Below are 72,089 nucleotides of genomic sequence, written 5' to 3' on the forward strand. Positions count from 1 at the left end.
CTTGGGGTACTCAAATACCTCCAAAGCATACTGTCTTTATGATGAAGTGAATAAGAAGTTTATAATATCTAGATATGTCATCTTTCTTGAATCTTCCAAGACTGACAATGTTGTTGAGTGGTAGCTTGATCGTCTGGATAGATTCAGACATGCAAAGTATTTTCAAGAGTTTAATAATGATATTCCATATCTTGAAGGGGGGATTCCTATATTGGATAAATCTGTGGAATATTCTTCTGAAGCACTCTCTCCCCCATATAAAGCTCCAACCACTGATGACACTTTGAGTGACGTAATTGAAAGAATTGGGGAGACTAAATCTTGATTCAGCCCCATCTCAGTCAATTGAGTAGCCTAGGCCATCTCAGAAAGTTCCTCCAAAATGGCTAACAATTACACTTGAAAGTGTTCATCCTGATGAGGTTGGAAAGACAGGAACAAGAAGGTCACCTAGACATAATGGAGACAATGCATACAATCCTATTCATTAGTTGATATGGATGTTTCTTATGATTGTGAATTGAATATGTCTACAGATATCGAGCCAACTTCCTTCAAAGAAGTCACTTCTCATGATGAATGGAAAGAAGCGTTGCAGAAAGAATATGATAGTTTGATAAAGAATGGAACCTGGAAGCTCGTTGATACTCCATTGGAAACCAAACCAATAGGTTGCAAGTGGGTCTCCAAGAACAAGTATAAAGCAAATGGCTCACTTGATAAGCACAAAGCTAGGCTTGTGGAAAAATATTTTTCATAGAAGGAAGGGGTTGACTATGAGGAGAATTTTGCCCCCACAGAAAAATGGGCTACCATCTAGACACTCTTTTCCTTGGCAGCTCATAACAGTTAGAAAGTCCATCAAATGGATGTAAAAAATGCTTTCTTGAATGGAGATTTAAAAGGGAATGATTTTATTTCTGAACCATAAGGAGTTTTTGTGAAGGGTCAGGGACACAAAGTATGCAAGCTTGTAAAATCCTTGTATGGACTCAAGCAAGCACTGCGAGCATGGTAAGAGAAGTTAACTAAGCATCTTTTGAATCAAAATTTCAAACATTATGATCTTGATGATGCAATTTTGTTTGTCGAGAAATTTAGAAAAACAGTTGTATACCTTGTGGTGTATGTAAATGATCTCTTGATGACAGCGAACAAGGAGAGCTATATTGCATCCATAAAAAAAGAACTGAGGAAAGGTTTTGAAATGACATATTTGGGCTATGTTCACTACTATCTAGTATTAAAGTAACTCAACATCTGAAGTTTATATTCCTCTCTCAGAAGAAGTACATTAGAGATCTATTGAACAGGTTTTGCACGGTTGAGTGCAATCCTTTAACTACTTTAATGGAACATAACGTAAAGCTCACATCCACTAAAGGAAATTAATTTGAGGATGCAACAAAGTATAGACAGCTCATAGGAAGTCTCAAGTACTTGACTACTACCAGACCAAACATTTCATTTGTTGTTGGAATCCTCTCCACGTTTATGCAAAAGCCTTGTTAGGATCACTGAACTTCATTATGACACTTTCCGGGAATTTTACAAGAAGAACTGTCATGGTGATCTAGGTGGATGTTGGTGGCCACCTTCCTATTCCACTTGGACCCCCACCACTGTCTCTTTCAAAAAAAAAATCCTTAATTGTAGCACAGTTTACTATTTTTGGTAGTTTTTCGGGTCCTGAACTTTCATATTCATTTTGAGGCCCTAAACGATGTGTTTTGGGAAAACCAAAGCCCTTGAAAAGTTGTAGTCCTTAGATAGATATTTCTAATGAGGTAGTGTATGCATCAAATGGAGATCGTATGCCAAAGTTACAACCACGGGAAGTTGATGTTCCAATTTATCCAAATAGGGCCCATAGTTTTGGTGCTTCATCTCCTAGGTTTAGGATTTTGGGTGTTTAGGGTTTTCTATTGTTTCTCAATAGTAAATGGGCCTCTGAGCCTCATTGTAACACAGTTCACAGGCATGTATCTGCCACATCTCTTCTCAGAGATGAACTACCATCGCCCAAGCTAGTCTTATTTCCATTTTGTTTGTAGGCATATTTTAGCGTTTGATATTAATGAAATGAAAGAAATTTTATTTCTATTACATCTCTATATTTATGGTTATATATGTAATTTGTTGCATTCCTATTTAATTTTGGATCAGTGGTATTAGAGTGGTCTTCTCTTTCTTTATTTTTCTTTGTGTGTCCCCAACGAGGTAGGGATATAAGGAGTTAGGGCTCGAACTAGTCGAACCTTTGCAAGACCAACCTCACAAATCCTCATAGCCTCCCATGTCAGAAGAGAAGAAATATGAGGGGACAAGAGATCCTTTCAAAATATTTCTCGAAGAAGCCCTCGAGTGACAGAGGAATGCGATGATGGAAAACTTTGCCCAGATCCTTCAGCGGCTACCCAAGGGCAATGCATCTCCTTCTAGCAGCTACTCTGGAAGTGCCACACCCTTTAAGGTACAATTTAACTTTGATATCCCCATATTTGAGGGTTATATAGATGCAAACGTCATAGATAAATGGTTAAATTTTCTAGAAGGATATTTTTCTATTCATGATATTTCTAGCCGGGGAAAGATTACTTTTTCACTTCTCAAAGCCACCCCCCATGTCAAGGAATGGTGGGAAACATACTGTGAGAAGAAGGATGAAATTACACCCTCACTATTTACAACCACAACCACTTGGAATTCATTTTGAGACGCCATCAAGGAGAAATACTACCCTGTTGGGAGCTATGAGAATAAATACATAAAGTGGACCACACTGTGGCAGGGAAGGGACCAAGACATGTTAGAGTTTACCAATGTTTTTCATACCCTTCGCACAAAGTTGGGTATCAAGGATTCTAAGAAATATTTGGTACTCAAGTACCACGACTTCCTACACAGGTACATCCAAGATGAGATGGAGTTCCTGGACATCTCCTCACTCGACATGGTGTACTGATACACTGTTAATATTGAGCAGAAGTTAAAAAAAGTGAGATTTTGGATTTGTGAATCCAAAGCAAGGGAAAGGCACCCCCAAACCATTGAGTAAAGGGAAAAGCCAAGGCTGGGTGACCCAAGATAAACCATCAATGTCGTAGGAAAATACAAACACCACGAAGACAAAGAAGGACACAGGAAAGTGGTGTGGGTTCCATAAGAGCTCCACTCACAACACAAGTGAGTGTCAGGCCAAGCAGTCACTGGTGGCCAAGATGAAGGCTTATGCGTCAGACACATGTTCTGACTCTAAGTCAGAACCCGACAAGGGGAATGAAAAAGGGAAGCAAATCATTAATGAAGAGCCCAGTGCCACTATGGAAACCACCAATATCCATAAGATTGAGCCTGAAGATCCAAAGGAGGGGGAACACCTATTCCACTCATAGATGTGGGTGAAGGGATCTTCGCTGCAGTTCATTATCGACAGTAGGAGCCAAAAGAACTTCATTTTAGCAGAGGTCATGAAGTAGATAGGCCTACTAACTACAACACATCTGTAGTCATACACCATCGGGTGGCTTCACCAAGGATGAGATATTCATGTCAGCCAGTAGTGTCACCTTCCCTACAGTATCAAGCCCTTCACGGATGAGGTAATTTGTGATGTTTATCCTCTTGAATTTTGTGATGTATTATTAGGACAACCATACTTGTGGAAGCGACATGCTTTATATGATTCTAGACCCTGGTCTGTTATTATTTCTTTGGGTAGTAAGTTATACAAAATACCAGAGGTAGCCCTGCCTACTGCCATCTCTTTGATCTATGCTAAGCAATGCAGCAATATCATCTCCTAGACTGGGAAATTTGTTTTCTTTCTGATTCGCTCTCAAAGTAAGGAGAAGATCATAGCCACATCCATGGCCCCTAGGAAGGGTTCCTTCCCACAGCAGAAGCAGGTGGATATGATCGTGGAAGAATACAAGGATATCTTCTCCTCACCCATAGGGGTACCCTTGCATTGTCAGGTCAAGCATTTGATTGATCTAACACTTGGATCACCTCTACCCAACGGGATGATATAATGTCGCTCCATTCTGGAAAATGAAGAGATCAAGTGGAAAATCCAGAAGTTGTTGCGAAAAGGGCACATCCGACCAAGTTCCTCACCTTGTGGAAGCCTAATTCTACTTGTACAGAATAAGGATGGGACTTGGAGGCTCTACATTGATTATCAGTCACTAAAAAAAATAACTATTAGGAACAGGTATCCAATTCCACGATTGATGACCTTCTAGACCAACTCAAGGGGGCCAAGTATTTCAGCAAGATTAATCTGAAGTTTGGCTATCACCAGGTTCTAATAGAGCCCATAGATGTATGGAAGACCACCTTCAAATCCAAGGAAGGTCTTTTTGAGTGGTTGGTTATGCCCTTCGGGTTGACAAAAGCCCCTGCTACTTTTATGAGGCTAATGGATGACATCTTGTGGCCCTTCACCAACTCATTCGTGGTTTTTATCTGGATGACATCCTCATATTTAGCAAGAGTTGGGAAGACCACTTACAACACATTCTGCAGGTCTTGCAAACTGTTCGGCAACACAAATTGTGTGCCAACTTGGAAAAATGCACCTTTGGCATGAACCAGGTCCAAAATTTGAGGTGCATCATAGATGAGCGTGGTGTGCATGTTGATCCAACTAACATCTAAGTCATTTAGGATTGGCCAACCCTGACCACTCTAATGGAGCTTCGCATCCTTTTGGGCCTTGAAATTTTTTATCGGAGGTTCATGTTGGGATTCTCCCATATCACTTGGCCTTTGAGCTAAATTACTAAGGGAGGGGCGAAAGAAAAATTTTCCTGGTTTAATTCCCAAAACAAGGTGTTCATTGAGTTGAAGCACTGACTCTACTCTACACTAGTACTCACACTGCCAGACCTGCAACAGCCATTTGAAATCAAGATAGACACCTTAGACTATGTTATTGGTGCAGTCCTCACCCAACACGGGAATCTAGTGGCCTATCATAGTGAGACACTTTCTGATACAATTGGGAAGTACCCCACCTATGATAAATAGATGTATTCCATCATGCAAGCTTTCCGATAATGGAAGCATTACATAATGGGGAAGGAGATGGTCATCCACACTGATCACCAACCTCTTAAGTCTATACAGACACAAGGGAATTTGTAAAATGATAGAAGTGGTCTACATATCTTCAACAATTCCACTTGAACACTAAATAAAAAAGGGTAGCACCAAAAATGTTGTAGACTGCCTCAACCGACCCACAGTTGCAGCACTAACTACTATTCTCAACTCTTGTGGCCAAGAGACCTCTGGATGGCCGCAACTATACAAAAATGATCCAAATTTTACCTCCACATCGTAGATGCTAGTAGATGGAAAGAAAGTTTTTTATTTCCACCTCCACAACTCATTATTATGCTACTTAGACCACCTTTGTGTTCCTTCAAGCGAGCGTGCTAAGCTGATTTGGGAAGCGCACTACAGTTGGCTCGCAGGACACTTTGGTGTGGAGAAAATTGTGGTTGTACTACAAAAGTACTTTTATTGGCCCAAACTCTAACTAGATGTTGGGAAATATATAGAATCATGCAATGCATGTGCCATCACCAAGCCAACCATCAAGAAGAGAGGCCTATACACTCCTCTACCTACTCCTAGCCAATCGTGGGAATCTACCAAGCAGGGTAATGGTCATCTATTTGTGGTCGTGGATAGATTTTCTAAGATGGCTATATTGGCGGCCTACAAGAAGAATATCACAATAGAGAAAACTGCCAAACTCTTCTTTGAATGAGTATGGGTACATTTTGGGATCTCATAGACCATTATATCATATTGGGATAGCAGGTTCCTGAGCACATTCTGGTCAAGCCTTTGGAAACTATTGGACACCAAGGTCACCAAGTCAATTGCCTTCCATCCCTAGAGTGATGGCCAGATGGAGGTCATCAATAGGATGATAGTGCACATACTCTGCATGTACAACTCCAAGCATCCACGAACCTGGGATGAGAGTCTTCCCTATGTGAAACATAGTTATAATAGAGTTCTCCATAGCTCGACTAGTCATAATCCCTTTCAAGTGGGTCTCATATTTCAACCATTGTGTCTGGTTGATGTTGCCATGCCTCATCCAACTACATAGAAATAATCCATACATGTATTTTCCGAGGCTTATAAAGAGACCAAATTTATTGAACACATCCACCAATAGGTTCATGACATCTTGGAGAAGTGAAATGCCAAGTACAAGTAGTGACATGAGAAACATAGAAATAATCCATACATGTATTTTTTGAGGCTTATAAAGAGACCACATTTATTGAACACATCCAACACATCCACCAATAGGTTCACAACATCTTGGAGAAGTCAAATGCCAAGTACAAGTAGTGACATGAGAAACATCGGGTTCCACACAAGTTTAAGGTGGGCGAAAGCTTTTGGTGGTATTTTCAGAAAGAACGCCTTACAAGAGCCCATCAGAAGCTCATACCGCTCTAATTATATGGTCCTTACACCATTACCAAGGTTGTGGAAGACAATACTTTTGATCTCAGCATTCCCCCATTCGTTGGCATGCACCCAGTGTTCAATGTGGACTGCCTTAGACCATACTTCCCACCATTACTGGACACATCAAACATTGCAGAACAACTCACAACAACAAATTTAAACCCAAAATGCATGGAACAGGCCACAACTGATTGGATTATGGACACACAAGTCAAGAACACTTGCTAACAGAAGATCCAACTATATCGGGTTGTCAAAGTTGGCCAACTCCTACACCAAGGAAAGTGGCTCACTAGGGACCAAGTTCAACAGAAGTTTCCCTATCTCATGGAGGCACTCAACGCGATGGGGACACTAGTACAAAATGGCTAATTAGTTACTAAAAAAATGACTAAAATTTGCATATAAACGACCATTTTTAGTTGGTGACCAATAGTAGCTAATTTATAGTATCTTATAATGCGACCAACTTTTAGTTGTTTTTAGCTTAGTCATTAATTGGTTGTCTCAATTTTATCGTCTAGTATTAGATTTAGTCATAAATTTGGTCATTAATTTAATCATTGATTTAGTGATTAATTGCCATAATTAATAACCAAATATACAACTAATTATATTACTATATGATCACCCGAAAAAACCAACTAATAACCAAAGAAATATGACCAAAATGTTGGTCGTGTTATAAGGCACTATAAATTAGCTACTAATAGTCATATATATGCAAATTTAATCATTGTTTGAAACCAATTAATGTCCAAAGAAATATGACTAAATTTCAGTCGTGTTATAAGGCACTGTAAATTACCTAGTAATAGTCGTATATAAATTTAGTCGTTATTTGTAATCACAAATTTATCATTTGCAATAGTCATTTATTTATTTTTGCTAGTTTCATTTTCATTATATAAATGACTGATTTAGTATTTTATATTCATTTCATTTACTTCATTAATAATCATTATAAATGGCTAATTTAGTCGTATATTCATTTTATTTGTGTTCATCATTAATCAATATAAACTACTAATTTAGTAGCTTTAGGTTTATTTTGCGTGTTCATTATTTATGAACATAAATTAATTAGTAAGATTTTGCAACTAAATTTAAAAAAAATGTCATACAATGTGTATGTTCATCTAATATGAAAATACAAAGTTACATATGTTAATTACAACACTAAATAATATAAAGTGCAACTATAAATAATTTCAACCATATAAATTATATTATATAAAATGTCAAGTATTACAATATGAGTTTCCAACTTAATATTGGTTGGACTACAATTTACACATGAAATATTATTGTTTCATCACTTCAAAACGTTTCAAGGCATTGTAGGTGAATTCACAAACTCTAAATATTTGACCATCAGTTTGTATGTGTGTGTCTCATACAAGTTATTGGCTTTAATGGTATCATTAGACCGGTTCTCTTCTCTCTCTCTTTCTACATTTTTTGCCCCAGTATTATTGTTCTCATCTTTCTTCAATTTTTGCTTCTTACCAACAATACTGATATCCTCTTCTGAAAATGAAGGAAAACACAATGCAGAGTTTAAGGCATGAAAGACAATAAACACTAGAATATAAACTAAATTAAACTATAAAATATTTATACAACATATACCTCAACATCATCAATGTCTACCATTTTTCTCCAAGGAATCGAGAAACTCGAACAATTTTTCTTGAGTGGGGTGATAGTGGCCACCATGTGCCTAGATGACCTATTTAAACAAAGAAAAAAAAATGTCACCATAGAAAATAACACCTTTAAAACTTAGCATTCAACCTTCAAGAAAAACTTAAGAACTATCATGCTAACTAGGTTACATGCTAAAAATCTTAGGTTGTAGATAACTTGTGAAAACAAATGGAAAGAAAAATATGACGTATAATAAATAATGTATGACAGTTGGTTGTCGAATTGCATCATAAAAGAAACAAGAGCCACATGGTGGTAATGTCACTGCTCTTATTTTTTTTCACATTTTCATGAGGTGGTTTTTTTTATTGTGCAAGAATAACATAAGCTCATGTGTGAACTTTTAGGTTTTTTTCATGTAGCACAATGTTAGGAACAAATTGAATAAATGAATTTATCAAAAGAAAAAATAAAAAAAAACATTTAAATTAAGTGCAAGAGTGATACACGTTGCATCTCAAGTCCTGATCTTGTTCCCTATAAATTAGTTGTCTCTAGTGCCATAGGATTCATTGTTGGATCTAAAGAAAATATGAGTTAAATTCAAAACATGCTTATGATTTGGTTGAAAGTAAGTTCCAAGTGCTACCTTGTCCAGGTTCGAATGGTAGTCTTCAACATCTTAAAAATATAATTTGAATAATCGAGGAATCCAAGAAGAAAAAGGTATTTCGACTTTATTGTTGATACGTACACATATCCTTTATTACTTCTAGCTCCACTGCAATCGAGGTTCTCTCCAAAAAAAACAGAGAGAAGAATTCTCGAAAATGGAAAAACATCTTATTGATTTCCCCACATCATAAACATTAAAAACATTCTTGAACATGCCAAAACATTTTTATTTAGTATGGCTCTACAAGCTTGCCGAAAATTGCATCTACATACACTGTTGCTAACCCTAGTTCCTCCTCAATTCGTAAGAGTTGTAAAGGTGACAATAAATACTGCAAATAAAAGGTAGAACAAATAACTGATTCCACAAAAATCAAAAGACCAAATTATGAAAGGACCTAATTCGCTCAGACCTACAAGGGGCACCTATCTTGATTTGGCCCTGATCATGCATACACACAACCCTTATAGATCAGAAGTGAATTTATACCTTAATTGCTTCATGATAATTGGAGACATGCAATCCTCAAGCATATAACAGAACAAGGATTAAACACTTAACTCCACACACACTAAGGTTTCACATTCGACACATCTTGAACTCACTAATATCTCTACACACTTTAAAGAAACCAAATACTGAAAAATGAACATTACCGTGGCCAAGCCCACTGTCAGATCTCTCTCCCTTTCTGCATTTGTCACTCCAGTGTTATTATTCTCCTCTTTTTTCAATTCATGCTTCTTTCCATCAATACCGAGTTACTCTTCTGAAAATGAAACAAGATACAATGAAAAGTATAAGACATTAAAGAAAATGAACACTGGAATATAAAATAAAGTATATTATAAAGGATTTATATAGCATATACCTCAACATCAACAACGTCAATGCCATTTCCCCCCAGAAAAACAAGAAACTCGAACAAGTTTTCTTCAGTTGGGCGCTAGTGTCCACTATGTGGCCAAATGACTTGTATAAACAAAGTAAATAAAATGTCACCATAAAAAATAAAAACTTGGGAACTTATTATTCAACCTTCAAGAAAAACATATCCATAATCATGTCAACTAAGTTACATGCTAAAAATATCAGGTTGTAGATAACTTGTGAAAACAAATGGAAAACAAAAGATACAACATATAATAAATAATGTATGACAGTTGGTTGCCAATTTGCATCATTGAAGAAGAAATTCCTCCTATGGTTACCCATACATGTGTGTGGGTAACATGCCCAAATATTCCATGATCCTTAGGGTCTAGAGGAAGTAAACCTCCTACTAACATAATGATTGATTGGTTACATCTTCGCCTTTCCTCTTCTTTGTGAGTCCAAAAAAAGAAAGCAAACCTCCTCAAAGAAATGTCTAAAAGCATGGGGTGTAATCTTCTCTTTTCCAAAAATTCAATCCAAAATATGTTGACTAGGTCACCTCTTAAATAAGGTGCTCATGCCTTTAAATGTAGGCTAGAAATGTCAACCAATTAGCTAAAAACAAAACACAGGAAATGGAAAGCCTCTATCAAATTAATTTTGGATCTGAAAGTACGAAAAGGTGGAGGGTTGATCTGCTTCACAAGGTCTAGGAATAATATTGTTGTTGAGTGCCTTTCTTATGTTAATCTCACCCTACTATCATAGAGCACATTTCATTATTTTGACAGAGTTTGATCTCATTATTGTTTCTTCTTTTTCATTCATCAATTTTCATCATTGATGGAATAAGTGACAATGCAATGTTTTTTTGTTGTTGCTATAGCTGTACTTTCAAACTTGTGCTAGAATAAATAGGCATAAAACCAATAATAATTTTATAGTTTCTCCATTCTAGTCATGTTCTTCAAAGAACTCTGCAAACTGTGAGTTCCAACTACACTTCAGGAATTGATTAATGCCACGAATCATCAATGTGGTGCATTGTTGAACTGAGGAGGTATCAAATGTGCCCAAACAAGCATATAAATGATTTCTATTTGGAAGATGAAGAGGGTTCAACCTAACATGGGTCTAGGAATAAATCCACCCTAGAAATTCTTGGAATAAATTGGCCCTTGATCAAATTCCTCCTTCGAAATAACACATTTAAGAGTGTAAAAACCTCCATTCTAGGTTGAATATAAGTGATGCACATGGTTTTTAGAAACTCCCATACAACCCTCAATGGATTGAGCCATTCTACTCGTACGCACTCTAACATTGAAGTAGGATGGCTCTCCTTCACCTACAGAAGCCTTAATGATTTCAGAAACAAATGCATGCTCAGAATATAAGGATATGGAAATAACTCTTTCCATCTGTGTCATACTGCTTCAAATTCTGAATTTGCATGCAAGTCCATCTTGTAATCATTTGGTATTGTTTTCATTTGTTTGTTTGCCACTTGAAAGGCTCCATTTGGGATATAATATACCTTTCCCAACTCAAAATCATTCTAAGACTTCTCTGCAGCTTCCTTAAACACATTTCCCTGAATATGCTCAATTATTAGTCTAGAATTCTTGGAAAACAACAGCCACAGGGACTGCATAAATCACCCTTTCCATACACCCCTTAACAAGTCTGATAATGTTGCAAATAATCTGCAGTATGTTGATTAATAATTAAGCAAAAAAATGCAAAGAAAAACGTTGTCTTGATGTTGTCAATACAGATCTAAAAAATTCAATCAATAAATGCACAAGGTATGCACCAATAATGAGGATGTTCTAATCCAAATCTGTTTATAATAGAGACAAAGAAATATGTCGATGATTTAATGCTATAGTTGAACTTTCCCTATTTTCCTGAACAAAGCAGCAACCTCCTGGTATATATAGCGTGTCCCAGTGGTGGTCAGGCCATAGAATATGGATGGAGGGACCATAGTAAATCTTACAACCTTTATATCATTTGTCTTTACTACCAGCACACTCCAATATCTTCTTGAATACAAATTCCTTTTGCATCTCCAGAATGTCATCAATTTGAATCTAGAACTTTCATATCATCTTACTCACAAAAACACTGAAATGTTGCTTTCACTTTTTGTCTTAACTTCTTGAAGTTGCTCAGTTTTTCAATCTTAGTGTTGTAGATGATGGTATTCCTATGGGTTTATGGGATGCAATGTTCATTCATGATGTCTAAAGGTGTCTTCTTTAACTACTAGTATAAATTATACCACCAAAATGATCCTAAGAAATACATCTTTTACAAAGTTTCTACTACATATTTTGTACCTTATCATTTGCTTTATCATAACTATGAGTACCCCACATTAAATCTGGGAGTGCCACATGAATTTCATTGCTTGCACAAGTGTAAAAATATAAATGTAGATGTGGGATTATGGATATATGGGAGAGACAACCATATAAGGTCACACCTTACCACTAAATGCCTAGAAAAAATTACGAGCCTGAATTACAGAATGAAGATTGACATCAGTTAACATTAACACCAGTCATCATTATGAAAACCTAATATATCAAGGAACTAAGAATCAAACAACTAAAGACAAACTTAGGTGCTTGTCTTTAGGTGGAAGCAGAAGAAGGAAAAAGACCAAAACACTTCCAGCTAGAGTATGTTTAGATTCTAGAATATTAAACTGGCAGCTGAGCATTCCAATTTATTTTGTATTTAAAATTTGTGAAAGCAAAATAAGAAGGCATGAATGAAAATGAACAACTTGCAAAAATAAAAATATTATATAATAGAATATGTTTGCAAGACTAGAGGTTGGACTACTACATTATTTACAAATAAAAATGTTGAATTTTGATTAAGAAATATTAAATAGAGAGACAATAATTTCAAAAAACAACTCCCAAAAAAAAACCACTTTGAAAAGAGAAATCAATTGTTCATTTTGAATACAATATTTAAAATAAATTAAATAAATTCACAATATGCAGAAAGAATGTTCCAAAGACTGACCACATTGTGGTGCCTTAAGAAGTCAAGAACGGAATAAAATAGGATCAAGAGACAATACAAAAATACACAATCCACTAACAATATTATATCAGCTAAAATGGACGAGAAGGGATGGTTATTGCCAATAAGTAATTTATTGAAAGTTATACCATGCAAAACATGTTGGAGCATTGGTCATCTTGCATCGGATCCACCTTAAATCAATTCCTTCTTATGGAGGTTCCTTAGACCACCTATAACAAATAATTGGTTACATAATGTAGGTGTTAAATAGGGCATTATCTATTGAGCGTCAATTTTGCCTGGAGAGCAAAAAATCTTCGAAATATGATTAATTTTTTTTCAAAAAATATGACAATGTTGCTTGAATCTTTTTTTTAATGATGGAAATGGATTCAACACCATCAAAAACCCCTAGGGAACCCAAAATATTGAAAATTGTAACTTGGATTTCCAAAATTCCACCGAATTTTATCAAAATCGTGTGGGAGTTTCCATTATTTTTTGAGAAACAATGATGCCTCGTTAGACTACGATGTTAAATATTAATGGATCATGTAATTTTATCTTCAATGTATCCCTAACCTTGGTAATCATTAAAGTTGTTCAAGTGAGTTTCATAATAATTATTTTTCAATAATATTAATAATTACATTTATACACTCTTTTTAGAGGTGTATATTTTGGAATGGGTATTTCATAATTTTAATTTAATTATCAATAATTAACAGGTGGATGGTAAGTATTTAATCTTTACAAAATATTTTCAGTATTAGTTATAAATAAAGGATTGAGATCCATGGTATCGGCCCAAGGTATTATAACAAATCCTTTTATAAGTTAAGAATCTCCAGGTTAAAGGGGTATGCCTTTGATAATTCCTTGAGAACTCTTGCTCTAAAGAAGGTTATCTAGCACTTTTGTTAGCATCACAAAAAGGGAAAACAAAAGGTGAAAACCTTGCCAAATTTCCCTGAACAAGCTAATTTCCTCTAACCTAACCAAGGTAGTGGACAAGGAAATAACATCAATAAAAAAGGTTATTGTCACTTTAAATTGAGAAGGGGAAAAACCACAGGGCCTTCAACATAGAAAGAACGAATGGCCATCACATGATATCATGTGCCTTTTCAAAGTTAGTATTAATGAACATAGATTCTAACCCATTGTACTGGCCTTTTAATTCCATGTTAAATTACAATGACATTGAGTATAATATAATACCCATTAGTGAAACTTGTTTGACCATGTCTAATGGTCTTAGGAAAATATGTCTCAAACTTTGTGCCAATGCTTTGTCTATGATTTTAAATGTGACATCGAATAACATTATCAAGTGCCCATTCGTGATTAACTCAAAATATTCAAGTGTTGGAATGAACATGATAAAACCTTTGTTGAAGGAACTCCTAAATGATTGTCACTAAAGTGCTTCGTTATACCCCTGTCACGATTCAGGTTTGAAAAAATCTCATGTATCCTTCTAAAAGTCACACGAGTAATCATTAATCCCTCGAGACTTATCATTGGCCATTTTTCCAATGCAGTGATTAACTCATTTAAAATTAAACCATGATCACATAGCCTTTGTTGTTCATTAGAAAACCATCAAGGAACTACACCAATAGACATTTGCATGGCCACTTTTTTTATATCAACTTGTGTTTGAAAAGTAATATTATAATGATTTCAAACACTTTTTTGATATATACTTCATTAACCCTCCCTTCAATGTTGTTAATAGATTTGATCTATTTCATTGCTTCCTTTGATACAAGGTATCTAAAGAAAGCTTTGGTAGGCCCATCTTTAGCTAGTGCAAGAAAGCTTGAATTTAAGCCTCTTAACCTATAGACTTTTTTCAATTTTAAGAGAGTATTTCAGCTTTGTTTCCCTAACTTGAGTCTATTAAAAGAGTTTCCTTGCAATTGTGTAAACCCTTGTTACAACTGCTTCATTATAGCCTTGTGCTTTTTTATTTTAAAAGTTAATATCAAACCTCACATAGCCTTGCACTCAAACAATGACTCATGTCTTAACATCTATCCTAAGTGTATACAACTTTCGTTTTCTCTAGGTCAAGGCATCAAATTCCAAATACACTTAGTAATGTCAAGAAGGTTGCCTTTTTTGAGATATATTCAACATAAGTCCTAAATTTTGAATCATTTCCTTGATTAGAATCTAAGAAATGGGGAAAAAAATGTTGGTGATTCGAAAGGGTGAGCTCACGTAAACGTTGCATCAATTTTATATGCCCATGGTTGAAGAAGGAAAAAAATTCTTTGATAGTGTGGCTCTATCTATCCTTTTCAAAGTCTATTAGACCAAGTGAACCATGTTGTAGGTGAGTCCTTATAACATTACAATCATACACATTGAGTATAACCTTAAGGACATTATATGTCATATGTTTCCTTGGTGGTATGAAATTAGATAGTATATCATTTTTATGGTGTCTATTTTTCCATTAATGTCTAAACATTATGGGGATCCTGAAGACAGTGCCATTTGACCTCTTGAAACTATTGCATTTAAGGTGTTGTCTTGAGACTATCAGTACAATTTCACACTTCTCTCAAACAACCACAAAATTCATATCTACGATGTTGCTTTCATCTCTTGAAATTTGGCATCAGATACATTGTATGTGTTTCTTGTGAGTTGTCCAAGTAATCGACCTATAAATCATGATTCTAGAACTTCATTTAAAAAAAATACATTCATTGAGACAACATCGCTCTTGTTTTGCAACAATTCAGATTAGGTGAGGTCAATTTTGAAGTCCTATATAAGTCACCAATTAATGATGAGGCACGATACTCTTTTGATAGAATCAGGGATCAGAATTATCATTATCATTGGATAGTAACAACCGTAACTTCCCACAGAAATTAGGGTAGATTATGGATAAAGGTGTAATAGGGTTCTTCATAAGATGAATACCCTTGTTCTACATAATATGAATCACATTTTTTACCTTTATCAATCAATAATAATCTCAAAATTTGGATCCACCCCAAGAAGGATATTACTATTTACAAAAAACACAAGAAAACTAGTGAACAAAGAAACAAATAAACACAGAGCACCATTCTCCAATTAATAAATTCCACCAATATGTTCATGAGTACTTTTATAATTCATTTTTAATAGAAGCTTATCTTGACAAAAGGCACCTCAATAATAACGCTAATTACCTGCATTGGTTCACCGTCCTTATCATTAGAGTTTGGGCCCTTTCCAAAGAACACAACACCATTATCAGATACAAATGTATTACCATCATCACCAGATATTGTTTCAACTATACTTGTCTTATCTATTTCTTTTCTTCCTCTCGTTTTAGCCCTTGCTGATGTTGAAAAAATAATGGTTGGAAACTTTGTAGTTGAGGTGGTTGTTGGAGGTGCCATTGGATGAGGATACGCGAACAATGAAGGTTTTGCATCAAATATAAATTCAAACTTTGGGGTATTCAAGTCATAGTTAACCCCAATAAAAGAAGTTGGTACGAAAGACAAGCTCGAAAAGTAGATGAGCTGATACCAATACCAAAACTGTGTGAAGAATTCCATTCCAATAACTATAGTCATTATATCATACATATAACTAAAAGTAATTTAATAGTTACATTCCTACAACCTACATCTAAAATACCATAAGCCAAAATTGCACCCATCTTACTCATGGTATCCTCATGCTTATCAAGAATTATTTTCTCCAGTTGACACCTGAAACAATATCAAGAAATCATTTCAACTTTGTGAAAATTGAAATAAACATATATACCAACATTTTGAAAACAACTTGGTAAGTGATGGAAATATTTTATTTTAAAATTTGAACTTCCATGAAGTACTGCTAGGCCATTTTAAAGTCCAGGGGATAACATACCTGAAGTTACCTACACGTCATTCACACGATTCATTGGTCTGAACAAGAACCATAACCATTGCTATTAAAGCTCCTTCAACAAAATCAACTACATCTAATGTCAAAGGCTCTAGTAGTGAAATGGCTTCACTCAATCCTGTACCATCGCAAGAAAAACCCATTGTTATAGGTGCTCCATATCTAACATGTGGATTGTAAGACTCGAAAAGTAACGATCTAACCTGTGGTGTCTGTGAAAATGCAAGGAAAATTGTCAAATCAACACAAGAAAATAGAAACAGTAGTAATGTTGCCGACATATTTATGCAAAACATTCCACTTATGATTTTGTCTAGAAAAAGATAATTCTATCGAAATGCATAGAAAAAATTAACCTGCTCGTGTTTTGAGCATAAAACAAACCCAAGGGCCAACACTGCAGTTTTTATCACATCATCACTGACATCTGAGACAACAAAGTGGAGAAGGTGTTAGATAGCCTTGTTATTGGTTGTTCCACAATATGCCAAGATGATTGAATACATTCCAACATATTGCAAAATAGGATCTTGATCCCATGTTATTTGTTCAATAAGTGTATTTGCCTCCTCTTCTCTTCCATAGAGAGTAAGGGCTATTCCATGTGCAGAACCCCTGCCTGTCATTTCTAAATTAGAATCATATCTTCCAGGTAGACTAAGGCAAAATAGGAAAATTTAATAGCTTCAAGTAAAAGACTTATTTGAAAGTAGAGTTCTTTGTTACACCAAAAACAATTAATACCTGATAATCTTCTCATGTTGTGTCATGTGCATATGCAATAATTTCACTAGATTTTTCACTTGTAGTCCCAACCATAAGGATACCTGTGCTAATACCTACATATTCCCCAACAATTGTACTATCTAAATAGAGGATATTCTTTATATCCTCATAAATTTCTTCATCGACAGTTGATAAAGCTGCCAATCCCAAACCCAAGCATGCACCATGTTGAATTACCATAGAAATTATAGCACACATCTGTAATGGCTCCCTTCAGAGAAAAACATGCCAAAAAAATAGGATGAATCAACTTTTTTATTATAAAATACTGCATATTTGCAAAGGAATGAGATACTTCAAGATTTGCATTGCGTAAGATTTCACGAAGAAACTATTTGATCCCTTCTCCATGATTTGCCTATCTAAGTCCCAAGGCATTTAGGGCTTCACCCTAAAAAAAGGGACTTCCACCTCCACTAGCACAATTCTAAGGAATATAAGCAGCCATCAAAGAACATCCTTGTTGAATATGACCCCTATGAATGACTCCCAAGCCAGCTGTAGCACTAAATTTTTCCCAGTTTGTGGCTCTGCTCAGCCATCCTAGTAACACAGCAGATCAAAACCATAAAATATCGTAATATAAAAACAAAATTCTGTAAGAAAAAGTTAAATGTGAACACAAACTTATTTTAAATATAAAATCACAGTTGAATGACCAAGTTTTCCCTGGGGAAAGTGTTTGCAATTGTTCCAGCATGCATCAACGCATTGTCATAAATGGTCGCATTGTGGCATACACTATTGTGCATTTCAATATATTATTTTATGGTTTACAGTATGAGGAGATCTGACCTGCACATAACAAATATTGATTTAGTTTAGAAAAATCTCTTGCATTTAGAAGTAGTAACATTGACATATCTAAACTTTCAATTTTAAATTTAAATTTAAAAAAATCCATGCAGTAGTAAAAATAGAAACCTATCCATCATTATCCCATCCCTTGGAAAAAGAAAATTACAAAACTAATTAGAGAATTTCCAATACCAAATGTATTTAAACAACATTAAATTATATTAAATTATATTGTAGCCCCAAGGGTTAGCTCAATTGGTCGAGTTCCCGTTGCTAAGTACCTCGCCAGTTGGGAGGTCATGGGGTCAAATCTCCTCAACGCCCTTGGGGTTAGGCCATTCTTGTTTGGTCGGAAGGTAGATCCCTTCGGGTTGATCTACATGGATTTTTCCCATGGGTGTAGCGGCCACCTAGTGTTTGTGAACCACCCTTAAAAAAAACATTAAATTATATTATATGATTTACAAAAGAAAATTGATTCACCAAGGCCAACAAGGATAAAATATTTTGAGGGGGACTTTAAGTAAATGTGCTTGTTATTAAATAGTTGTTCACTTTAATCTAGAAGATGAAGTTCCAAACATGACACGATTACTTAAAGAGCATATCATCTCTCTTGTGTTGGCCTACAAGTGCTTGTAAGGGTTGAGTCCCACATTGAATTGTTGGCCTCTCTTATCTCTCATATAAATAGAGGAAGGAGAGTTTTTCCATTAAAATATTCTCATTCACATTGGTGCACGTTGCACACAAGGAGCATCCTGCGGGTCTAGGGTTAAGTTTTATCCCTTGAAGATCAGAAATAAGGGTTTTCCAATCAAACTCTAGGGTGGAATTGTGAAGAAGAGAATGAAGAGAGGACCTCTTGATTTGGAGGATGTGTTAGAGTGATGCTTTCATATTGGATCTTCTTGGTTGCTATGGTTTTATCGATTCACCCTAGCTAGGGTTTGGAGAACGGGGAGGGGATTTGTACCAAACTTGAGATAAATCCATGATGTGTACATGTGATTCATTTTGAGCACGTTAATTAAGTTTGCAGTTGTCCAAAAACTTATGCAATTTCCAAATTTTATTTAGTTACATATGTTCTTTATGCATTATTATTTACAACCATATATTTGTTGTTGATTTGACACAAGTAAAATCATAATTGTGAAGTTATTTGACATCTAAGTGAAGAGTATAAGCTGCTTATTTTACTTTTTCCATGATTCCATTATTACTGTTGTGAAAGGGTATTTTCATATTTGGCTATTGGCAGATGAGTTGCCTTAAAATGGATTGAAACTTAACCCTTTGATTTGGTATCTTTTCTCCTTGAATTGCCAAGAAGTTTGGGGTGTTCTGAACTGAAACATTGTACTCTTTCCATTGTTGTTTCATATAGGGTTGTGATCCGAGAAACCTTATAGGATGAAGATAAATGTTTTTATTTACATTGAATTTCGAATTCCAAGAGATATCCAATTTCCAAAGGTGAGGTCCAAATAATTTGGATGTAAAATCTGTAGACTTCCTCTCTAATGGCCCAATTTAGTTCTTCTCTAGTCGGCAAGGGATGCCTTGGCACATCTAGAGAGTACCTGAAGTGGGAAAGGTGCTCTAGGGAGAAGGTCATCCACTGGAGAAGTCAAGTGGCCTCTTAAAACCAATCTTGGGGATTTATGATTGATTGTGGATGCCATTAAAATACACCACTTTTCCCAAAATCATAGAATCAATAGGATAATAAAAAGGTGTCAATTTACCTTGTAAAAATTTTCAAGTATTGATATCAGACATGTGATGAGAAACACAAATATGAGATAATTTAAATTCTGTAGTAGGTAAAATAATGCCCTCAGATCCACACAGAAGTGGTATCTTTGGGTGGTTTAAATATCAAGACAAGAATATATCAATGTTTGATGGAGCATCTGGAAGGAATTCCATCCCTTCTGAATCTTGAGTAATTTATGACAGAAAGAGTCCAAGTGTAAATTTGCATGAAATGCAAGTATTCAATCAAGTAATATGGAAGAACCTCTGGCAGCCATGATAGGGCTTTAATTGTCAATTGATTACACAAGCAAGAAATAATTTTCATACAATACTCAAATTGATTGTGGAAGCCATTTAAGTATCTCATTCTGTCCAAAATCACAAGATCAACATGATAATATAGATGTGCAAATTCACCATGGAGAAATTTTCAAACACTAAGTTAAACATCCAATAAGAAGAATGAAAAAAAGGTTCATGTGAAGGAAAATGAGGCCATTGTCCCAGTGGGAGAACTAGATATCCATTTTCCTAACAAATATTTCAACATCTCAGTCCCAAGTATTCCCTAACACCATGGCCAAGACAAATGATTTTCAAACACTGAGATTGGAAAAGTGATGAGAAACAGTGGAAGCATATCAAAGAGGCTAGTGGGATGGAAAATGAGGTCATCGCTAACACCAATGGGGGGACTGGAGATCCATTTGCACCATAGTGACATCAATGTATCAACTCCAAAAATTCCTTAGTACCACAACCAAGCCAAATGATTTACAGTACATATCTTGTTACCATCTGTATATGTATGCAATCAAAGTATTTCCAATAGTTGCAACTTCTAAATTCTCAGTTGTTAGGTTGATTAGCTTTCATTCTTTTTAGAAGCTTAAAGGACAAGGGAAGCATGGATATCTGGCTATAGAGTTCTACTCCTGTTTCTCATTTTTATAGTTTAATAGTTGTATTTTTCATGTCCAAGTAAAGGGTGCTTCGTGTTTCCCTCAACTTATATATGTAATCTCCAGTTCCAATATTAATATAAATCTTTGTCACTCTCAAGAGAAAAACAATAGAAGAATTGTGACCATTTGAATTCGATGCTTAAGCTCCCCACTATGTGCCCAACTATCTCTGTAATGATGCCTTTGGACAAAATCCCAATATAATATACTCACAACATTCATTGATAGAACTTAGAACAATATTATCTTCTCATTATTTTAACATGGTTGCATACTAGTTTCATTAGAAAATCCAACTACAAGTTAAAGCACACAAAAGTTATAAATGCAGATTAGGGAATACTAAATCAAATTGCAAAAAAAATGACATTCAAAAACATTTCACAAGATGAGACTTCAGACCTGTTGTGACTATACAAAAATTGCAATATCAGAAGTATAGCTATTTCGCCAGACAAAATTCCTTTAATCTTTGCTAGTCTTTCTTCATAAATGACTTCTATTATATCCAATTCATTATTAGCTCCATTGGGAACAGTAGCACCATCTTTCATTTGTACACCATCAGAGGTATCCATTGCAATAGACGTTTAAGCCAAAGCATTGTTCCATTATTAGAAACATCACCCAGAACAACTGAAGATTGTCTAACATCTGCACTTCTTGTGATTTTCTACTTGAGCTCAGGAAGTTGGTTTCTAACATTTATTAGGAAAGTCTGATCCTCATTTTCAAGCAAATCAAATTCTATCTGAAAGGCCAACAAGGCATTATCCTACAAAAAAGGGAGCAAAAATATTGGTTTCAATTCTAAATAGTGAAAATGCAACCCAATATCAGCTTAAGTTCATCCATTATCAAAATTTCCTTAAACAAAGAAACATGCAACCACTATCAAGATTTCCTAAAAAATTACCTTGTCCCCTCTTAGGAGTTTCTCCAATATACTTGCAACAGTTCTAGACTCCTTCAGAAACATGAGGCAGTGACAAATGCTTAAATAATAAGGTGAGGGTAGTTTTTGATATATTTTAACAAGGAGTGCAAGAATCTACAAAACCAACGTAGGTTTTATAAGTCAAATAACATGTTGCATGTCCTATAATGTGGTTATCAGACTTTATATAGTTAGGTGCAATTAGAACATTAAATTGGCTTAACATATATGAGTCCCAAAACAAAATAAGTTTAGATGATGAATACCAAAAGAAAAGCATGACATTTACTACAAAGAAAGTGAATTTGCAGTGCTAAGAGTGAAATTATAAAAGAAATTCCAAGCATGTTGATTCTTTCTGAACATGGGTTGTAATTTACCAATATAAAACCATAGATTTAAAATTGTGCCATAGATTTTTGAACGTACCACCTTTCCATGTTTTTATAAATAAAGTTCATCTGCTAATTACCATAGGAAAACCGTGCAAATGTCATGGAAACTTCCCAATGCATAAAATGCCAATAATTGACTAAGCATATTCATTTCTAGGTACCACCTTTACCTATTTTTATAAATAGAGTTTATTTTCTAAATACCGTAGGAAATCCATGAAAATAAGATAACTTCCAACAACAAAAAATGCCAAAAATTCATTTCTTAAAAAATAGATACATGAAATGTTTAAAGACACTTGTAATTCTCTCTTAGTAATTTTCTTAATATTTGAGAAACAATAATATAGGAAGAAAGCAATACAATGCAATAAGACTGCCTCTTACAATCTTAACCAATATATGGAGTATTCATCAATGGTTGTAAAAGTATGTGTCCTAAATTCCTAATTGCTAGTAAAGTCCCATGCAAATGATTATAGATTAGTGAAAAACACTAGAAGGTTTAACAGTCAACTAAGAAAACATATAATTTCTTCGTAGATGCACAAAACTATTAGATATATTTACCTCATGTCGACACTCTCTTCTACCAACAAATCCATGAGAAACATTAATGTACTATGAAATCATTCGAGCAACAATATTATAGTAGTAGGGAATAATATGTTTCCATTATCACAAGAGAAACCCAATAGCTACTTTCTCGCACCATACATATTGTGCTCCAGTTTGAATTATATTCAAAAGAAATTTGTTAGTACTAGCAGTTGTATTTGAACTAGAAAATATTGGGGGCTACAACCATTCCTATATAACCTGAGACAAGAGAGCTAAGTTGAGTTGACAAAATCCTATCTCTCCCCTTCCCCAAGCCAAATCAGGGAGAAGGACAGTTTTTTTTACATCAACTTTTTTCACTGTCATGACCAGTACCACATGAGTATTATCTAAGAAATTTATTACATAGAAATATACATTGACAAAAAATACCTAATACATAGAGCCTAGTAAAGAATAGTCGAAATTCGCAAGCAAACACTAGGAAACCAATGTTTTATTCCACTCAACTTCTCTTTTGTGTGATTTTTTCTTTTTTTTTGTCCTATCATGATAGGTAGGGAACTAGTGGTCTATTTAATTACTCTTGCATATGAAGAAGCCCTCTCAACACCCTAAATTGGAGGATCCTCCCTTGGTGGCTTGGCATAATAATTCAAAGCCTGTTCAACTTAAAGCTTCTTTGTCCCCTCCAAATCCTTTAATTTTCCTCATGGACCACCAAAGACTCAACTTTTTCTTCTTCTCCTTGTTACTGCTCACCTAATACATTTTGAAATTTTGTAGACTGAGCGCAAAACTAATAATTTGGTTTGAGTGGATTACAATAAATGTTGTCATGCGGAAAGAGTCGATAGTGCGGACACAACCGACCTCCCTAGAAGCAAAAGCTTTCTAGTGACAAACAAGACAAATAAACACTACCTTTCTCTAAACATGCATTGAGAATACAAGTAATCGGGGGATCTTAACATACCTTAAGTCCAACGCTTTGTAGTAGTCCAGCCTCGCCGATCCAGATGAGCTCCTCCTTCTCTTTGAAACCTGCATTCACTAACAAGCCAAAAGATTAAATAGCACCTGATAAACTCATAAAACAATACATATCCAACATACAGACCAAGGAGTATATGAAACAAATCATGAATAACAATCTGTTGAGAAAAATGAGTTCATTTGTATTAAGAGGAAACAAAAGGAACCATTACAACCTGAGCCTTGGTGTTGTGCAAGTCCCTCCTAGGGTCCAGCAAGAGTTTTCCTTTACTTTGATCAGTTCACCCACTCTAAAATAAGGCTAGGAAAGGATGGGAATCTCTCCTCTCAAGCTTTACAAGGGAGTCCTAATTCCAGCAGCATCTACCCTTAGGAATGTTCAGCTTTCAACCTCCCCTCCCTCTGGCCCAATGCCTGTATTTATAGTGCTCTAGAGGAAGTTATTCAGGTCCACCATCAATGGGATAAGCCCCTCTTCGGATGGGATAGCTCCCCTCTTGATGGGTAAGTTCCTCTTTGGTAGGGATACATGAACCATCTGGAGGAGCTTCATACACATCAAACAAGCTTCTATAATGCTCTAGAAATGACCACAAGTAACTTTTTTGGAGTGAAACTTGCGCCTTTTGACCTTTACAGGAGTACGCACCCATTGCTTTATAGACAGAGCGTACAAGTACGCAGGTATTGTGAACTTGGGATGCGTAGACGCAGGTAAGGCTAAGAGAAACTCTATACCCAGAGATATATATATTTTTAATGACTTTCTCTCTTTCTTGGAGTTTGACATGGAGAGCAGAGGTATGAGGCTTGCCAAGGAGGATAGTATGACAGTTGATGAAGCCATACTAACTGCAGATAGTAATGGTGACAAATTTTAGTGTAACACATATTATAGGCTTGTACTGTGATCTACAAAGGCACATAATAAGGGAGGTGAAAAGAAGTCAATGGACCCCAATCGAAGGAGACGAAAAAACTACTTGGTGGGGGTATCATATGATTTCCCCCATGCAATACAGGAATAGGAGAAGGACTCTCCTGAACAACTGAGATGGGAAGGTCACTCTTCGATTCATGAGAATATGAGGAGACAAGAAGAACATGAGAAGTATGATCACTACGCTCTTCTAGAACAAAGTGAGCAACTGGTGGCAGACCCAAGTCGACACTCTTTTCGACCAATGGTTAGTCCAGAACAGACACAAGAGAGTCTCACTCAGGAAGAGCAGGACGGGCAAGAGATGAATCCAATTCAATCTCTTTACCAACTAGGAGAGGGTTAGAAGAAAGCCTCTGATAACCAACAGGAAGTTGGGGTTGAGGAGTTGTAAGGTTTTCCAAAACTTTGGAAGCTTTATCCATAAGAGGACAAAGGTGAAGAATATTCTCTCCTTCACATAACCTACAGGGGAATCTAATCTTTCCCTTCTTCTTACCATCATTAGCTGAAGGCGTAACATCAACATGATCTCCAGAGGTTGACGAGGATGGTCAGTTTAGGTCTTGAGACCATACATCGAAGACTCTGGGAATGCCAGAACAGTCACGAAGGAGATGGTCACCCTTACACAGCCTGCAAGGGAATTTTACCTTCCACGAAGGATCAGAATGTTTGCCGATGGGGGGTGCATTTGGAGTAATAACTTCACGATTAGCCTCTTGCTTATCTAACTTCTTCTTCTTCGTGTTCTTCTTCTTCTTCTTATCCTCCTGGTTATAGGATTTCAAACTTTCACCAAGCGAAGGAGAAGAGGAGGTTGAAGAAATGGGGTAGAAGGTGAGGGGTCAACCTTAGAATCATCATGACGTGATTCAAATGAAGGAGATGGCGGGGCATGATTTGGGACACTCAAGACCACCGAGGTCGAAAATAACCAAACAGGTAAACCAATGGTTAACCAAGGGAGGGACAACATTGCCATATAAGGAGCACCAACATTTCCAAAAGAAGGAAAATGTCCAGGATTCCCATTCGAGGGGAACCCTTAACTGGTAAACTCTGGGAATGTTTCCATTGGAATTGATCCTAAAGAATCACTAAGGAAGATAGCTTTAACCAAGAATATTTCGTGCGTAGGTAATTTTAAGACACTGAAACAAAACTTTGCCTTTTCATATTTTAAGAGTCGAGAAAAGGACGAAAGGTGACTCTAGTCGCTTTCGCAATTAACAAGCTCAAAAGGACAAGTGCTCAAATGATATTTTAAGTTTAATGAGTCAAAAATATCAAATGACTGCTCTAGATAATCTAGGTAAAGAGGATTACCAGGAAACCATGAACTGCAGAATACCTCCCGACGAACCAAGAAGAACGGGCAGGAAATCCCCCCGAAGCTAACAACAACTGCTAGGTTTAAAGACGTTGGAACATGTCTCTAGCCTAGACCACTAAATGTGAGCGTTAAGTTTCAATGCTTCCTTAGGTTAATTGAATAAATTTTAACGGTTGATCTTGAATTAGGTTTCAATGACAAGGCCCTACCACTGTCATCTAAAAATTCATATACGCAACTATATGAGAAAGGGGATCTTTGTTCGATGAAAGTTAACACTAATTAAGACATAGGGAACACAAAATCAATGCAACAATCAAAGAATGAAATCTTTCTCTAATAAATTTCTTAAATGCACTTAATATTCCCTTAACAACAAAATAATTTTCATTTCCTTTCCAATGTTTATGATGATGCAATTATAGCTTCTCAATAACACTACTAATGCAATATTTTCGCTTAAGTAAACTAGAATGATGTTCTCCTTTTCATAAAATGCAAAATGAATCTTTCACATAAAGCACTTTAAATGAATTTTTTCACAATTATGAACAAACCAACATTAATCAAATCTAAAGCATTATAAATGAAACTAAAAGCATCTTCTTCCCTTAATCAAACAAGCCAAACACATAAATGCTTCAATCGAAAAACCAAGCAATGTAATCTATGGTTGGAAAGAGAAAAGAGACACTCGAAATAAGAGAACAAACAAGACTCTTTTACTCACTCAATTGAAAACAAAGCATCCTAGTTACCTTTGGGAGTAAGAAGAGAGTTTGAGGGTCAAGACACATTAGCATTGGAATGGGAGAATTTCTGATTTTTCTTACCCCTGTGACTGGGGTGACGTTTGGGCCAAAAGTAGCACCGATCGGCATGACTAACCAGTACTACAACTAGCGCTGATGGTTGATTGATGAAAATTTTTGGCCAAAAATAGTGATGATTGAGGGATTCAAAGAAAAAATATAAAATAACTTCACACAGGGCTAGACTTAACACATTAGAGGGTGGGCTAAACCAAGAAAGAACACAAATCAAGCTAAATGAAGCTTTCTAGTTAGGGATAAAATGGTCTAAAACGCTTACGGGGTCAAAATCAAAAGATAAATACACACCGGCCAAGATTGGGGTCAAGCCCTAATCTTCACTTACAGGCATCGGCGTGACCGCCTAACTGAAAACAAGCACCAGAAGCTGGTTGGCGCGACTGTTCCTCCGTAATTCACACTGGTCGGCGTGACTGTCAGCCGATTAAAAGCATTGTCCAAGGGAACTAAGGAAAAATTAAAAAAAAAATCAAAATAGGGACCAGATTTGCTACTATGAATTTTAGACTTAGGCTAGTAAGTAGGAGAAAAGAAACAAAACCAAAGGGAAAATGTGAAACTAGAAAAGTTCTCATGAAATCATGAAATCCAAAACAAACAAAAGTATTGGGATCCCCAGTGAAGTCACCAATTTGTGGTGAAGTAAAATTATAAGTGCGGACACGAACGAATTCCTCTAGCTCAATAATGGGTCTAGCCACAACAGATACATTCTATGGAAGATTTTCTTAGGTTAGAATCAATCAAGAGGGCCTACCTCTTGGTCCTTTATCATATTTGATGATGTCCTGGCTTTCTCGCTCCAGGAATCTCTCGCTTCCTTCTTCAAGCTCCTGAAACAAGTGTTACACAGTAATTTGTCACTGCCTTCATCCTAGTCTTCCTACTGTGTCATGAGTCCAAAATCATTCATGCTCATGCTCTCTGATGTTGCCAAATGACCCACTTTTCCAAAGGTTTCTGCATCATCGCATCTGTTGGCCAAATAAACGTGCTGAAGAGCGCTGCAAAACAGTCCAGAAGCGCTGCCATCGCGGAAGTACACATGATTCCCACGATGGTCGAATTTCATGTGTCAGCGCAACTGTCTCTTGTAGTTTCCCGTGATGACACGACTAGCTACGTTATTCAATAGCGATGTCAGCATGGCAGACCAGTTATGTGCCTGCGATGATCCAGATTGGGCGAATTTGTTCCAACAGTCAACCTTCCAGATGACTCCAGACCTGGTTGTTGGCCGAGTTTATGTCTCCCTCCTCTCTCTGGCATGGTGGTTCCGTCATTTGTGCTACCTTCCTTGGAGATAAGCTCATCCTCCCACCTTTCATGGAGACTCCTTCTCCTATTTAAACTCTCACCATTGCTATGTGCTTCTAGTTTTTTTAGTTTGGAATTCTTAGTCTTTGGAGTGTTTCTGATAGTACTGTGAGTTTGCTAGATAGCTGGTGTGAGTGTGACAAGTGTGGGATTGTTGAGAGCTTGAGGAAGGTTGTGAAGTGCCTTTGATCTTGTGTAAAACTTGTGAGTGAGAGAGACTTGTATGTTGGGAGGTCCATCTTCATAGAGTGAATGCTTGAGGAACATGCTGGTTGGATCCCTTTGAGAAGGCTTGTGACGTCAAGACTTTGGTTGTAAGCTTACTCTATTTCATAATTAATGCAATCAATGATGTTTTCCTATGTCTTGTATGTAATGTACTAGATAGCTCATGACTTCTTGACTTTGTGGGTAAATAGATCATTGTTGTTCTGGTTATGTGCTTTGTTGTATTTCCTTTGCATTGTTTCAGGTTGATTACTCATTAGGAGAAGGAAACGAAAGCTAGAGCAGCGCAACGGAACTCCATCGATCACCCGTTGAGGTAGGCCTGCAACTCGAAATATTTAAGGAAAGCTATTGTTGATTTGTCCTTGTTTGTGACTAGACCCACTCTAGGGCTAGAGGGGTTGCCTCTGTTCGCAGAGGGAACACTTTCCTGCATCACAAATTGGCGACTCCACTGGGGAGCCTTGGCCTTTGTTCTTTTCTTGTTTACTCTTGCCTTGCTTTTTGTTTTACTCTCTTTTGAAGTTTGGGAACTAGTTATCTGTTTGTTTTACTCTCTTTTGAAGTTTGGGAACTAGTTATCTATTTTCTAAGTTTCTTGGCTTGATCTGGGAAATGTCCTTATTTGCTTAAAGATTAATTGTTTCTGGTTTGGGAATCTTTGGTTCGCCTGTTTCTTTTTTGAACATCATCGTGCTTTTTAATTTAACAGCTGTGCTGTCATTACGTCACCCTTTTTGTAATATCATGTTCATCGCGTTATCACACTTAACAGTTGCGATGGTTCTGTAAATCGGACCATTGTGGAAAAGTCGTTTACTTCCACGCTGACATCGCTTTGTTGCTGCATATTGTTCTTTACCAACACTCTATTGCTAGTGTATTGCCTGCGCTGATCACTGTAGAGTTGAATTTTTCAATTCTGCCTCCTGAATCCTTCAGTCTTGCTAGTCCCTTGTTGTTCTCACTTGTTTGATGACTTGTTTTTCACTGTTTAGAGGTTGAGGCACTCTTGCGAGCTTTGTTAAATGAATCTTCTTTTTCTTGCTTTGTGACCTAGTTTCATTGTTTCAAGTCTCTTAGATCAATTTGGCTTGGTTTCCTGTTTGCAAAGATTCGTTTGCTGCTTGTTGTTGGTTTGATTGAGCCTTCCCCTTTGCTTACTTTTGGTTGATTGTTTAGTGATTGTTATTGGACAAATCTCGGCATTGATTTGATTTCTCTTCACTACCCGGACATAGATTACAATTGTTTGGATCAACCGTTTTTCCACATTTGTTTGTTGCTTATTGGTTTCTTTAGATTAGAGGCATCAAATCAAAAAGATTGCATTTCATTTGGCATGCGAAAGTGAAAGTGAATTTGTATTTCAAGTTGCATATTGAAAAGTGAATGATTAGATATCATTAGTAGTATCCGTTCACTTTAAGAATTTATGTCTACTTGCATTGAGTGACTGTTTTTTGCCTTGGTTTTCTTGGTTCGAGAATGATCTCTCTACCTTCCCATAGGTAGGTGTTCATTGAAGAAAATCGATATTTCATTCATTCTAGCTACATCCTAGGTTTTGTTATATACAGACGGTAAGGCCTGAAAACTGAAACATAATCGAAGATCAACTTTAAAATGAACTGAATAAATCTAACAATGCATTGGAACATAACACACACATTTAGAGGTCTATGCTAGAGACGTGCTCCGGCGTTGTTAAACCTAGTCACTTTTGTTTCCACTCAAGGTTGGGTGATTCCTCCTTTTGTGACTCAATAGTGGTCTAGCACGGATTTTTGCTCCCACATACTGTTGAGTATATGGGGAGACCCCACTAGGTTATCATCCTTTATCCATAGGAAGCCATGTCTACCGCCTTACAAGTTGTAAAGCACCGAACACAACATTTAGGAAGATTGACTGTCGTACGGAAAGTCCTTGGTTTTCATATGACTGCCAAGGTGTATATGCAGTTTTATGGATTTGTTTGGTAAACCTTTTTGCCTAGTTCTCCAGAGTAGTCACTTTTGTTCCTTTTCAGACTTCCTAAAAGAAAAGGTCCATCTTAGCACTTTTCACTTCAGGCTCATTAAATATTCGAAGGCGACTAGAGTCACCTTTCGTCCTTTTCTCGACTCTTTAAAAATGAAAAGGTCAAGTCTTGTTCCTACGTCTTAAAATTTATTCGGCCATGATTCACATTTACCCGGTTAGATCTTGTTTGTGTTAGCTTGAGTAGGGTTCTTTCTCATTCTCGATGGCAACATCCCCCAAGCATACCGGCCAAGGTTTTCCTTCAGATGGAAATCCTGGTCCATTTCCTTCCTTCGGAAATGTCGTTGCTCCGTATATGGCAACATTGTCATTACCTGGGATAACCATCAGTTTGCCCGTATGGTTGTTTTTAACCTTGGTGGTCCTGAGTGTCATGATTCCTGTTCCACCATCTCCTTCGTCCGAACCAAGACATGTTGATTCCAAGGTTAAGCCTACGCCATGTTCTCTTGTTTCTTCCTCCTCCTCTCCTCCTTCGCCTTGTGAAAGCTTCACATCAAGTAACCAGGAGCCTAATAAGAAGAAGAAGAAGACGAAGAAGAAGAATAAGTCTGATAAATCCAAGGCTACCTGTGCAGTTACCGCTCTAAGTCCATCCCAAGTCAAACCACCTTCTGCTACTTCACAGAAGGTTAAGTTTCCTTGTAGGTTATGCAAGGGTGACCATCTTCTTCGTGATTGTCTTGGCATTCCAAGGATCCTAGAAGTATGGTCTCACGATCCGGTTCGTCCCTCATCATCCTCTGAAGCTCAAGGCGATTCTATTCTAGCAACTGGCAATGGTAAGAAGGAAGGGAAGATTTGATTCCCCTGTAGACTGTGTGAAGGCATCCATCCCCTTCACCTTTGTCCGCTCATGGATAAAGCTTCCGCCATTTAGGAAAGTCTTACAGCTTCTTCACCCCAACTTCCTGTTGGTTATCAGCGGCTCTCTCCAGACCCTCCTTCCATTGACAAAGAGATTGACTCAGATTCTTCTCTTGTCTGTCCTCCTTCTTCCGAGCCTGGCTGTGCTAAGCCTGTTCCAGACCAGCCATTGGTCGGAAAGAGTGTCGACTCCGGATCACCACCTGCTGATCGCTCTATTTCGGAAGAGCATCATGCTCATGTTCTTCTCGTCTCATCAAATTCTTCTGAGTCTGAGAACGACAATCCTATCCCAGCTGATTCGGAGAGTCCTTCTTCAGTTCCTATAGAGTAGGAGGCAATCATACGATTCCCCCACCAAGTAGTTCTGTCATCTCCTTCGACTGGAGTCATTTGACTACATTCCGCCTTCCATCCCATGTGCCTTTCTATATTACAGTACATGCCTATGATAAGGCAGTACCTGGCACTGTCTTGAATGAGGGTGCATCTGTCAGTGTTATGCCTTCCACTACTTGGAAAGCTTTGGGCTCCCCACCACTTGTGCCAGTCACACAGAATCTGTTGGCATTTGACGAAGGAACTAGTCAACCTTTAGGGATCTTCCCAAATCTTCCAGTTACTTTGGGGGGTAAAACCGTCTATAAAGATGTAATGGTTGTCCACGGTGCTTTATTTTTCAATCTTCTCCTTGCTCGTGACTATTTTTATGCCATGGGGGCCCTCATCTCTTCACTTTTCCGTGTGGTTTGTTTTCCACACGACGGAAGAATGGTGACCATAGATCAATTATCGTTCTTTAGTCCCCTGGTGCCTCCTGTGCAGCTGTCATCCCCTCTCGGTTCTTGCTCGCAAGCAGTACCTTCCTTGCCACAGGTCAATTATGTGGCTACCCGTTCCATCTCTGCATCTGCTGCTGATCATGCAGATGGTCTCGTACATCATGTACTAGGGGCATTGGAACCCGATCTGTCATTGGTGCATCATGACACGTATTCCTCCCAAACTGTGTTTCTTCCATCTCGCGAAGACCTCTTGGGAGCCATGTTCTCATATGGCCCATGAGCAGGTGCCCGAGGATAGTTTTGATCTTGTGTCAACCTTGTTAAAAAATGAAACAAGGTGTTCCGAGGATAGTTCTGATCTTGTGTCAACCTCGTTAAAAAACGAAAAAAGGTGCCCAAGGAGTCTTGAGGATAGTTCTTGATCTTGTGTCAACCTCGTTAAAAAATGAAACAAGGATCCCGAGAATAGTTCCTGATCTTGTGTCAAGCTCGTTAAAAAATGAAACAAGGGTTATGAGGATAGTTCATTTGCTGTGTCAACCTCATTAAAAAATGAAACAACTCCTTTTCCAAATCGAGTCTTTGATTAAGATCTCGTAAAATCCAAGTAGAGTCTTTCCAAGATATCGAAAGTGAACCTTCATTCCATCCACCTCGTTGAATGCAATGAAGCTTGGGGGGCATGTACCTCGATTTGTGTTATTATGCTGGGGGCATGCGAACTTATAACAATCATATTTTTTTTGTTTCAAGCTTGTGTAAACATGAAACCGAATCCAAGCATAGTTCTCCATGGTTCAAGCTTGTGTAAAAATGAACCCATAGCCGATTTACATCTCGTGATTGCCGTTTATCCGCTAAATTTCTGCTAGATGAGCCTTGGTTGTTTCATTCCATCGCCACCATCTCTTTGGCTGATCATATGCTTTAACTTGATTGTTTTTCCTTTCCTAAGGAACCGCAGCGATGAGTGGTTTTATTAGCCAGCCTCTTCACCATTACATGTTTTGAGTAGTTCCACCATTGCCGGAACCAGTTGCTACCCTTTATACCACTCGTTCTTCTAGAACGAGTCTCCTTTAAGCTCTTTTCTGACTCGTAAAAGATGAAAAGATTGCCGAGTATTTTTCCCTTTTTGACTCGTTAAAGAAAATAAAAATGAAGGTCTGCTTTCAGCTCTTTCCTAACTGTTTAAAGACAAAACGATTGCCGAGTTTTCCCTCTTGACTCAGGTCTGCTTTCAACTCTTTTCTGACTATTTAAAGACAAAAAGATTGCCGAGTTTTCCCTCTTGACTCGTTAAAAAGAAATAAGAGGCGGTCGCCTTTAAGCTCTTTTCTGACCGTTTAAACAAAAAAGATTACTGGGCCTTTTTTGTTTCAAGCTCATTATCGGTTACGAAACGACGTGCTTCCGACCGCTTTTCTACTTTTTTGGGTCGAAGTCACTACATACGAAAAGTACTCCTCGATCATAATGGTCAGGTGGTTCTTTCGAGTATCATTTTATACTTTTCTGGGCTCGAAAGACACAAACCTACGAAAAAGGACCCCCCCTGGATTTTTCTTTTCCGTGTCTTTTTCAAACTCTCTAAACATAAAAAAGACTCCGAGTTTTACCTATGTCAAACTCGTTAAACCCTGATGACATTGGACTCGACACCATGACGAGACTCGAGCTTCTCCTTCCTAGGGCTCATTAAAATATTACTAGGTTGGACTCAACAACAGGTTTATCATTGATTGTCTATGGCAGCTAGTCACTCTTGAACATCGACACTTTTGCTTCTTATCGGGTTGGGACATCCATACGTCATCATTTGGCCTTTCGTGGGTTGGGTTATCATTCTTGCCTCATTCCATTTGATTCATGCCATCTCCTTCGAGCCTCTGATCCATTGATGCCTGAATGCTGCCACACCCCCCTGCGGATTCGTGTCGCCGACATGTTCAAGAGTATAATCCTTCTGCAGTTTACACCTTCATCTTTTCCTCTGATACTCTGTTTCGCCATCTACCTCTTGTTCCTTATCTCGTGTCGTTGATGGGGGAACATTATGGCCCTCCTGCGATAGGTCGTCTCCTGTCGACATCAGCTCATTATCCAGGAGATTGACCTAGAGATCTCCTTTTGGTACCTTAGAGCTTGCATGCCTCAATGGCAAGTTCTTCACACCTGACGGTCGACCTTCATCATTGGTCATCGATTGGGTGATTCCATGGGTGTTCAACTTCAGCTCCTTTTTCACACTTCGTGGATTGTGCTGGATAGTACCTTGAGATCCATTGACATTATTGGTGGTTTCTCTCGCGCTTGTTAACAGTTTTCATCAGTGGCTGGTAATCAAGCGATGTTCTACCATGCTCGAACTCAGCACATTTATTCACATGTTAGGATTTGTACTATGATCGGATGGTTTCAAGACCCCGAACTCAGATTACACATGTTCGGGCTGAGTGGATTGGTTTTATGACTACATGACTCATTCATGCATGGCTGTGACCATACCTGAGTCTTCATGGATGGCTGCGACCATACCTTTATCATCATCATGGTCTCATTAGCTAGATGGATGCATCCATACCACAAACCTATTTCGTATGTCTTTTGGATGGTTGCGCCCATGCCTAGACTACATGTAATTCATTATCAGAGATATCAGTTGTACTTGCGTGCAGGTTCTTCCAGATGGTGTTCCAGTTTAGTTAGTTTCGTAAAGAATTTCACCCCTCCCTCTCTCTCGAGCTTCATACTTTAGCGGGAACCTGTTACACAGTAATTTCTCACTGCCTTCATTCTAGTCTTCCTACTGTGTCATGAGTCCAAAATCATTCATGCTCGTGCTCTTTGATGTTGCCAAATGACCCACTTTTCCAAAGGTTTCTGCATCATTATGTCTGTTGGCCAAATAAACGCGCTGAAGAGTGCTCCAAAATAGTCCAGAAGCGTTGCCATCGCGGAAGTACACGTGATTCCCGCGATGGTCAAATTTCATGTGCCAGCGCAACTGTCTCTTGTAGTTTCCCATGATGACATGACTAGCTACGTTATTCAATAGCGATGTCAGCGCGGCAGACCAGTTATGTGCCCGCGATGATCCAGATTGGGCGAATTTGTTCCAACAATCGGCCTTCCAGATGACTCCAGACCTGGTTGTTGGCCTAGTTTAGGTCGCCCTTCTTTCTCTGGCATGGTTGTTCCATCATTTGTGCTACCTTACTTGGAGATAAGCTCATCCTCCCAACTTTCATGGAGACTCCTTCTCCTATTTAAACTCTCACCATTGCTATGTGCTACTAGTTTTTTTAGTTTGGAATTCTTATTCTTTGGAGTGTTCCTAATAGTATTGTGAGTTTGCTAGATAGCTGGTGTTAGTGTGACAAGTGTGGGATTGTTGAGAGCTTGAGGAAGGTTGTGAAGTGCCTTTGATCTTGTGTAAAAATTGTGAGTGAGAGAGACTTGTATGTTGGGAGGTCCATCTTCATAGAGTGAATGCTTGAGGAACAAGCTGACTGGATCCCTTTGAGAAGGCTTGTGACGTCAAGACTTTGGTTGTAAGCTTACTCTATTTCATAATTAATGCAATCAATGATGTTTTCCTATGTCTTGTATGTAATGTACTAGATATTTCATGACTTCTTGACTTTGTGGGTAGATAGATCATTGTTGTTTCAGTTATGTGCTTTGTTGTATTTCCTTTGCATTATTTCAGGTTGATTATTCATTAGGAGAAGGAAACGGAAGCTGGAGCATCACAATGAAACTCCATCAACCACCAGTTGAGGTAGGCCTCCAACTCAAACTATTTAAGGAAAGCTATTGTTGATTTGTCCTTGTTTGTGACTAGACCCACTCTAGGGCTAGAGCAGTTGCCTCTCTCCACAGAGGGAACACTTTCCTGCATGACAACAAGTAAACAACAACAACACACAAACATAATAATAGACAAATTGCAATTCAACCTACTTAACAAGTCAAGAAAAACTAAGCCATGAATATGTAATATGACAAAACATGTAGGAAATCAATCAATAGTTGCATATATTAATATCAAAGAGAGATTACAACCATTCGTCTTGACGTTGTAGTCTTCCTCTAACAAGAGGTTGTAGAGTTGAGGATTCTGTGATCCATATCAAGTTTACGAGAGATTTTTCGGCGAAAATCACATGAGAAACCATTTGTCGACGCGTTTCAAACCAACCAGTGTGGTTCATCATCAGGACAAGACTAGGTTCCCACACACTTTTGCTATCATTCCATGACAGCTGCAAACAACAATAGTTTAAAGGCTCTTCCCTTTATAATTCACTCCAAACTAAACACACTTCTCCCTCACACAACTAGATGGCTACAACTAGTAATAGCTTGCTTGTCTAATCAAAATAGTATACTCACACTCGGCCAACACTCTAACTTTGACTAGTTTGTGCTTGGGAAGAAGGGAGGTTTATATAGGAAATATGGATGGGAGATGGATCCTATTCTCATGGGAGAAGGACTTATCCATTGAGGTAGTTCCATCATTATAGGGGAAAGGATCCCAAACTGTCATCCTCGACCCAATTGGCCAAACCATTTACCTGACTTCCATTACAGAGCCTCTAGAGCTGGAAGCTTTGGCTCTAATTTAAACGACTTTCCACAACAGTACCAACACGACTAGAACACAACTCAGTCGCACCAATCAGAACAGGGAATAGTGCTAATCTCTGCACATCGGCACGACGGAGAAAAAGGTCATTAGCGCTGGCCTTGTAAACTAGGAAAAACATAAGTTTCAGTGGAAATGGTGCAAAAGGGAAATGATCTACTCATGAAGAGGGACACAATGGGAGTTTCTTCATGAAGGAAAAGCATGCGGGGTTCACTGTAGAGGTCCTCCAGGATCAAGGAATAGGGAGTACAGTGACAAGATGCTGTGTAACAGTCGTTCACCCAGTTCATGTCATGAAAGAAGTGTGTGGACTGTTGGGTGAGGGACATAGACTATGCAGTGGTTCTTCAGCAAGTAGGGCCTAAAGTGTTTCACCGCCTTGTAAACTTCATATGCTTTCTTATGGGTTAGTTATGTTTTGGTCCCTGCAATATTGCGCTCATGAAGGAGATGGGATGTTCATCGTTCATCTCGTCCTTCTGAGTGAGTACTAAATCAAGAAAATTATCAGAGGAAAACATGTATAGCAAGAAATCCTTCTTGAATTTTGGGTTGTATAGTGCATGTGCTTCCACAATAGCTTGCTTAATGCATACTTTTCCCTCTTTCCCCAGCTGTAAACTACATCTTTCTTGATCATGTCCTGCATGGGCTTGACTATCTGTGCATAATCCGAGATGAACTTCTGGAGGAAGTTTATCTCGCCTAAGAAAGACTACATAGCTTTCTTGTTGGCTGGGTGAGGGATCTGTGTAATAGTCAGGACCCAATCTAGATCCACCTTGATCCTTCCACAACAATGTGTCCGAGAAGGTTCCCCTTAGACACTTCTAATATGCTCTTTTTGGGATTCAAGGAAATCCCGAATTTCCGGCATTTCTCCAAAAGTTTCTTCGCATGGAGTATGTGGTCCTCACGTCTTCTTGAGAACAAAGTCACATCATCGAGGTATACCACTATGCTCTATCCAATGAGTCCGCTAAAAGCGATATCCATGGCACGCTGAAAGGTTGCACCTACATTTACAAGCCCAAACGACATTTTCTGTAAGCGAACGTACCCCGCTTGGTACGAAAGGTAGTCTTAAGTCTGTCAGGTTATTCTACAAGAACTTGATTGTATCCTAAAAAACCGTCGAGTAGGGAAAACATCTGTGCCCTATATATTATTTGCATAATGTGGTCCATAGACAGCACGGGGTAGTTGTCTTTCTTTGAGGTACGGTTCATGTTCTGGAAATCAACACACAAGAGGATTTCCCCGGACTTCTTGCGTATAGGAACAAGGTTTGAGACCCACATGGAATGATGAACCTTGTATATCATCCATGCATCCAACAGCTTGGAGAGATCTTTTTGTATGCAAGTTTCAAGTGACAAATGTACTTTCCTCAGCTTCTGCTGATATGGCTTGACTGCTTCTTTGATCGGAATGATGTGTTGGATTATCCACATGTCATAAGTTTTTAGATCATCATATGTCCATGCGAACACATCTCAGTATTGTTTAAATAGGTGGACAAAGGCTTTCTGCTCTTGCTATGTACAACATGTGCCGAGATTGACGAACTTCAGATCTTGTTCTGTTCCCAAGTTGATCAATTCGTGCATCATGGTGGAGTTGTGGGTTTTGTTGATCCTCAGCCCCTGAAAACATTCTTGTAGGTCATAAAGATTTTCCAATTATGCTACACCCTTCGTGATAATGTGGCCTTTCCTGTTACCAGATTCTTCTTGTAGAGAGCGCTCGTGCTCATCGTTATCTATCAATGCATCTTTGAAGACGTCAGCGTTTTCCATGAAATGAAGTATATGTTGATCATCATTAAACACATGTAAGTTAGTTATGTTTTCAAGGATCGATGGTTTTTACAAAATTTCAATAGCAAATCTATCCCTAATCAGTGACATTCTTGAAGTTACATTTTACAGAGCATTGGCAGCTGCATTACGCCTATGTGGTACAATAGTGATGTTAAATGCTTGGAAGTTAGAGATTAGTAACCATAACTCTTGTTGGTAACTTTTGATATGCAGTGTCAAATAATGAATGGTGTTACATACCTGTCGTACCACTATCTCTTAGTCACCTACCACTTTGAGCGCAATCACGTTGAGGCTGATGGCTTTCTGCAAGCCCAACACAAGTGCTTCATACTCAGCAATGTTGTTCGTGCACTCAAACTCCAAGTGCCTTGAAACTAGATGCTTCCTATTGTATGGGTCGATCAAGACACTTCGAGCTCCTAATCCATCATGTGTCCTTGATCCGTCAAAGTAGATGGTCCACAACTTTTTTGTACATGGAATGTTTGATGTGCTTGTACTACTGCTACTATTGTTTCTACTGCTATTGCTACTATTGGTACATTGTACTATACATGTTTCATTACCATCAATTGGGCAAGGAAGGAGTCCCAACTATGTGTTAGGTGGGGTTGGAGCTAGCTGTGTAGGATAACACCCCAATGTTGTCTCTAGGAGGTAGTTTCCAAACACAAGTTTTGCAAAGGCCAACGATTCATTCTCACCATTGATGGGAGTGACATTATGCCTCATATACCTCTTGGATAATACCCAGGTTTGGTTGTTTCTGCACTTGTACAAAAGCCACATGTGAGACCAGTTTATAACAAAATATCCATTCAGCTTGCTGGATGAGTCTCTGCTGAGTAGTATATCGTATGCTTCTAGTATGTCCACAACAATTATGTTGACGCATTGGTGGACTCAACTATCATGAGATAGTCAGATGATCACATTTCAGAGTTCACTAATGGTTCAGATGTTTTATCAAGTTGGATGATCTGCGTGGATGTCTCTCTCCATTGTGCTTTGATATTTTTAGCAATGGAGAGCGGTATGACATTGGATGCCAAGCCAGAATCAACCTAGTAGTTTTGAACATTATAGTTGAAAACTTCAAATGAGAGAAGGAATGTAGGGAAACTTGAGTTTCCTTCTTCCATTCAAAGTGTGTTTAGCACAACAGAATGTGATCTCAAGGTATGCTTTCTCACTTGCTGGTAGAGGCTGCGTTGTCCGTTGTTGTTTGTCCCAATGTGTGCAGCAAGATGTCTCACTGAGTCTAGATCTTAGCTAACTCGAACAAACTGATGTTCATGCAAGTTTTTTTCATGCCATGTACAATGTTGTAGTCCAAAGGTGGTAGACTCAATGAGATGTCTGGGGTAGGACTGATGTTCATGTTGTTCGGCAGAGTGTTCTGCATTATGTTGCCTATGGATGTACTTTTGTTTGTCGCTGTCTTCCCAGACTTGTTCTTTGTTTTTTGCTTTGGGTCAGTTGGTGAATCAACCTTCCTTAATAGCAGTGTCATCTTTTCTTGTGCTTTGCCAAGTGTAAGGGGAGTCCCTTTACTCCTAAGATTGTAACGATCATTTTTCTTTAGGGGCTATTTCTTGGTGTTTGTTTTCAGCATTGCTTGCTAGAACTAATACATGTTCACCACATGCCCAGAACTTGATGCTTCATTAGGTGAAATACCTTTGTCATTATCCATGTCTTCTGGTTCTTCCTTCATATTTTTTTATGCATCAAATGTATGACTACATACAGAGCTTGCGACTCGCTTTTAGTTCGAACAAGAGTCATCTGGGTGATGTTCTTTGTGGAATGAATAGAACTCAAAATTTGCACACTAATCGAGTTGGAACATAGAGCTCTGTACAATTTTTGTAGGGTACCAGTTGCTGCCTAATGACATGCTTCCTTCTCTCTGTTTGGGTGGGTGGCTTCTTACAAATGTGTCTATTTTCCAGTGTTTAAGCTCAGACACTCCTGTTGTCAAGTTATTGACGAGGCGAGTGGGGGTTTCAATATCATTTTCTTCCCTGTCTTTACCTTTGCTCACCATCACCTGGGACTTTATGCTCGTGTCTTTGGAGTCCTTTGTTGGTTCATCATCCTTAATGACTCCAATCGTGAAGAGGTATTTCTTAACAGCAATAGGCTCTTTGCAGTTTTCCAATAGATTTGGTTTCACAGCTCGCTTGATGAACAATTCAATGCTGGTCAGAAGTGTGGATGTGTAGTAATCAATAGTGATGGAGTCATGAGGTTTGGTGTCTGCTACAGACCTATTCAATATGTGTGTAAACCTCTAATTGAAATATTTTACCTTTTACTTCCCCTCCATCTTCAAGCTTCCCAATTCTTTGAGTAACATATTTGGGGTCTTATCAACAAAAAACTTTTCAAGAAACATGCTTTTGAATGCAACCTAGTTATGTATGGAGTTGGCTGGAACGTTGTGATACCATGCAGCTGCGCGACCGTCCAATGTACATGGAAACAATCTACATGCTACATTGTCATACCATACCTCAAGGGTCTACAGCTGCAGGTAGAACTTGTCCAAATGATCTTCTGCCTTTACTGTGCTGTCACGATTAAACTTGATTTTCATTCTTTCTATTCACTTTAGCATCTTCTGCAAAACACTCAGGAGAGCAAATGGTCCCTGAGTCATCCATTCCAGATTTTGGTCATCCATCTCTTCTTCTTCTTCGTCCTCTTCCTCTTCCTTAAAATTTGACGGTTCTAGATCTGAATCTGTTGGTTCATCTCTACCTCTGCCTCCTCTGCTACCTTCTCCTCTGCCTCTTGTACTAGAGTCTGATCCTAATATCACAAGGGTGTCTCATTCCCCTTACCGAAAGGCCAGAGGTTCCTCTCCTTCTTCAATAGCTTCTGCTAGACCTTCAACTGTGGCAAGAACTGCTTCTTCCATTGACGATACAACAACCCTTGTGGGAGTGGATTTTGGCTTCTTTGATGCGTATGGAAGGTGTTGTATGCCTGGGATGACTCCGAATGATTTCGAGAGCTAGCAGGTGATGGGACGAACAGATCAAAGGTGATGATATGGAATTTCATGTTCAGTCCTGGGAGGTGAGAAGTAACCAACTGCAGAGTCACACGTAGGTGAGAGGGAGTGTGAGTTACTACCTTGACCAGATGGTTGATGAGTGAGTGTGAGAGGATGTTTAGCCATATACAACTGGCAACCCTCCTTCTAGCGCCAGAAATGTTGACAATGTTGGACCCACCAACATTCAGGGGATCACCCCAGTATGAAGTTCAAACTAGACCTCACACCGTTTGGTGTGGGAGTCTCATTTGCTATGATGACCCGGTTGCAGTTACCTTAAAGATTTGCTTCAGCTCTCGATTTTCAACGCTGGAGAGATATTTGCTTTATCTTCGAGTAGTGAGGTTCACGTGCTTGGTGATTTCTACTGTTACTTGTGTCAATGGTTCTTGGAAAATAGAGGGAGAGGGTGGGAGTGAGTCCCAAGTCAGACGAGAGGAAGCCCCAACACTGTTAGGAACACACAACACAACAGGACATGCACAGCTTCCGGAAGATTAGTCCACACGGATGCGGCAGTCACAACACAAAGGGAAGGATAACATGTACAACACACAATGGAGGAGTCCGCGCGAGTGCGACAACTGTTATAGCAAGTTTATGTGAAAGATTTGTCTGATGTATACGGAAGTAACCAACACAGGCATGACAACATTAATAGTTAATAAAACACATTATCATTAATATATATGTATTACAACAATTGAATATGTTCAAGTGTTAAACACAGGCTAAAGCAACATGCATTACAAGTGTTCAAGATCAGTCTTATAAATAGTTACAATACATGTGTGAAAACATGATGGCCAGTTAGCAAGCTTCTGAAATAAGAAAAAGTTCAAAGACACATTGTTACACCATACATCACTAACCCCATGGGTGAGGCATTGGAGCCACTACTTCCTCCTCAAAGAAAAAATTACAAACTCTCAAGGCTATGTGGGAGGATCTGAGGTGAAAAAGTCCTTTGCATGTACAAATGAGCGGGTATTTATAGCCAAGGGTGAAACTGAACCTTGTGGTTGTTCGACTTCCCTCATGACTATTTGACTTCCATGACCTTTTGACTTTACATGACTCTTCATCTAACAAGTGGGTCTCTTGGACTTCCACGTTACATTACATTGATTGATAGTATGTCCCACAATAGATATGTGGATGACATGACTCATGAAAAGACTCGACATGACAGTGCTAGTACATTCATGTTGTTGTTGGTGTCCATGTCGAGCTACAGTGTTGCTGGGTGATGGATGTCCTCATGGTGTGTCATAGCTTCACCTCCAAATGGTAAAGTGCATGGAATCTTCGATGGTCTTTGGGTTCACTTGATGTTTCATTTGCACACTTCTCCTCGATTGTATGTTGGCATGATTGACAGGTTCATCCATTTGCGACAAGTGCATGTTCATTTGTCCGTACGTCTGTCTGCAAACACATCTTTGCATGATCATCCGTTCATGAGCACATCTCTTTGCATGCATCATTTGTTCGTTTATTAGTGAACATGTCCTTCTGCATGTACTCCCTTTGTTCATCCCATCCGTCGTTGTTCCATGTTTGTTCGTGTACCTGTATCTGCAGTCACTCATGATGAGATGACATCAAATCCATAAACCTCCTTGTCTACAATGATGCATGATCGTTCCAGATGCAGGTGACTGGGAGAGGAGACAAGGTTGCAAGTTTTGAGCTAAGATGGGGCTCTGGGAACTAGTGGTGAAAACATCGTAGAAGTGATTAGGTGATGGGGATGGGAAATCCAGATCAATAGTGACTCTTCATGGGGCCTAGCTCAGCTGGAGGACAAAACTGCGCAATTTTCTAGAGGAGGTTCGGGCTGTGGGAAGGCTGGGTAGACAAAAACTACGCAATTTTTGGAAGGAGCAGGTAATGGGAGCCTAACAGCCAAAACTGCACAGTTCCTGGAGGTAATTGACAGCTGGTTGTTGGGACCTTGACATAAAAAAATGCACAATTCATGGAGGGAACTGATAATCAGTTGTTGGGACATTGTCAGCAAAAATTGCGTAATTCCTAGAGGGAACCGAGAGTCAGCTGCTGGCGCTTGTAGGAGCTGGTGGTAGGGAAAACTACACTAATGTTGGGAGGCTAGCATGCTAATCACCTCTGCATAGTTTTTGAGCTGAGCTGAGTGTTGGGCAGCAAAGGGCTTGCTCATGAAAATTGTGCAGTTTTCCGGGTGAGTAGTCGATCGACTTATTGGTGGGCTGGCTAGAAAAATTGCACAATTTTTTGAGGGAGATAGGGATGGGCACTATGTGTCTATGCGTCTAGTCTACGCAATTTTCTTAGTCATCAAAGTGGGAAAGGCATGCAACCTTTGCACAATTTTTTAGGGGAGTCAGTCTAGGGTGATTGTTCGGTCAAACTCTCTTATTGACTAGAATGAAGGTTGATTGATAAGCTTGTGAGTAGCGCATCTTGAAATGACTTGCTTGATTCTTCTACGTTTTTTTGGTGACAGTTGATCGAATCGATGGTAGGGCAAAGGTCCAGCTGTTAGAGGGGAATCTGATCCTCAGATCTTTAGCAAAATGATGAAGTGTGTGAGTGAGTGAAAAGATGCATACGTGAACTTGCAAACACACACTTACATGACTTGACAAAGAGACAACTCAAACCATCCAGAAACACATGCTCAACATGATTGACCGACAGTGTGAGTGACAAGCGCGACACTTGTGATTGATCATTGGTCTATCATGACGATGCTTGTGCGACAATGTATATGACTCCTTGTCTGAGCATGACGGATGTTTACATAGCGAACATAACATGTACACATGAAGAAAATACGTTGTGTATGACCAAAACATGGTCACAAACATGACATTGACATCAACATGCAAACGTTGTAAGTGAAATGATCAAGCAAGGTGGGAGCTAAGACTCACACGAGCTCACAGAGTGAACCGGAATGCATATAGTCATCAAGTAAAACTCTCAAAGGAGGCTTAGAAATTAGATGTGGGACAAAATTTTGGAGGTTGTTGCAGCCGCTACAAAAGTACCATATGTAGTCTTTCCTTTTCCAATAGGAACAGTAATCATTTTCATAAATTGTGAGACTAGAGAGCCAAAATATTTTAAGTCTAGATATGTAGAAAACACAACAAGATGTTGTTCCAAACCATTGTTTATACTTTCATCTAACATTATAGAGAAAAATGGACTTTCTAACATTTTTCTAGTTTGCACCTCTTCAAAGTAATTTGATATAGAAGGAATAAATTCAATGGCTTATTTTCTATTTATGTAGGAAGAATACTCCACTCGAGAAGGCATATTAGGTGTCTGCAAATGCATTTGAAGATGAAAAAGATATTCATAAGATATTCATAATTCCACTTATCTCTCGCACTTTTCTATCACAGAACCAATTTTGCGGAGGGCTGGGATTGCAGCGCTGGTTATCTCTTAGATGTTGATGCCAATTTTGTATGCAACGGACGACTCAGATTATCTCTTAGATGTGGAAAGATGCTCCAAATTTTTTCAAAGATGCACAAGAAAAGCACAATCCATGTCATTGAAGAAAAAATAATGATAAAATCACAATCTATGGTGTCCAAGCAAAAATAGTAACCAAATCATCTAGTCAAAAATAAAATCCAACTTTTAAAATAGAAGCATGTAGATATAGAAGAATGGTCAAACCCCTTTTCATGTCATCACTATGGCATTTTTCTATCATAGTTTAGGAATTAAATAATTCAACCTAATTAAAATAATGAAAGTGCCCTCATCTTTGTCATTACCTATGTCAATGTTATCCTCTAATAAGCACTATGAGCTATCTTATGCAACGGACGACTTAGATTACCTCTTAGATGTGGAAATATGCTCCATATTTTTTCCTATCTACCAAACAAAGCACAATCCATGTCATCCAAGAAAAAAATAGTAATAAAAGCACAATCCATGTCATTCAATAAAAAAATAATAATTAAAGCACTATATGTCATCCACTTAAAAAATAGTAATAAAAGCACAATTAAAATCATCAAAGAGCTCTCAGACCCTTGCAACAACTTATGTCAATTATCTCCTCCAATAAGCACTATGAGTTATCTTATGTCAATGTTCTCTTTTGATAAGCAATATGAGTTATCTCTTAGATGTTGCTATCACAAAATTCCAATTTTTAAGCAAGGGTTGGAATTTCAAGAAGTGGAAAGATGCTCCATCCAATGGAGGATGTAGTTACCTTTTACAACTAAACAACAGAATCAAACCCATTTGCATAAACTATACTTTAGGTTTTCTTTCTGACATCGATGCAAAGCTGGAAATATTCTCAATTTCCTTAAGTTGCTTGCTATTGCTCACAATCAAGGAACACCTAGTTTGAATCACAATCAAGAAACATCTAGTTTGAATAGCGAAGGGAAGAACAACCATCGATTCTATCATTGGAAATATTTTCATTTTGATAATGAATGTCGTGACTTGTAGGAAAAAATGGTCAATGCCTTTCTTATTGAACAACATCGAACAACACAAGTGTTGACATTGATGATGCACACCTAGATATCAATGTTAATAATTCAACCTCAACCCACCTTTAGTGGGTTCTCGTGGGGAAAACCACAGTGAGAACAAGAATGAAGTTCTCTTCAGTCAACAATTTCTAGATCAAGCAAAAACTTGCACAATTAATCATAGACAACGGAAACAAAAATAAATTTCTTTCTCAACAATTGATTGACAAAATCCAAATTTTTACCACTCATCCCAAACCATATCATATTGGATAGGTGCACGAAGTAGTACCTACTTTAAGTTTGTAGTGTTTTATCATATTTTCCATTAGACCATTCATTGATATAGTTTATTGTGATGTTGCACCCTTCTATTGTTGAGATGTGATTTTTGCCGAGCCCTAATAGTTTCACAAAAAGGCACAAATTTGTGGGTATTATAACTTCTATAGTTAGTTTTGCAAGGATAATAAGATCTACAATGTCATCTCTTCTTTCCCTTATTATTCATTTCCTAGAAGATAAGTTATTAGCCATATCAATATCCACGAGTTCAAACTGTTTGATACGTTCCAATGCTCATCCCTGTCCACATTCATCTACTTGCTTTATAATGCTCACACTTTTGAATGGATATGTATTTCTGAGCATCAAGTTCAACTCCAATCCTCATCTTACCTCATACCATGCCCTAGTTAGCCTCTTCTTTATGGTTCTTTTGAACACTAGTGTGTACATGTCTTCCTTAACGTAGGATTAGTTGGGAACTAATGTTTCCCACCTTCCGGTGCTGCTAATGTTCAGTGCCTAGACTTCTATTTGTTAAACTACTCACATTTTTATAATCTACGAAACAACTAGGTAGTCGGAAACAACTTGAAGCATGTTAAGATGAGATTGTGTTAACACCATTGGACACATACCTACACACCATGTCTCAAAAGATGAATTTGTTTCCTTTACCCCTTTTCTCAACTAGAAACATTTTCTTCTCATGTTCCTACCTTTTTTTCAGAAAGATCTCTGCTTCTTTTGCTATGAGATGAGTTCAAAATCAAAATGGTTCTCTTCCTACTCAAATTTCAATGATTTTTTGTGGGTTTCTATAATTGGTTCATTCCGTTGCCACATTTGTTCAAAATGTCATTTAACAGTCTCTTAATACCAATATTCCCAAAGGTAATCTCTCCTATCTCAACAACTATGTGTTGGAGAATTAATAAAGCCACACAATGCAGGAAACTCTGAGAGGAGGAGAGGCACTTCAATTCCAATGCTAATGGTAATATGAAATCAAAAATTGAATCAAATTAGAGCAATCAAGATCCTTGATTGTTGAGATAACATGTTTGATAAGCAACACTAGTTATCTCTCGCACTTTGCTATCATAGACTGCCAATTTTATTAGGAGTCATAGGGTTGGGATTGTTGTGCTAGTTATCTTTATCTCTTAGATATTGATACCAATTATGTTTGCAAATGAGGGCTCGTATTTCACAATGTGGAATGGTTTTCCAACTTTTATAGCTAGACAACAAAGTCACAATCCATGTCATCGAAGAAAAAATAGAATCCACTATAGTGTTGGTGATTTTTTTTAAAATAGAAGCATGTAGATATAGAAGAAGGGTCAAAGCCCCTTTTGATGTCATCATGATGGAATTTTCATATTGCTATAATACATCAAGTCAGGTGTTGCAAAATCACATGCATCTGATGCCTAAAACCTTGTTGAGTGGAAGAAAGATGTAGCCAAGGCAAGGATAATAATATTGGAGGGAGTATGGGATCATATATCTCGAATATACATGGAAAATAAACTGTGTTCATGATGTGGAAAGCACTTACAAAAAATTGTTCGAGAATAGTAGAGACCATAAGAATCTTACGCTCAAGGATAATCTTCGAAGTATGAAGATGCAGAAGTATGACACAATTACGTGGTATCTGAGAAATTTTACACAATGTCCTGATGAACTTGGAGGGGTTGGTTTTAATGTCCCTGAAGAAGACTTCGTAATCCTAGCCCTTCTGAGCCTCCCCAATAGTTGGCATAGTTATCACAATTCGATGAATGGGAGGGAGATACTAAATTGGGAGCGCTTATGATCAAATTTGGTAAAGGATGAAATAAAGACGAATATTAGAGATGGGACTTAATCCAAGGGTGAGGATGAGAAAAACTTTTCATTGGTTGGAAAGGAAAAGGGGAAAAGGGGAAAAGGGAAGAAATCTGAATCGAAACCATAATCTAGTCAACAGGGTAAGAAGAAAAATTTGTCAAAAATTAAATGATTCTATTATCATGAATCCGGGCACTATGCCACGAAGTGTCGACACAATAATGAAATCAAGACGACCTTAGGAGGAGGAGCAGGTGAGGCTTTGGCTTCACAGTTCGAGCTTTACTTTATCCTCATTGCATGCATGGCTAGCATAGTTATGGAGAGCGTGTGGTACTTGGAATGAAGTGCATCGTTCCACATGAATTGGAAGAAAAATATTTGAATGTGCACATCGAGATGTGGGACGATGGAAGGTGCATTGTTCCAAATTACTGGGAAGAAAAAGATTTGAATATGCACATCAAGATGGGGGACTCAGGTGCATCGTTACACATGAATTGGAAGAAAAAGATTTGGATATGCAAATCATCTCTGTTGTAGTTTTGGAAGACGGTGGCTATGATGTGGTCTTCAAAAAAGGAAAAGCATTCTTGAGACACATACCATGGGACTAGTGAAGCGGACCAAGGTTCATGTGGAGAAACTATACAAGCTATAAGTGGAGGATTGTGTTGCATTGAGAAAAAAGGTGGAGAAGGTGCAGAGTCATGATGTTGGCGAAATTTGGCATAAAATACTTGGCCATTTGAATCGTATCACTTGAGCAACAAGATGTATGCAAAAGGTGTACCTCAGCGAAGTATACAAAATCCACATTCCATGATCAGGACAACAAAGGACATGTAGTCCTTGAAAGGATCCACTCTGGTGTTTGTGGACCTTTCTTGATAGCCTTCACTGCCAAGAACAAATATTTTGACTTCTCATAGAAGTGTTGGATCTTCTTCATGCAGAAGAAGGATGATATATTCTCCAAGTTTGTAGAATTCAAGTCAATGGTTGAGAAATAAAAATGCAAGAAGATGAAGGCCCTCAAGAGTGATAATGGAGGTGATTACATGTCAAATTACTTTAAAATTTTATGTGAAAAATAAGGCCTTCGACGAGAGTTGATAGCACCCCACAACCCACAACATAATGGGGTGGCTAAGAGAAAGAACCATAGCATTGTGGGAGTAGCAAGTGCAATTTTGCATGATCAAGGATTACTGCTGCATTTGTTGGCTAAGGCATGTGACACAACAGTCCATTTCCAGAATCAGAGCCCTCATCAGATTCTGGTCATGATTACACCAAAGGAGGCTTTCTGAGGGAGAAATCTAGATATGTTGCACTTCAAGATTTTTTGAGCCTTTTTTTACTGCCATTTCTCCAAATAATCAAGGAAGAATTTAGAGCCGACAATCATAATTGGGGGTATTTTTGGGTTACATAGAAACTCCCCATAACTACCGTGTGTACTTTCCATCACCCAGAATGAAAGTTTTGTGAAGGGATGTAGAATTTGACGAAGATAAAACCAAGCAGTGCTCTTTTAAAAGGGAGCTTCTGCTAGCCATTGGGTTTGTGTTCATTCCAAAACCACCAAATTTAGAGATAACATTCAATGATTAGTAGTTGCCCTTATCTCTCTGCTTGAACCTACAAAAACTTTTTTAGATTAAGGGGGGGATGCTAGCCAAATAATATGTTAGCGTGAATAAGAATCGTCACTGGGAGTTCAAGGGGCCTTGGAAGAAGAATCAAAATGTCACATGAACATATGTCTAAAATGGGCCTCCTAAGAAAAATGTACAACCAAAATAAACTTTATAAGAACCAATAGGATCCAAGACAATGATGTCAACAATGAGGGATGTTCACCATTTTTGGAGTAAAAAAGTAAAAAGATTAAAAAATAATAAAATAATAAAACTACTTTTTCAACTCGTATTTTCAACTTAACTCCCTATGGGTTTACTCAAATTTCGAGCAGGAGTACTTATTGGATTCAGAATTTGATTCCTCATCCAAAGAGTACCCGTGTTGCATACTTTCGATGGACCCTGCTACATGAAAATGAGAAATACATGAAAAAGTGTGATTGCAATCACATTTTTCATGTATTTCTCATTTTTCAAGTAGTTGGGTCCATCGAAAGTATGCAACATGGGTACTCCTTGGATGAGGAATAAAAATCTGCATCCAAAGAGTCTTCCCACTTGAAATTTTGAGTAAACCCATAGGGAGATAAGTTGAAAATATGAGTTGAAAAAGTAGTTTTTTTCTTTTTTCCCTCTAAAATTTGATGATGTAATCTAATCTTATTTTATTATTTCCACTATTATTTTATAATTTCCTTAGGAGGCCCATTTTAGACCTCAAAATTTCCCTAATGGTAGTTATATGTGTATCTTATTAATGAAATGCAATTCATGTTTATCTCTAAGATCCTAATGCATTCTAACAAACACAAGGAGGTGGACCTGTGATATCCTAGGGTAATGTTACCCTTAGGGTACTATGCTAGCTAGGGTTTCTTCAAGCAATCAGACATATTATATGCCAATAGTGAAAATTTATTCATTTAACAATAAGCATCATTGAGTAACATAAAGACATCCAATAGCAATAAATATCTCTTATAATAATATGAGTTCTCTATGCACAAGGAATTAGGGCTAGTTGCACAAGAACAATAATCCTCCAGTTTTACAATATCGATATTCAGTCAATCAATACTTCAAGTAACATTAACCAATTACCACTACTCCAACTATAACCCTAACACTTTAGTTTACTGCCACTACACTAATTGTGACTCATTGCTTAATTTCTTGATCCAACTATGATAGTGCTTGTTGCTTAGGTAAGGTCTGAATTCACTATATAGAGGGTCAATCTCTTGTTCCTTCGATGAACATGCTCTTGTTGTTTGACTAGTTTCCATAATTACGCTTGAATATGATAATATATTGCCCAACAACATGTACAACTAAAATATATCATGAAACAACCTCACTGTCCTACAATTCAACCCTTTTATTGACTAAGAAAAACCTTCACTATTTGAGATGTTTTGGTCTCTCTCCTCAAGCCCTATGGCCAGATTTTTTTTTTCCCTACGATCAGGTTGGTTTGCGTCCCAACTAGCCTACGACCTTGCGACTCGGCTGGTTTGGGAATTGTATCCTGATTGGTTTGTGGCCCTGTGGCCCAATGGTGTGTGACCTTGCGGCTGAGTTGGTTTGAGGCCTTACGGCACGACTGGTTTCCAGCCCTGTGACCAAACTGGTTTGTTTCCCTTGTACGTTATGGTTGCATCCCTACAACTCGAATATCTATGCCCCCGAAAATGACTTCCACTATACCTTTTTTACCAAATGAATTACTGTGCAGAGAACCATGTCTTAATGTGCTAGATTAGACAGTTTGTTGAAGAAAGATGTCTGACTAGGGTGGAATATTTCACTAACAAATTTAGAAAAGACTAGATAGGGTGGAATCTTTCACCACTAAAACTAGACAAGGAAAGGGGGTCTTAAAACCCTTAGAACCTCACGTTCAAAAAAATTAGAGATATTCCAATCTGAATTAATCATGGAAAAATGATTCCAACTCTTTATTTATAAATTCCCTCATGGGGTTTCTCGAATGTGAAGGGTTGAAATGAAACCCCCAACTTGGGTCTTTTTACCACAACCGACCCAAATTTCACCCAAGGTTTCCCTAAACATTTGGAAAATTGGTTTTTCCCCTTCTATGAAGACTATAGCCTATGGGGTTGGATAGGCTATTTCATCCTGTTGTGACCAATTAATCCATAGGGGACATTACAACCCCCTCTTCCTAACATTGCTTGTCCCCAAACAATTGATCATTCGTTTTTTGTACCATCTTTTCTTCAATTCTCACAAATGAAGAGCTTCCTTCGATTCTTACAACTGTCATAGTTAGAACACTAACACCCTTCTTTTTTCCTTGTAGTCTGATAAACAATACGTTTTTTGGAGTTTTCACCATGTAATAGTTACTACTACCATTCATTGGTTTATAGTTCAATTCTGGGTTAAGAGTACAAATATGTGGTGTTGTTGAAGCAAGTTCTACTTTTAGACATGAATTTTCAACCTTCATTTGTCTTGTTCCAACAATTTCATCATTGTCACTTTCTTTATGAATCATCTGGGGTTTATATTTCTTACTAGCATTTATAGAACCCCCTTCCTTTGGGACTGAACGATATTATTGTTGGCGCAAATTGCATTTCTCTCCTGCTGATAATGATCTTCCTTAGGCAACAACCCTACCAAGGCTTTGATAGTCAAGCACTTCAGGTTACAAATGTTAATGTTGATCATAGCCCTCCTCCAAGTCACCTCCAACCAAGTCAAATTCAACAAAGACAACATTGGTGAAATATCTAAATTTTTTGCCAACCACATAAAATTTCAGACTTGCAATGAAGAATGAATATTGACCCTGTGACAACCTCTAAAAAATCACAAAAACATCGCACATATGGACAGATTTAGGGTAGAAACAACTCGTCTATTCTCTCCTTTGAATTCACTCCCTTTCCTTTGACTCTCCCTGTTTTTTCTTCTTGTTCTTGCACAAAAATAGATGTATATGATGAGTGAATGGTTGGTCTCCAAAATGGTCGAGTTGACTTCTATATATACATGTCTAGGAGGGTTGAATAGTTGCCACTAAGGGTGACTTATCCAAGGAAGGTTGACTTGGACTTATGAATGAAATTTTGACTTTTTGACTCAAAATAAAAATAATCTCCTTTTTTCGTACAAGAAGTCGAAATGGGACTTGACTCAATTACATTTCTTTTAACTCACAATAAATTCCATTTTGAATCAACTTACCATATAAGTGTGAAGAACAAGCTTTGACTAAATAAAAAATAATAATGAATATAATAAATAAATTAATGGTACATTTGAATTACATTGAAGATTGACACTAGTTACATTTTTCCTCCCCCTTAACTAGGGAGGTATTCATAATGACACAACAAGATACTCTCAAGTTGAAATATTCATATAAAAAAGGATTCAGAGTGCTAAGCATCAATGATGATTTACACCATCATAGCCAACATTGTTAAAAATAGCAAGGCCTTGACTAATAAGCTCTATCTCTCTGTTAGGTCAGAGCACAATGCTAGGAGGTAAAAATTTGACACCACCGCCTCTAAGGAAATACCCCACCTAAGTGGTCTTAAGGTATGACCTCACAAGACCATTTCCTATTCCAAGGAAAAGTACGTCCTCCAGACCATTCTTTTCCAAGTCCATGTATCCAACTTAGGATGTTAATCCTAGTTAATCATAATACATGATAAGAATGTACGTCCTCGATGCTTACCCAATCAACAATTCTCCAAGCTAGTGCCTTAACTAGGCTTATGGTTGTTTCTCTTGGCCATAGTACATGAGACATGGAGAATACAAGGTCCACCCTCATTCCCTTTGAGCTAGGGAGGAGTTCCTCTCTCCCTCCCAAAAAGGGAGAAATAAACACAAGCCTAATCTTGTCATTACCATCTTTCTTTGTGGAAGGAAACATCATCAATGCATCGTCTAGTTGCTTCATCAATGGAGACATATTACTACTTCATGACTTCTTCCTTAAGCATAAAGTGCTTCATCCTTCTTGGTTATCTTCCAATCTTCACATAGTCTTGAATTGACCATGTCATCAAGTAGTCCATCAAACATTATCCTTCATAATTGACTACCAATCACCACATCATCTGAATCTATGGTGCATATGAGTATACTAAGTATCCTTCTAGGAGCCCATACCATGTGTTTATTGTCAATGGTATCTTTTCTCATTTCTAGAGTGATCGATGTATCCTTAAGTCAAGTTGTAGGAGTTATTCATGTCAACTCCTACTGCTAGCTCCCTCTGAAGCCAGTGTTACTTCAATCCCATAGTATACAATAACCAACAAAACATCTATATAGTTTTTCCAAAAATGTGCTCTAAATTCCAATTAGCTGTCGGACTAAGGCTAATGATGTTTGTCATATATTTGTGGACTTGTCAATCATTCATCTAGGAGATTCTTAATGATAAACATCTTTAGATTTCTACCCAAGTATAATTTTGGTTTACATGTATCATGTTCTTCCTTAAACTTCCCTCTTTAGATATCTGATACAAGGTATTTATGAAAAACTTCTTCTAAGGTAAGTGTACTTCTTTCTTCCATGTCATTTAGTTGATTTCTTTGAACAAAAGTGCTTCTTTAATCTTCAAGTCTTGTCCTTATCTAAATTTGAAGAGGATATTCAGGACTTGTAAGATAATGAGATTTCTCCTTTGTGATGAGGGCAACCTAATTTATGCCTCGATGCGGATTCTTAACTGGCTATCTTCAGTGCATAAACTTTTTTATGTCTTTTATTCAAATGCTAAGTTCTTTTTACTTCATTGGTATTTGAAAAAAATATCATGATGAAGGAATCCTTATGATGTTGCATAATGACCTTGACTTCTTGCTATGTATTTGCAATACTTTCAGAAGAAATCACATTCAGAAATGTTTGGTCAACATGTTCCGAACCAACCAGTGTGGTTCATCATCAGGACAAGATGAAGAATTAGATCATGGCACCAGGTTAAATAGGAAGGCATATCATTCTAATGGCTACAAGAAAACGACTATAAAACAAATGACTACTTTTGACTAGGTAAATAATAGGGGAATAATTAATTTAATATTAATTTAAATAATGAGTTACATGTTTATAAATGTATACTTATAATATTTTTAAATAATCTTAAACTAATAAAAATTGAAGATAAAATTTTTATTCATTTTAGTTATAATTAAAACAATTTGTCTGCTTGGGGTAGCTCAAGTGGTGATGGTCATGGAAATGAAGTCTCACCGAACCGGAGATCTTGGGTTCGAATCTTGTGCTACCTTCCCCCATATATATATATATATATATATATATATATATATATATATATATATATATATACAAACTCCTTAAACTGAGGCTAGGGATGAAATTAAAATAATGTAAACAATAATCTTATAAGAAACAATAAAACATAATGTCCTAAGTCAAAGGAAGATTGTACAAGTTTTAGATTAATAAAATTATAATATGTAAAGTTATTCAATAAAGAATAAATTTAATTTAAATAATAGAGTTAAAGTATATAAGAAAATACTAATATTATTTTTCATTAATCTTAAAATAATTAAATATAAGAATTTTAATCTTTTAGTTTTAATTTAAATAATTAAATATAAATAAATATTTAAATATATAAATTAAATATTTAAATATATTTTATATAATTTTTTACTTCACTAAGAATAATTGTGTGTGTGTGGGGGGGGGGATTAAAACATACTTCCTAAATGAGGCTAGGGATAATTATTAAAACAATGGGAAACATTATTCTTAAAGGAAATCACTATTACTTTTCAAGCCAAAGGTGGAAGGTAAAAAATTAAGATTAAAAATTTTAAATGAAGAAGGAAAAGGGGAAACAAATGAGAATCAATAAGCCTTGGGGGTGAGAAACTAGAAGAAACCAAAATCAAAGAAAATCGACAAAACTATAGGATCAATAAGGACAAAAAATGAAGAGGAAAGGGCAGGAATCCAATAACTACTAATTTTCCATCCATCATCCCTGTGTTCTGCTACTCTTGTAGTAATTTCTTGCTAAATGACATGATGACCGCTTCTAAATCTTCATGATGAAATTAACATCATTGACTACTACGATGACTGTAGAATGTTGTGACTTATGGAATAATGTGTAGACAATTTTGATGACCCATATCTTCTAAGTTGCATGCTCTATCTTATACCTTCATGAATTCAAGCTTGCGACTTACAAAAGAAACTTTCATCCTTCAATATGTGATTGCTACTCTAACTACCATCTATTAATAAGAAATGAAAACAAACATTTTTGAAAACCTGATACTTGCTAAAATCATCAATAGTGAAGGTCCTTATTGTCTTTGGTATTGGGTTTATTTTCATCTTCTTCATGTTCTATGGCATGTGCTTCATTTCTTTCCTTCCTTTTGTTTCCTCTATTATCCTTGGAGATTGAGTACTTAGGACATTCTCTTTTTATGTGTCCAAATTCATGGCAACCAAAACATCTAACTTTGGACATATCCCTATTTCCATGAGAATTGTTGTTGTTGTGTTTGTGATGAGAACCAAATCTTTCAAATTTCCCAGACTTCTTGTTTTATCTGGTAGAAAATGCTTAAGAATATTTATTATGGGGTTTGACATCATCTTTTGCCTCCAACCTTGTTTCTTCTAGAATACATTGAGCCCAAAGTTCCTCTAAAGATGGAGTATCTTTTCTTGCATATATTCCACTAGAAAAATCATTCCAAGCTAGAGGTAGAGCATTGAGTATGGAAGTAGTTAATTCAAAATTAGATATGACTTCTCCAGGTACTTAAAGTTACTCCTTTATATTTGATATCTTCATAAAGTACGATGAAACTTCTTCATCTTTAGATATTCTAGTTCCATAGACTTGATTTCTAAGAGACATATTTTGATTAGTAGTATTTACAGAGTATAGTTTGACCAATTTTTCATAGACTTCTTGGGATGTGGATAGATCTGAAATAAAAGGGATAAGACTTAGGGTAGAAAAAATGTGTCTTCTCTCTCCTTTGACTTCGCTCTCTTTCCTTTGACATTCATTGATTTTTCTTCTTATTCTTTCATAAAAATAGATGTGTATGATAAGTGAGTGATTGGTTTGGAAAGTGAACGAGTTGAATTCTATATATACATGTTCAGGAGGGATAACTGCCTCTAAGGACGACTTTTCCAAGGAGGGCTAACTTGGTCTTGTGGATGAAATTTTGACTTTTTGACTCAAAATAAAAATAATTTCCTTTTTATAACAAGAAGTCAAAATGGAACTTGACTCAATTACATTTCTTTTGACTCAAAATAAATTCTCTTTTTGACTCAATTGACCATATAAGTATGAATGCATGCTTTGACTAAAAAAATATAATAATGAACATAATAAATACGTCAATGGTACATTTGAATTACATTATGAAGGCTGACACTAGTTACATTTTTCAACAAGTATGGCCTCCAATCTGAAAAGGTAAAGAGCTAATTCCTTTTTATTTATGAATTGCTATTGAATTTATCTTCCTCCAAAATTGCAGAATCTTCATGACATTGATGAGTCACTTTTTTGGCTTCATCCCTACTATCTTTGGACAATGAATTTATTGAAGTTGGTTAAAGGCCATAAGATTGTTGGTCATTATCTAAACAATAAAATGTCTCCCAGCTCTTGTGTACTTGTATTTTCTAATGATGATGCCCCACTATTATCATCTTCCTTTGTAGTCAACAAATGTGTGTTGTTATTACTTGCATAGGTTTTTCATTAAAAAACAAACTAGATAATCCATATATATATTTGACCAATATATATTTGAGGCATTTCCTCCATAGTCAAAAATGGCTTTGTTAGACCTTGTGGGGTAGTGACCACTACAATCTCTTGTGTCCCCTTACCACAATTTATGGGCCTACCTTTGTACTTAATCTCACAAAAATCCTGAAAGGTTATGGATGCCCGAGTACCCTCTTCTAGCATTTGGTATTCCCTCCAATAATTAAAAGTATCTTTGTTTTTTTCTGGTGGTCCATAATTCCCTTTTTCCATCCATCTAGGAATTGGGGAATCCAAGGTCTCAAACTATCTGTCTGAGAATATTAGGCCAAATAGGAATATGGTAATTGTTACCTACATTTTTAAGAAACTAATTTATCAGATATTTGTTCTACTACCATTGAGCAACTATATTTTTCTTGGTTTTTTCCTAAGATTTCTTTTTCCAATTCTCCATTGAAGCCTTCCTTGAAGATCTTGGGTCACCAACATAAACCCAAATGCTCACAGGCTGGCAAGGTGAGGTAGCTTTGATACCACTGTAATGTCCTAGGGTAACGTTACCCTTAGAGTTCTATGTTGCCTCGGGTTCCTTCAATCAATAAAATATATTATATGACATTCATTTAATAATAAGATTCATTGAGTAACATAAAGACATCCAAAAACAATAAATATCTCTTGTAATAATATGAGTTTGCAATGCATAATGAATTAGGTCTGATTGTCGAAGAACAATAATACACCAATTTTACAATACTAATATTCAATCAATTAGTACTTCAAATAACATTTCCCGGTTACCACTACTCCAACTGTAACCCCAACACTATTCAGTTTATTGCCGCTACACTAATTGTGACTCACTGTCTAATTTCCTAATTCAGATATGATAATGCTTGCTGCTTAGTGAAGGTCCGACTTCAATATATAAATGTTCAAGCCCTTGTTCCTTCAATGAATGTGCTCTTGTGATTTGACTCACTACCAGAATTAGGGCTTGAATATGATAATAAGTTTTCCACCAACTCCTAAAATTGAAATATATCACGAAACAACCTTGTTGTCCTGCAACTTAGACTTTTTCCTCACCAAGAAAAACCTTCCTTGTCTGAAATTATTTAGTTTGTCTCTCCTCAAGCCCTACGGTTGGATTGGTCCACACCCTACAGTCAAGTTGGTCTGTGGAAACGTTGCACAAAGTGGGGACGAAATGGGGGTGTTTTTTGGAAGCAGAGATGCGGAAGCGTCTACTATATATATATATATATATATATATATATATATATATATATATATATATATATATATATATATGTATATATGTATATATGTACATATATATGTATATATGTACATATATATGTATATATGTACATATATATGTATATATGTATATATGTATATATGTATATATGTACATAGATATATACATATATACATATATACATATATATGTATATATAATAATAATAATAATAATAATAATAATAATAATAATAATAATAATAATAATAATTTTCCATTTAGTTTGTCTCTCCTCAACCCCTACGGTTGGATTGGTCCACACCCTGCGGTCAGGTTGGTCTGTGGCAACGTTGCACAAAGTGGGGATGAAATGGGGATGTTTTTTGGAAGCAAAGATGCCGAAGCATCATTTCCCAAATGTCTAGGAAGCGAAGCATTTCGGAAGCGTCTACTATATATATATATATATATATATATATATATATATATATATATTATCCATTTATATTGGAAAAAACATCCCAAATACCAAATTAGTTGTAGAAGACACGAAAACATGTACACTTTTACATGAATCAAGATAGATATGGCATCCATGATTCCATTGTACATCAATGATTAATTATTCAAGCATGAACCATCTATATTCTAGCAATTACAAATTGTTGACGGTACTGGACCCGCCAACATGCCAGGGGATTTCCCTAGCAAGAAGTCCCAAGTAGACCTCAGGCCATTTGGTGTAGGAGTCCTAGCAGTGGGTCATACGGTATTGCCTTGACCACGATTGAGCGCAGAGGTAAGTAGGATTTCCTTGTTGGTAGAAAGGGTGTGATATGTGCATCAAGCTAAGGAAGGTGCATGAACAATTCTAACAAGCAGAAAGTGGGGTGAGTGCGCCTCTTGGAAACCAGTGGAAGCACGCAGCTTGGAAGAGAACACACGAGCAGAGATGCATCACAAACTGGAATGTAGGTGAGCCAACAATCCAAAGTGACGGTTAAACCAACAACATGCCTCAGTAAGATTCATACATACATATACAAAAAGATTCCATACATACATTCGTAAGAAAACAACTACATATATTGTTAAAGTAACCAAGATAATTGAAATAAAATAACAAGACATGCATGAAAAGTGTTGGCACTGTTATATTAAGAAATGAAAGTTCCAATCATATAATACAACCATGACCAACCATTAGTCCCGATAACGGAACATTACAGTCATTATCGCCTACTCCTCCAAAGAGATGTACTAGTTCTGTACTGTGGAGAAGTCAAGGCTCATTACAATACACTCCAAGATTCCTCTAAGATACTCCTATCGGAAGCTTGGCCGCCCAAAATCCCTTACAATGAGTTATGAGGTTCTATAAATAGCAAAGGGTGGGGTGACTCTTGACATTCCCCTTTGTGACTTTTCCCATACCCTCATGACTCTTTACCTACTACATGACTGTTACATTCAACTATCAACAGTTGGTCTTTCACTTTTACAAGATGTTACATTACAATCTACACATGTACCCATGTGAGACAAAATAGGCTTGAGAAAGGCATGCAAGCTATCACTAAGACTCAGACAGTTGTGGCAAGACCAACTCCTCGACATCCTCGCGATGATCGATGGTAATGAACTGATGCCAACGTTGGTCATTCGTGTAATTTTTAACCCCGTACAGAAATTACCTGCATACGAATTCTAAAACACAAAAAATAAAAAATGCGAGAGCATAACACATAAAACACATATACACAGAGATTTTCCCTAGATCCCAAAACCGGGACTACTAGTTTGATTTTTCATTATATTCCTTTCAATGTTACAATACATATTTATACATGTTGAAGCATCCAATACCATGGACCGAAAACCATCGCATCCAAAACCATGGACCAAAAACCGTCATGTCCAAAACCATGTGCGAAAAACATGCACCCCTCAAACCCCCTGTGACTCCCCCCGCTATGCAACTGGTGCAATGAAGGGGGGGCTTTGCCCCCCTTCTAAACCCATAGTTAACTATGTGGGCTAGTCGTGGAAAGAATATAACACAACCCAACATTCTCCCACTTGTTGTTTTCTTTCCACAGTGGGCCACAAGAGAGCTTAGTCATTTATCCAGCCCTGCAACTCAAATTGTTTCTCTACACCAAGTGAACTTCTCAGAGCTCACAGATTTTGTCAATGCACCTGCAGTATTCTTCAAATTGTCCACCTTTACTAGCAACACCTTTTTGTCTTCTATCATATCCCTCACAAAGTGATACTAAACATCAATGTGCTTTGTCTTTGAATGATATTCAGGGTTCTTTGCCAAGAATATTACACTTTGGCTGTCAAAGTCTATCCTTATAGCTCCTTGTACTAACCCCATACTTGAACACAATCTCTGCAACCAAAATTCTTCCTTGCTTGCATGAGTGGCTGCCATGTATTCTGCCTCTGTCAGCCACTCATGCAAGCAAGGAAGAATATTGGTTGCAGAGATTGTGTTCAAATAGGTTAAATACATACCCACTTGTATCTTCTCTCATCTAGATCTCCAGCCCAGTCTGCATCAACAAAGCCACGAATATCCAACACTTTGTCCAATCCTGGTCTTCCTTGGTAGCACAAACCATAATCACTAGTTCCATGCAAATACCTGAAAACCCGCTTCACTGTTGTCCAGTGCTCCTTCCCTGGTTTTGACATAAACCTGCTTAATACTCCCACTGCATGTGTAATGTCTGGTCTAGTATAGACCATCGCATACATCAGTCTACCAACTACACTTGCATATGGAACACGGGACATGTCCTCTTCCTCTTCTTGTGTCTTGGGACACTGTTCAGCAGATAAATTTACACCTATAGGAATAGGAACCTTCACCGGTTTACTATCCAACATATTAAACCTCTGGAATAATGTCTCGACATACTTCCTCTGGTTTAACTAGAGCTTCCTCTTTGTCCGATCCCTTTTAATTTCCATGCCCAAAATATCGTTTTCAGCACCAAGATCTTTCATGTCGAATTTGAAGGACAAATGGGTCTTGAAATCCTGGATAATTTCTTTGTCATTTCCAACCAGCAACATATCATCCACATACAAGACCAGATAAATAACATGGTCACCAATTAATTTAAAATACACACAGTGATCTGCTTTGCTTCTGGTGAAGCCAAGTCCCCGTATAAATGTATCAAATTTCTGATACCAAATCCTTGGTGACTGTTTTAACCCATACAAAGACTTCTTTAACTTGCATACCAGTTCTTTCTTACCCTTCACCGCAAAGAATTCAAGTTACTTCATGTAGATCTCCTCTTCCAGATCCCTGTGAATAAATGTTGTCTTCACATCCATCTGTTCTACCTCAAAATCAAAAGAAATAGCAACAGATAAAATTAATCTAATAGAAGTTACCTTGGCAACAGGAGAAAAAATATCACCAAAATCAATTCCCGACACCTAGGAATAACCTTTTTCTACCAACCGAGCTTTGTATTTCTCCACCTTTGTTTCTGCATTTGTCTTATTCTTGAACACCCATTTTCTTTCAATGGGTTTCCTTCCAGCCAGCAACTCCACCAGATCCAAAGCCTCATTTTTGTGCAAAGATGCCATTTCATTAACCTTGGCCTCTTTCTAGAGTTTTCCATCCTCTAAATCTACTGCTTCCTTCAAAGTTCTAGGATCATCATCAGTAATAGATAAAGCAAAATTTGAACAGAAATCAAATGGACTATACCTTTCTGGTTGCCTTCTTTCTCGAACTGATCTTCTCACACCCAAAGTTTGCTGTTCTTCATCTTCTGATTCCTCCTCTGCTGTAGAGTCTGATTCTTCCTTTTTAGCTCAAACTTTATCTTCTCAGGTTTCTTTGGTTGGACTTCATGTTTAATAACATATTTTACCTCTCTGAACACCACATCATAGTTGTACACAACCTTCCTTGTTACTGGGTTCGAAAGCTTATAACGCTTTAAACCATCCTTATACCCAATAAAGATGCACTTTTCAGATTTACTATCCAACTTGGTTCGTTTCTCCTTTGGAACATGTACATATGCATCACATCCAAATACCCTCAGATTTGAAAGAGAGGATTTCTTACCAATCCATACCTCTTATGGAGTCTTATCCTCCAACAATGATGAAGGTGATATATTGACCAGGTAACATGTTGTCTCCACTACCTCTGCCCAGAATTCCTGTCCTAACCTGGCATCACTGAGCATGCTTCTTGCCCTTTCCATCAACGTCTTGTGCATTCTTTCTGCAACTCCATTTTGTTGAGGTGTATATGGAGTAGTATTCTGTTGTGCTATACCACAATTCTTATAAAATTCTTTAAATTCGTTACTGCAAAACTCTCCACCGTTATCTATCCTCAGCACCTTTATCTTCTTCTCTGTCTAGTTTTCCACCAGAGCCTTAAATTCTTTAAACCTGTCAAAGACTTCAGATTTATTCTTAAGGAAATATATCCATGTATTCCTTGAGAATTCGTCTATAAATGATACATAGTACACAGACTTACCCAGTGATGGAACCTTCACAGGTCCAAACACATCATTGTGCACAAGCTCTAATATATGTTTTACCCTCTTACCACCAGAGGGGAACTCACCCGGTTCTGCTTCCCATATTCACAATTTTCATAGAAATCAAAATGCAGAGAGTTATTACTCATACCTTTACCATGAATTATTCAAAGGCCTTTCTCTCCAATATGTCCAAGCCTTTGATGCCACAACATGGTCTTCTCTCTAAAGACCACTAGATTTTCTGCTCCACTTTCAGGAACCACAGAACTGTTGCACCCATCAACAATAGTGCTACCTTGCAGCTTGTACAGAGTTCCAATTCAAACTCCCCAAATCAATACCAGTGCACCCCGAACCATCTTGCAGGTATCCTTATCGAACACTGTTTTTACACCTGCATCATCTAGCTTGCTTAAAAAAATCAAATTTCTGGCTAATGAAGGAATATGTAGAACACCCGGAAGTGTTCTAACCCTTCCACCTTGCAACTTCGACTTTACTTTTCTGTGACCAATGATTCTATCCTTCCTATCATCGCCCAAGAAGACATCACCACCATCATATTTCTCATACTCGCAGAACCACTCTCTATGGGGAGTGAAGTGAAAGGATGCACCTGAGTCAATCAACCATGCCTCATGACCTACATGTGTACTTGAAGAAGCCAAGTACACATCCCCACCGTCATCTGAGGTTGTTTTTGCCTCTACAGAAGGAGCATCATCAGATCCATTTCCTTTATCAGGAGCTTTAGATTTACAATCCCTTTTGTAGTGCCCTTCCTTTCCGCATTTCCAGCACACCACCTTTATAGGTTTTCCTGGAGATTTAGATCTCCCTCTAGATTTAGATATCCCACTCGATGACTTATTTTTGTTTCTGTTCTGGGACTCTCCTCGTACAGACAAAGCGTCACCATTCTGGCTCTCCATATTTTTCCATCTCATTTCCTCTGTCAGCAAGGATGGGACTATTTCATCAAACTACAAGGCAGTTGTATTGCTACCTATTGCAATAACCAGACTATCCCACGAATTTGGTAGAGAACACAACGAACTGATGCACTTATCTTCATCTGAAATTTTAATATCAATAGATAATAATAGACTTACCACAGTATTAAATGCGTTCAAATACTTTGTCACTGAGTCTCCATCTTTCATCCTCAGGTTATACAGCTTTTTCCATAGGAACAGTTTATTCACTAGAGACTTAGATGGTACAAAGTCCCTAACTTGTCCCACAATACCTTTGTCATAGATTCCCATGATACATTTGAAGCAATATTGAATCTAAGACACACAATCATATTATGCTCTTTGCCTTCCGATCCAACTTCTTCCATTCTTCATCGACCACTCCCGTTGGTTTAGTACTCGGATCTACCGTGATCCATTGATCTCTATCCACCAACAGATCCTCCATCTTGAGCTTCCACAATTCAAAACTCTGACCATTAAATTTCTCGATCTCTATCTTTCCACTACTCACCATCTTCTTTCACCATTAGAATCGATCTCGTAGATCTCCCATTGAACAGGTACTTTCACAGGCCCGAGCGAAACCCCTCAGTCAAAAAGGCGTCCCCTTGAAGCCAATACAGCTCTAATGCCAAATGTAGGTTTTAACCCCGTACAGAAATTACCTGCATACGAATTCTAAAACACAGAAAATAAAAAATGCGAGAGAATAACACATAAAACGCATATACACAGAGATTTTCCCTGGATCCCAAAACTGGGACTACTAGCTTGATTTTTCATTATATTCCTTTCAATGTTACAATACATATTTATACATGCTGAAGCACCCAATACCATGGACCGAAAACCATCTCGTCCAAAACCATGGACCAAAAACCATCACATCCAAAACCATGTGCAAAAAACATGCACAAAACCATAGGTAGGTCTACCCAACCTAATAGAGTGGGGTTACCTGCACCCCTCAAACCCTTGTGACTCCCCCTGCTATGCAATCGGTGCAACGAAGGGGGGGCTCCACCCCCGTTCTAACCCCGTAGTTAACTATGTGGGTTAGTCATGGAAAGAATATAACACAACCCAACAGTTCATGATGGTGTTCGTGTGCTCAATGGTGACATCCTACTGAAAGTGAACTATTGCCTATGTTGCATCTGGGTACACTGATATGGCTCATGTTTCCTACTCATCTGATAACGTGCACATCATCGTCTCGAGTGTAGCTGTACTAGCAAAATACTGATGCATATTATCTGTGATGATCTCCAAGTGTGTGTTGGTGACTATGTGCATCAGCTTGTCGACATACACGTTCAACTCCAGTAGAACTTGGTTTTTATCTTCGCCTCGGTGAGTGTGCCAATGGGTGGGATCGCATGTGCGCGCACAATGACATCTATGCTCCTGAACACCCTTGCATGTAATTGACGACACTGCTCACCTTGTCTACTTCGTGCCAGCTACTGGGAGGGGTCTATAACTTGTATGGGTGCAGTTTCATTAGTTTGTGCATGTTGCGCCTCTTGCTATACCTATTCTTATTGAAACTCCTCTCATCTATATAGCTCCTATTATTCCTTGAGTTATCGCTTCAGCACCTACAACTCCTTTGTTTCTCTCTCTGCCTTCACACGATCCTCCTATCGCGCTGTCACCTCATAGCCTCAATCTCCAAATTTGTTCTTATCACAAGTGGATATGCTTGAACTTGCAGCTTTTCTTCGCCTCTATGTTGTCAAAAACCTTCCTCTTGCCTTTGCCGCACGCAGGTGTGCTACCTTCTGCTGTTGTTGATGGTTCTAATCGCTATGATGTTGTGGCCATTTCATCTTGATATCTTTGTCTATGAACAACATGATGTCTTCATAGATAGGAAAGCTCATAGACACTTGCTCAACCACATCCCCAGTTGCACTCTCAATGATGTCCTTTGACTCTGCTCTCCTGGGGGCCATTGTACCGATGTTGTTGAGAGGCAGATGAAAACCTATGATGCTTGGAGACATAGCAACACTCATTGAAATAAATCTATCAGTTGAAAACCAAAACAAACATGAGGACTGACTTGCAACATACCTGTGTGACTAATTGTGAAGATTGTGCAATTTTCACCAGGAGGCTAGGAGACTGACTTCCAAAACTGCGCAAGGCATAGTCCGAGCTTTCGGGGCTTACTAACTACTGGAACTATGCAATGCACAATCTAGCCTAGCCCTCTAAGGACTGAAACTGTGCAATCTGAAACACAAAAATCTCATAGACACTTGCTCAACTGCATCCCTAGTTGCGCTCTCAATGATGTCCTTTGAATCTACTCTCCTGGAGGCCATTGTACCTATGTTGCTGAGAGGTAGATGAAAACCTATGATGCCTAGAGACATAACAACACTCATCGAAATAAATCTATTAGTCGAAAACCAAAACAAACATAAGGGCTGATTTGCAACATACCTGTGTGACTTATTGTGAAGATTGTGCAATTTTCACTAGGAGGCTAGGAGATTGACTGCCAAAACTACGCAAGGCATAGTCCAGGTTTTTGGGAGGGTGACTAAATATTATAACTATGCAATGCACAATCTAGACTAGCCCACTAAGCTCTGAAACTGCACAATGTAAAACACAAAAAGAAACACAAAAAGCGACAAAAACACAGGACATGAGAAGTAGACTTACCCTGAAACAGCTAAGGTGAAAGTTTTGAAGACAACTGGATGTGATGTGGAATGTCATAGCTACAAGATTGATGTGAGGAATGAGATCTGCAACATATGGTTCATAATTTTTTATAAGATCTAGGTTATGACACGCATGCCACAAATCTAGGAAAAAGTGACACTTGGTGAGAGGTTCCTAAAATGGTCTTTGCATGTAACCTCCATGGTATAAAAATATATACCTAAAATATAGGGATGCCTTTTGTATGCTTACTTTTTCTTTCTCGAGAAAAGCATCCCATTCATGTAAATCAATTTTGCTCGGTCCCAGAGGGAACTGGTCAATCTGAAGTCACGTGCATCGATCTGCGAGCCTGGGATGAAAATTTGCACATTTTCTGGGCTGAGAAGAGCTGGCTATCTGTCAGGCATTATGCAATTTCTGGGTTGAGCAGGTCATTGCCTCCCAGAATTGCACAATTCCTGGGCTAAGGCTCAGTGCTAGGTCAAATTGCCCAGTTTTCTGAGGGAGGACTACTTGACTGTTCTGTGCAATTCTAGAGCCTAGCAGGCTACCCAACTGATTTGCACAATTTCTGGAGGGAAGGTTGGTTCCCCTCCAAAATTCCACAATATTCTGGGGCAGTTTCTCAACCAAAAAATAACCTAAGTCTGGGATGGCAGCCTGTGAAGGGAGTGAAGCAAACTGACATGCACAGGATGGCGGGCCACTGAAAATCTGTTGAAGCCTATGTACTTGACAGTGCAAGACATGCCGCTAAGTATGGTTGGTAGGGAGGCTCCAAAATGAGGTTAAGGAAAATTTTGGAGGGTTGTTGTAGCCTCTAAAACACTTGGCGATGCACTAGTAGATCTCCAGCTCTCTAGATGGACCTTATTCATGAAAAGCAAGTCTAACACCTCTGGAGTATTGTTCAGTTCTTTGATCATCTCGGCTTCCACACTTGCTTGATTGTAAGATGTAGCATCCTCCATGCTCTTGATCGATCGACATAGATTCCAAGCCAAGCCAACACAGTTGTTTCGATTGGGATGAGGGGTATATTGATGCACAAGCCTTATGGTAGTTAGAGTTTAAATTTTCATCTCTGGTGTTGCTACGCTACCAGCAGGCCTGGACAGTACCCCGATGGAGTCACCCAAGAACACAAGTATCGCTCTGCTGCCAGCGAGCCTGGTCATTACCCCAGCGGAGTTACTTGTATCACCTCTCTGCAAAAGAAGCCTTTCTCTTCTTTCACCTTATTCATTTTCATTTTTTTTAAATTTTTTCACATTTTCATTTTTTTGTTATCATTTTCATAACTATGCATAACACCTATTCATTTCAGAGGCAGAAGAGGGATCCTGACTTATTGATATCAGAAGAGGTTGTTCCTTCAGAGAATTAGTTTGTATATACCTCTGACGTGCTTGTTAATATTTTCCCCCTCGGCTTACTGTACTTGAGTGAGCTAACAAGGGTTAACCCAAAACAACCGACTAAAGTAGGTGAAACTAGTTAGCGTGCAAGAATTGTGTTTTCATCAAGGCTCACTTCACTCAGAACGTATTTTCCATTAATGTATCATGAAATGAAGACAAAAAGTTCTTCAGACATAGGTAAGATGACAGATAACGAAGTATTGGTAACTGCACAAGTCCTCTTGTACTTTACCCAGCTTTTTTCCAGAATCGCACACGATCCATGCAAAACTATTCTACGAACGTAAACAAGCAATCAATCCTAAAAACAAAGCAAAAGAAGAAGTAAATGCGTAAGTAGTGCGAGTAAGAAAACAAACAAGAAAGCAAGAAAATGGAAAAAGTAAGAAGCAATCATTCATGCAAGCTAACAAACCCAAAGAAAACACTATTACTCCTAAGCTAATGGTGCATGGGTCTGCTCACGTGAAGTGATACTTCTAATGTAGCCACCGGCACATTAGTTGACCCATGTTGGTGAAGACATGGTTCGCGAACATAACAGACGTGTGAACCAACAAACATGAAAGATATAACAATGAATACGAACACACTCTGGGCTTAAGTGCATGCACAAAAAATAAGTGAGTGAAAGCGCATGACATATACTTTGTGGACTTGCCATGGTGTTGTGCTACACTATGTGCAGATTTTAAGCATACACATTCTCTTGACTGTGGCATGCAAGCAAACATGAGAAAGGTAGACCACTTACGTTGCACAAGTGTTCTTGCTGTGTAAGATTCCTCCAATGTAAGAGAGATGGGAGCGTGAAATTCGAGTGGAGGAAGCATAATCTGTGTGTAAGATTGATCGTCAATGCATACAGATGAGTAATGAGGAGCCTTCAGTGTTTCAAAAGTTTCCTAGTTTAAAGTGAAACCAACCTTAGGACAACGAGGACCTAACATAACCACCACCTCTGGCTGAAGTTCCTCAATAACCTATGGAGTTTCAACTTCATCAATAGGTAGATCATTGGAGACTAGTGACTTAGAAAAATTAACAATGAGTGAATCAATATCGTGATCAAATGAAGAAGTACAAAGATCACGACAGCCACAATCAGAAAATTTGGGATGTTCGTCAGCATCCTCATGATTTGATGAATCGTGCAGAGAGGTAGATGAGAAGCGGAGAAATTCACCCTTGGTGTTTCCGGAAAAGGTAGATGAAAAATCAAGTGGATTTTCAAAGAATGATTTGTCCTTTCCACTGTCGAATGATGGACTGACATCCGATGTGTTCTGCAAATTATCAACAATGGGTATACGTAGACAAAGATGCACATGCAAAATCAGGGATGGCAGAATCACCAATGATGTCAAGGAAAAATGGAGGAGGTGTGGACAAAAGGGAATCATCCTTCGCCGCAGGTTTATGTTTAGGATCCTAGTCATACTCTTCATCAATGACAGTGTAAGTTGTTTGTGCGACACCAACTCCGTCGATGGTTTGATCCTTGTTCACAATAGGTGTAGAGTCCGAATGGAAGAACACAAGACATTGCAATCCACAGGACCAACAGAACATGAAGGACAAGGTTGTGGTGAGACATGCATGTGACAACCCATGGTCTTCGCAACCAAATCTATGCGAAAATCGAGAGAAGTGATGTTGGGAGAATGTGACAGTTGAACGAACATGTGTGCATGTTCTCCAACATCACTCTGTGATGGTGAAGTTGTTTGATGAGAGGATGGTGGACAGTCACTTGTGACAATGACCGTGTATGTCTGTGATTGCGTAGCTCCATCACCGAAGTATGACAAGTGGGGTTTGAACTTCAACTTTTTCTTGGGATTGACATATTTGCTAAGGCAATATTTAAATTTTTCCATGAGATACTAGAATTTCATCTGATTTTTTGGAGCTTCAAACTGCAATACATGGAAGCGGTCCCAAAAATCCATAGGCGATTCTTGCGGAGTCTTCCGTTGTTTTAACAGTTTTTTGTCAAGAGGTTCTGGATCAAAATGATGGAAAGTAGCTTCAATGAGATCAAAAAAATGGTCAACTGACTGCATGTTGTTGGGTGGCAGGCTACAACACCATCGTTGTGGGGATTCACGAAGTGTGTGTGCAAGCAACAGGTTGGCCTCTTCATCAGAGAAGTCATTTGCATCATCGAGAAATGCATAGAAGTCTTGTAAGTACTCAGGCGATGCTGCTTCGCCTTCAGCATCATACGTGAATTCGGACAATAGATCAAAAATCTCCCTCGTGATGTCAAGACGTTAAGCATATGAAAAACATCAAGGAGGGATGAGTTTAACAGTATCCATGACAGATGTGCAAAGATTCAAAACAGAATGAGAGGACACAATTTTCATCTGGTCTTCCTTCTAGCGCCAAAAATGTTGACGGTGTTGGACCCGCCAGCATGTCAGGGGATCTCCCCAGTAATAAGTCCCAACTAGACCTCAGGTCATTTGGTGTAGGTGTCCCAGCAGTGGGTCGTACAATATCGCCTTGACGGCGGTTGCACACAAAGGTAAGTAGGATGTCCTTATTGGTAGCTAGGGTGTGACATGCACAACAAGACAAGGAAGGTGCATCAACAGTTCTAACACACGCAAAGTGGGGTGAGTGCACCCCTTGGAAACCAGTGGAAGCACGCGGCTTGGAAGGGAACACACGAGCGAAGATGCATCACAAACTGGAAGGCGGGTGAGCCAAGAATCCAAATTGATGGTTAAAATGCCATCATTACTCAGTAATATTCATACTTACATATACAGAAAGAGTCCATACATACATGCATAAGCAAACAACTACATATATCATTAGAGTAACCAAGATAACTAAAATACAATAACAACACATGCATGAAACGTGTTGGCTCTATTATATTAAGAAGTGAAAGTTCCAATCATACAGTACAACCATGACCAATCACTAGTCCCAATAACGAAACCTTACAGTCACTGCCGCCTGCTCCTCCAAAGAGATGTACTAGCTTTGCATTGTGGAGAAGTCAAGGCTCATTACAATACACTCCAAGCTTTCTCTAAGATACTCCTACCGAAAGCTTGGCTGCCCAAACGCCCTTACAGTGAGTTATGAGGTTCTATAAATAGAAAAGGGTGGGGTGTCCCTTGACATTCCCCTTTGTGACTTTTCACATACCCTCATGACTCTTTACCTATTACATGACAGTTACATTCAACTATCGACACTTGGTCTTTCAATTTTACAAGATGTTACATTACAATCTGCACATGTACCCATGTGAGACAAAATAGTCTTGAGAAATCCATGCAATCTATCACTAAAACTCCTCGACATCCTCGCGATGATCGATGGTGGTGAACTGATGCCAAGCTTGGTCGTCCATGATGGCA

At 37.9% G+C, this 72,089-nt stretch overlaps 1 pseudogene; it reads right to left on the reverse strand.

Annotated features, from left to right (window-relative positions):
* Positions 1-15,587: 15,587 nt before the first annotated feature.
* Positions 15,588-41,629, reverse strand: LOC149230339 (26S proteasome non-ATPase regulatory subunit 1 homolog A-like; annotated as a pseudogene).
* Positions 41,630-72,089: the final 30,460 nt, after the last annotated feature.

Source organism: Pinus tabuliformis, chromosome J (assembly GCF_031772625.1).
Source record: "Pinus tabuliformis cultivar Carrire ecotype Pingquan chromosome J, CPIR1, whole genome shotgun sequence".
Taxonomy (NCBI): Eukaryota; Viridiplantae; Streptophyta; class Pinopsida; order Pinales; family Pinaceae; genus Pinus; species Pinus tabuliformis.